Here is a 72,089-nt window from a genome sequence, read left to right as displayed (position 1 = left end):
GGTGAGTACCCTTTCCAGTCTCCTCCTCATTCTTGCATGTACACCTGACATGATGGGCAAAGGGAGCTGAAAGTCCTATTGGCCAGCCCTCAGCCAGCAGCATTGGGACAGTCATGAGCATCAATTGGCCATTCGGCACTCTACACTTTGTCCAAGCTGTTCCACCATGGGAGGCAGTGCACACTACATCAGGGCTTCACTCTGGCCAAGCTATTCCACCATGGGAGGCAGTGCACACTACATCAGGGCTTCACTCTGGCCAAGCTATTCCACCATGGGAGGCAGTGCACACTACATCAGGGCTACACTGCGCACTTACAGCCCGTCCTTTCTCTTGCAGGCTAAAGTAGCCTTTAATCGCCAGGCCCGTGCCAGGGGTGGCCGCGCCAAGCTGCAGAAGCTCACTCGGCTGGAGGAGCGCGTGTGTGTGCTCATGGGAGCCCGTGTGATCGTCCCCACAGCGTGCGGAGTAGCCGACCCTCCACTGCCCGGCAATGGTAAGGACCTCGCCTTTTGGCCCTCTCGCGTCGCACTGGCCCATCCGAGCTACCTCCTTTGCCACTGTCCCACCAATGCGCTGAATGCCACCAGTCCTAACTCCCTCGCTGACACCGTCTCCTCACTCTGAAGCTACTCTTGTGCATTCCTGCTTTCAGCTGGTGACGACCAGGACCCTGAAGCTGCCAGTGACAGCACCTCCGAGCAGGAGGAGGAGGAGGAGCAAGCCGGACCATCGGGGGAACAGTCACGTCCCGCAGGAGAGGAGGAAATGCTTGACACCTCCTCACTGGACGAGTGCCTGGAGGAACTGTCGCAGGGCAATGCAGCTTCTGGGACCAGTGGCGTCCAGCCACCCAGGAGCCGTGCGCGTGGTCCGCGGCCTTCCCCCCAAAGGGGGGAAGGATCAGAGGGGAGTGCTGCTGATCGGCACACTCGCCACCACCAACGTGGCAAGGGTCCCCTAGTTCGGCCCCCTCCTCCCCAGCGGGAGAGTCGCGACTCCAGTCCGGACACCTTCACCTCGGAGGAGGTGCGGAAGCTGGATAAGATGGCCGAGGATTCGGACCGGCGCCACACGGAGCTCATGAGCGTGGTGGGGCGCATGCCTGAGGCCATCGAGTCGCTGGCGACCAGTGTGCGCGAGTTCGGGGCAGCAACTGCCGCGAGTGGCCGCATGCTGACTGATGCCGTCAAGACCCTGGCGGATGTGATGCGGGCGCACACCAGGACAACAGGGGCACTCACTGCTGCCACACGCGCTGTCTCAGGCAGGCATCGCCAGGGCAGCCGCCGCGCTGGACCATCCCAGCAAGCCACCCCTCGGCTGATTGTTGTGGATCCTGCAGTGCGGGCCCGGCCGAGTGCCACCGCACCACAGCACCAGCCAGCGCATCCCAGACGCCAGCTGGCCCACATTGCGCCATCCGTCGCCGCCATTCCCCCACTGGGGCGTCAAGGGCAAGCGGCTGCAACTGATGGTGGCCAGGCTCAGGTGCGCCACTCAGCAGACGGCCCCTCGAGGCCCAAACGCCGTGTAGGCCGCCCCCCAGCGGCATCTGGCGGAAGGGCATCTGAGCCTCAGGCGCCTTCCCCCAGCCTCGCAGCAGCCACTGGGCAGAGCTTGCGAAGGAGCAGCAGGCCGGGCAGGGGAGGCAAAAGGCTGGGCAAGGTCTCGCCCTCGCGGGCCACTCAGTAGAGGGTGTGGCCAGCTTTCCTTTTATATGGCGGTGGCCATCTTTATTTTGCCCATGGTTGTGTTGTTGGAGGGCTTATTTTTTGCGTTAGGCCGACGTTGAGGCCCGGTTTGAAGAAATGTGGAGTGACTCCTCCCCAGTTTGTGGGAGTGAGTCGTTTGTTGGGCTTTTTGTGGGGCCCGTTTATTGTTTTTGGGGATTCATGTGGGAAGGGCTTTTCATTTTTGTGTAATAAATAATTATCTTTATTCATGCAGTCTCCATGGTTGTTCTTCTTAGTGTTTGTTGGCTTCGCCGGCTGAGGGCTTGTGGAGCGGCTGCATTCATCTTCCCTCATGGCCCCTGGCCATCCCCTGACAGGGGGCTTAGAAGTACCGTGTAATAAGGTGGCGTCGTGCGGCCCTTGGCCCTGGTCGCTCCCCCCTGGGAACGTACTCCTGCTCCTCCTCCTCCTCATGCTCCTCCTGCTCCTCCTCCTGAGGTGCTGGTCCAACGTCAGGTGGCAGTGCCTGAGTCCTGCGGATAGCCAGGTTGTGTAGCATGCAGCAAACCACCACAAATTGGGAGACCCGGTCTGGCGAATACTGGAGAGCTCCTCTGGAGCGATCAAGGCAGCGGAACCGCTGCTTGAGGACCCCAATAGTTTGCTCGATGATGTTGCGGGTGGTTTGATGGCTCTCGTTGTAGGCCTCTTCAGCAGCGGTCCTGGGCGCGCGGAGCGGGGTCATGAGCCAGGTGCACAAAGGATAGCCTTTGTCCCCGAGTAGCCATCCTCTTGGGGGAGGCTGTGCCTGGAACATGTCATGCACAGTACTCTGCCGCAGGATAAAGGCATCGTGGCTGCTGCCTGGGAAGCTGGCATTGACTGCCATGATGCGCTGCTTGTGGTCACACACCAGCTGCACATTCAGGGAATGGTAGCCCTTCCTGTTGCGATACTGCTCGCCATGCTCCAGAGGGGCCCGCAAAGCCACATGCGTACAGTCAATGGCGCCCTGCACCAAGGGGAATTCCCCAAGTCTGGAAAATCCCAATGCGCGCTGATGCTGGCTCTCCAGGGCCATGGGGAAGGAGATGAATTGGCTTCTCCTTCTGAACAGTGCTTCGGTCACCTGGCGGATGCAGCGATGCGCGCCGTACTGGGAGATGTTTGCTATGTCCCCAGCAGAGTATTGGAAGGAGCCGGTGCCACAGAAGTTCAATGCCACCGTCACCTTCACTTCCACTGACAGAGACGTCCTGCACCTGAGCTTTGGCCGCAGATCTCGGCGAAGCAGGTGGCAGATCTCTGCAATCACCTCCTTTCGGAATCGGAGCCTTTTAACACATCGCGCGGCACTCATGTTTAGGTAGGAGCGCTGCTGGCGGTATAGCCTGACTGGGTAAGGCCTACGTGGCCGACGCCTGTAGCCCCCTCTGCCTCTAGCCAGGGCTGCCCCTCTCACAATGCGTCTGCGAGCCCTACGGACATGGAGCTGCAGCTCCGCGTTGGCAGCCCATGCAACCCCCATCAAATCCTGGCAAACACTCAAATTTCCAAAAGGCCACTTGCAGCACTCTGGCCTGAGTCCAAAAATACCTGAGCTCTTGCTGCTTGAAACCAGTTAGCTATCCTCCTTGTTGTGTCTCCAGAAATGCGTTGCACAAGAGTGTTTTCTGAAAAAAGGCTGGCCTTTATACTGGAGAGCACGTCCCCTTTAATTTGCGCCCCCCGGGGCCCGCACTGGTTGTGTTGCGTTCCTTTTTCCAAACGCTCCGGCCGCCAGCCGCACAATGGGGCGGTCCGACTGAAGTTTGGAATCGGGGCGGCCAAAGGGCGTTGCACGAGGATGTGACGTCATTTTCTGCGTGCGCATCCGGCCGGGCGCTAAACTTTGCGGCGGCGCTAACGGGCAACTTAATTTGGGGCGGGGCGCAAACTGCGCTGCACACGGGCGCTACACGCATAGCGCCCGAAAATCACTTCTCTTAAGGCGCTAACTGCTGGCGCTAGCAACTGAAAATCTAGCCCTAAAACTTTACAAAACAAGAAAATGTAGGAGAAGCTCTAAACAGGTCTATTCACTATCACTCCACATGAGTACTAGCTGGAAACGCCCTCTACCTCTGACGTCATGACGTCATCATGTTTCCCGCCGTTGGAACATCACATGGCCCACGTGATGACATCATCGCGTCAGATCGCGATTTTGTCGATCTGGCTCTGTTTAACCAGAGCCTGTAATGTATGTGCCTTTAAGGGGAGAACTACTTTTTACAGCTCCTGTATACTGTAGTACCAGCAGTGACCACACCTGTATATAAACCCTGAGTAGTGATCTGTACAGTTAGTTCTAGAGTAACCCTCATTCAGTAAACACCTGTTGAATCGTTCCCTGCAGTCGTTGTCTGATTATTGAAGGACACAACATTAAGATACACGGATCTAACAGAGCCAACATTAAAAGGTAATAAACATGATTAAAGGCAATTGTACCAGTCACTGTGAGAGTCTCTTAGTGGCTTTGCCACAAGGTGATCTCATTGAAACATGCAAGATTCTGAGGGGGTTGACAGGGTAGATGCTGAGAGGTTGTTTCCCCTGGTTGGGGAGACTAGCACTAGGGGGCATAGTCTCAGGGTAAGGGGTCAGCCATTAAAGACTGAGATGAGGAGGAATTTCTTCACTCAGAGGATTGTGAATCCTTGGAATTCTCTGCCCCAGAGGGCTGTGGAGGCGGAGTCATTGAGTATATTCAAGGCTGAGATAGATAGATTTTTGGACTCTAGGGGCATCAAGGGATATGGGGATCGGGCGGCAAAGTGGAGTTGAGGTCGATGATCAGCCATGATCTTATTGAATGGCGGAGCAGGCTCGAAGGGCCGTATGGCCTACGCCTGCTCTTACTTCTTATGGTCTTATGTTCTTATGGTCACTGCATCTGGCTGCCAAAATGGGCGAAGGACCACATGGGTATAACTTTCCCCTTGGAGTTTCCTCACCCAACAATAACCATTAAGTCCTGAGGTGATTGCTCGACCCTTTGCTTTTTACTTTTCTGCTATCCATCTTCTCTGCCTCATTCTTATAATTATTGTCAGGCCGTGGCTCAGTGGGTAGCACTTTCTCTCGCCTGAGTCAGAAGGTTGTGGGTTCAAGTCCCACTCCAGACACTTGAGCACAAAAATCTAGGCTGACACTCCCAGTGCAGTACTGAGGGAGGGCTGCACTGTCACAGGTGCCGTCTTTCAGATGAGACGTTAAACTGAAGCCTCCGTCTGCCTTCTCAGGTGGACGTAAGGCACTATTTCGAAGAAGAGTGGGGGCAGTTCTCCCTGGCGTCTTGGCCAATATTTATCCCTCAACCAACGCACTAAAAACTGATTATCTGGTCATTCTCACATTGCTGTTTGTGGGAGCTTAGAAACATAAAAACTAGGAGCAGGAGTAAGCCATTCGGCCCTTCAAGCCTGCTCCGCCATTCAACGAGATCATGGCTGATCATCCAAACCCTAGCACCCGGTCCCTACACCGACAGCCATCCCACCCAAGCCCTATCCCCTGTAACCCCGCAACCCCACATATTTAATCCCCCCTAACACTAAGGGCCAATTTTTATGATGGCCAATCAATCTAACCCACACATCTTTGGACTGTGGGAGGAAACCAGAGCACCCAGAGGAAACCCACGCAAACACGGGGAGAATGTGCAAACTCCACACAGACAGTCACCCGAGGCCGGATTTGGACCCGGGTCCCTGGCGCTGTGAGGCAATAGTGCTAACCACTATGCCACCGTGCTGTGCGCAAGTTTGCTGCTGTCTTTCCTACATTACAACAGTGATTACACTTCAAAAAATACTTAATTGGCTGTGAAGCGCTTGTGGAAGTCCTGAGGTCATGAAAGGTGCTATATAAATGCAAGCCTTTCTTTCTTTAACCCAAGGTTGGTGTCGCCTGATCACTAATTGTTGCTTTATCTTATCTTCTCCAAGCTTACAATGTCTACTGTTCTTTCAGTTGAGTACAGCAGATCATAAAGGTCATTGAGATTGTCGTGAACTGGACTAAAATTCTCAGCACTAGACCTTCAATATTGTTCTAACACAATTACAATTTGAAAAGTAACAATAATGTGATTACGTATTTCACATATTACACAGAATCTACAGCACAGAAACAGGCCATTCAACCCAACTGGTCTATGCTGGGCGTTTATACTCCATGAGAGTCTCCTCCCTCTCTAATTACCTCTTCGAACCCTGTCCCCCATTCCACTATACCCTCAACTAAAAACAGAAAATGCTGGAAATGCTCAGCAGGTCAAGCAGCATCTGTGGAGAGAGAAACAGAGTTAACGTTTCAGGTCGCTGACCTTTCGTCAGAACTCCACTATTGCCTCATGTGTGCATCAACCCTTAAATGCATCAATGCTTCAACCAATCCATGTGACAGTGAGTTCCATATTCTCACCGCTCTCTGTGTGATGACTATGTTAAAGAGAAAGGTGTACATTTGACACGTAAAATGCTTCTTATTCAATTGGCAGCACAGTGGCACAGCACAACTAAGCTCAAAGCACTGTGCCACAGAGAGCGAGAGCATGGCATGATTGATCACATGGCAGTTCACTAGAGGAGTCACACCAAGTCCCGTTCGCCCATCACCCCCTGTGCTCGCTGACCTACATTGGCTCTCGATTCATCAAAGCCTCAAATTTAAAATTCTCATCCATTTAAAATTCAAGTCCCTCCATGACCTCGACCCTTATCTAATTCTGTAACTTCTCCAACTCACTGAGAACTCTGCTCTCCTCCAATTCTGGCCTCTTGCACATTCCTGATTTCCATCGCTCCACCATCAGTGGCCGTTCCTTCAGCTGCCAAGGCCCTAAGTTCTGGAATTCCCTCCCTAAACCTCTCCGCCTCTACCTCTCCTCCTTTAAGATGCTCCTTAAAACCTACCTCTTGCAACAAGCTTTTGGTCACCTGTCCAAATATCTCCTTATGTGGCTCAGCGTCTAATTTTTGTTTGATAATCACTCCTCTGAAGGGCCTTGGGATGTTTTACTATATAAATGCAAGATTTTGTTGTTGGTCAAGAGATGGGGTCAGAGTGCGGGTAGAGAGGGTCAGGGTATGGGGTCAGAGTGCAGGTAGAGAGGGTCGGGGGATGAGGTCAGAGTGCGGGTAGAGAGGGTCAGGGGATGGGGTCAGAGTGCAGGTAGAGAGGGTCGGGGGATAAGGTCAGAGTGCGGGTAGAGAGGGTCGGAGGGTGGGGCCAGAGTATGTGTAGAGAGGGTCAAGGGTCAGGGTGCAGGTAGAGAGGGTCGGAGGATGGGGTCAGGGTGCAGGTAGAGAGGGTCGGGGGATGGGGTCAGAGTGCAGGTAGAGAGGGTCGGGGGATGAGGTCAGAGTGCGGGTAGAGAAGGTCGGAGGGTGGGGCCAGAGTATGTGTGGAGAGGGTCAAGGGTCAGGGTGCAGGTAGAGAGGGTCGGGGGATGGGGGTCAGGGTGTGTGTAGAGAGGTCGAGGGTCAGGGCGCAGGTAGAGAGGGTCGGGGGATGTGGGGTCAGGGTGTGTGTAGAGAGGGTCGAGGGTCAGAGTGCAGGTAGAGAGGGTCGGGGGATGGGGGTCAGGGTGTGTGTAGAGAGGGTCGAGGGTCAGAGTGCAGGTAGAGAGGGTGGGGGATGGGGTCAGAGTGCAGGTAGAGAGGGTCGGGGGGTGGGGTCAGAGTGCAGGTAGAGAGGATCGGGGGATGTGGTCAGAGTGCAGGTCGAGAGGGTCGGGGTCAGGGTGCGGATAGAGAGGGTCGGGGGATGGAGTCAGGGTGCAGGTAGAGAGGGTTGGGGATGGGGTCAGAGTGCGGATAGAGAGGGTCGGGGATGGGGTCAGAGTGCGGATAGAGAGAGTCGGGATGGGGTCAGAGTGTGGATAGAGAGGGTCGGGGGATGGGGTCAGAGTGCGGATAGAGAGGGTTGGGGATGGGGTCAAAGTGCGGGTAGAGAGGGTCAGGGGATTGGGTCAGGGTGCGGGTGGAGATGATCTAACATCTTCTGCGTCACGGAAAGGTACTGAGGAAAGCCCACCTCCCCCTAAAAAGAGGCACAGTTCATCTAGGGCTTCCATACCGCCAACATGTGAGTGAGTGTGTATGTGAGTGTGTGAATGTGTGCATGTGTGTGTGAATGTGAGAGTGAGTGTGTCTGAGTGTGAGTATGAGTGTATCTGTGAGTGTGCGTGTGAGTGTATCTGTGAGTGTGAGTGTATCTGTGAGTGTGTGTGTGTGAGTGTGAGTGAGGGTGAGTGTACGTGTGAGTGTATCTGTGAGTATGAGTGTATCTGTGAGTGTGAGTGTGAGTGAGGGTGAGTGTGCATGTGAGTGTATCTGTGAGTGTGAGTGTGAGTGTATCTGTGAGTGTGTGAGTGAGTGTGCATGTGAGTGTATCTGTGAGTGTGAGTGTGAGTGTATCTGTGAGTGTGCGTGTGAGTGTATCTGTGAGTGTGAGTGTGCATGTGAGTGTGTGTGTGAGTGTGCGTGTGAGTGAGTGTATCTGTGAGTGTGAGTGTGCATGTGAGTGTGTTTGTGTGAGTGTGTGCGTGTGAGTGAGTGTATCTGTGAGTGTGACTGTAAGTGTGCATGTGAGTGAGTGTATCTGTGAGTGTATCTGTGAGTGTGTGTGAGTGTGCATGTGAGTGTGTGTGAGTGTGAGTGTGCGTGTGAGTGAGTGTATCTGTGAGTGTGAGTGTAAGTGTGCATGTGAGTGAGTGTATCTGTGAGTGTATCTGTGAGTGTGTGTGAGTGTGCATGTGAGTGTGTGTGAGTGTGAGTGTGCGTGTGAGTGAGTGTATCTGTGAGTGTGAGTGTGAGTGTGCATGTGAGTGAGTGTATATGTGAGTGTGCGTGTGAGTGTGTGTGAGTGTGTGTGAGTGTGAGTGAGTGTGTGAGTGAGTGTGTGTTGGGTGAGGATAGAGGGGTGAACTGTGATACCTTAACAGCCTGTGAATGCCCATGGAACCACATTGCGCTAGGCAGTGAGTAAAAAGAAAGAAATTGCATTCATATAGCGTCTTTTCACATCCCAAAGCAATTTACATCTCAAAGAAGTACTTTTGAAGTCAGTGAGTCATAACAGCACAAAAGGAGGCCATTAGGCCGATCGAGTCCATGCCGGCTAAGTGTAGCCACTGTTGTAATGTAGAAAATGCGGCAGCCAATTTGCGCACAGCAAGCTCCCACAAACAGCAATGTGATAATAGCCAGATAATCTGTTTTAATGATGTGGTTGAGAGGTAAATTTTGGCCCAGGATGCTGAGGAGAACTCCCGTGCACGTTTATCGAAATAGTGTCATGGGATCTTTTACGTCCACCTGAGAGGGCAGACGGGGCCTCAGTTTAACATCTCATCTGAAAGACGGCACTTCCGACAGTGCAGCACTCCCTCAGCACTGCATCGGGAGCGTCAGCCTAGATTACGTGGTCAAGCCCTTGGAGTGGGACGTGAACCCACAACCTTTGGACTCAGAGGCAAGAAGCGCTACCCACTGAGCCACAGCTGACACAATGCGATGAGACAAATAAGTGTCGGCTTCAGTGAGTAAGGACACACCAAAGACACTAAGAGCGGAGTTGAGTATCTGAGCTCAGTGGATACAACTCTGGAGCACGTCCTTTAGCACTCATTCATTCATTCCCTTCAAGAGTCTGCTTAAATATGATTTGTTTTTAGTGGAAGAAAATGTGTGTGAGAAAAACAACCAAAGAAAAGCACTCAACATTTCAAATACTTACCCTGAGGCCTGCTGTCTCTTTTGAACTCTCCAACTCTGCTTTATCGCTTGGGATCCCTCCCCTGCACCGAGCACTGTTGAACTGAGGCCAATTGCAAATGCGCAGAGTTAAAGAGAGCGTCAAATAATTGCGCACCAATTCTTTTCGGGCTTGTTTAACATAGGAACGGGATTGGGCCATTGGGCGACTGCCTCCATTGCCCACTCTCCCTTCTGAACGGCGCTGGTTCTTCGTGGGGCAGAACTGCACGGGTCTCCCGTCCCTCATTCTGGGCCCGTTCTGGTAGGTGAGGCGATTGTGAGCATCACAACTAACCTCAGTGCTGTCCTTGCCCGCGCTGTAACCGATGGGCATAGAATCAGAGAATGATACAGCACAGAAGGAGGCCTTTTGGCCCATCGTGCCTGCACCGGCTTCGTTGGGTAGAGCGATCCAAGCAATCTCCCCCCCCCCTCTCCTCCCCCCATGGGCCTGTAAATTTATCCAATTCTCTTTTTAATATTACTATTGAATTTGTGTCCACCACCATTTCAGGCAGTGCATTCCAGATCACAACAACTCACTTATTGCTTGGAAAATAAGAATCTAAATGGGGTAGAGGAGCAAAGGGATCTCGGAGCACAAATACACAAATCACTAAAAGTAGCGACACAGGTTAACAAGGCCATAAAAAAAGGCAAACCAAGCACTAGGGTTTATTTCTAGATGGATGGAATTGAAAAGTAGGGAAGTTATGCTAATTCTGGATTGAACATTGGTTAGACCACTCTTGGAGTACTGCGTGCAGTTCTGGTCGCCATATTATAAAAAGGATATAGAGGCACTGGAGAGGGTGCAGAGAAGATTTACAAGGATAATACCAGAAATGCGAGGGTATACATATCAGGAAAGGATGAACAGGCTGGGTCTCTTTTCTCTTGAAAAAGAGAAGGCTGAGGGGTGACCTAATAGAGGTCTTTAAAATTATGAAAGGTTTTGATAGAGTGGACACAGAGAGAATGTTTCCACTTGTGGGGAAGAGCATAACTAGAGACCATCAATATAAGATAGTCACCAAGAAATCCAATAGGGAATTCAGAAGAAACTTCTTTTCCCAAAGAGTGGTGAGAATGTGGAACTCGCTACCACAGGGAGTGGTTGAGGCAAATATAGATGCTAGATCAACATATGAGGGAGAAGGGAATAGAGGGTTATGCTGATAGAGTTAGATGAGGAAAGACGGGAGGAGGCTCGAGTGAAGCATAAACACCGGCATGGACTGGTTGGGCTGAATGGCCTGTTTCTGTGCCGTATATCCTATGTAACTCGCTGTATAAAAAAATATTTTCTCATGTCAACTCTGGTTCTTTTGCCAATCACCTTAACTCTGTGACCTCTGGTTACCGGCGCACCTGCCACTGGAAACAGTTTCTCCTTATTTACTCTATCAAAATCCGTCATGATTTCGAGCACCTCTATCAAATCTCCTCTTCTCTGCTCTAAGGAGAACAATCCCAGCTTCTCCAGTCTCTCCACATAACTGAAGTCCCGCATTCCTGGTACCATTCTCGTAAATCTCTCTGCACCCTCTCTAAGACTTGATATCCTTCCTAAAGTGTGGGCCCAGAATTGAACACAATACTGCAGCTTTTTTAAAATTTATTCATTCACAGGATGCAGATGTCGCTGGCTAGGCCAGCATTTATTGCCCATCCCTAATTGCCCTTGAGAAGGTGGTGGTGAGCCGCCTTCTTGAACCGCTGCAGTCTGTGTGGTGAAGGTACTCCCAAGTGCTGTTAGGGAGGGAGTTCCAGGATTTTGACCCAGCGACGATGAAGGAACGGCCGATATATTTCCAAGTCAGGATGGTGTGTGACTTGGAGGGGCACTTGGAGGTGGTGGTGTTCCCATGCGCCTGCTGCCCTTGTCTTTCTAGGTGGAAGAGGTCGCGGGTTTGGGAGGTGCTGCCGAAGAAGCCTTGGCGAGTTGCTGCAGTGCATCTTGTAGATGGCCTAACCAGTGTTTAGCCAGTGTCTTTTTTTTTCTCATCACTATCCCTGGGCCACTGAGCTAATTGCAGCAGCTCGAATCCCATCCTGGAGAAGATCAATTAACTGAGACTTGAGACTAGGACTTACCTCAGATGGTTCAGGTGGTATAGATGGCCCTCAGTGTTTGTACACAGCCATTAGTGTGTGTACACAGCCCTCAGTGTTTGTACACAGCCCTTAGTGTGTGTGCACAGCCCTCAGGGTTTGTACACAGCCCTCAGTGTTTGTACACAGCCCTTAGTGTGTGTACACAGCCCTCAGTGTTTGTACACAGCCCTTAGTGTGTGTACACAGCCCTCAGTGTTTGTACACAGCCCTCAGTGTTTATACACAGCCCTCAGTGTTTGTACACAGCCCTTAGTGTGTGTACACAGCCCTTAGTGTGTGTACACAGCCGTCAGTGTGTGTACACAGCCCTCAGTGTTTGTACACAGCCCTCAGTGCTTGTACACAGCCCTTAGTGTGTGTACACAGCCGTCAGTGTGTGTACACAGCCCTCAGTGTTTGTACACAGCCCTCAGTGTTTGTACACAGCTCTCAGTGTTTGTACACAGCCCTCAGTGAGTGTACACAGCCCTCAGTGTTTGTACATGGCCCTTAGTGTGTGTACACAACCCTCAGTGTTTGTACACAGCCCTCAGTGTGTGTACACAGCCATCAGTGTTTCTACACAGCCCTCAGTGTTTGTACACAGCCATCAGTGTTTGTACACAGCCCTCAGTGTTTGTACATGGCTCTCAGTGTTTGTACACAGCCCTCAGTTTGTGTACACAGCTCTCAGTGTGTGTACACAGCCCTCAGTATTTGTACACAGCCCTCAGTGTTTGTACATGGCTCTCAGTGTTTGTACACAGCCCTCAGTGTGTGTACACAGCCCTCAGTGTGTGTACACAGCCATCAGTGTTTATACACAGCCCTCAGTATTTGTACACGGCCCTCAGGGTGTGTACACGGCCTTCAGTGTATGTACACAGCCCTCAGTGTTTCTACGTGGTAGAAGAGTAAAGAAGAATGAGAGGTAATCTCATTGAAGCATGTTAAGTCTGTGTGTTATAATGAGAATTATTACACAGACCACAAGAGTAAACTTTAACAGGTCTTTACTAGTCGAAGGTCAGGGCGGAACTGCCCAATAAATCATTACACAGCACTTATATACCGGTGTGGTCACCACCGGTATTACAGTATACAGCAGCCAAGATAAAGTAGTGCAACCCTTAAAATAGTTCTCTTAAAGGTGGAACGGTCGCATACACTACAATCCTCCCTTTTTAGCTTAACAGTATATATATTCCCCATTAAACATAACATCATAACATATATACACAACTTCATGTACAACAGTTCACAGATTCAGTCTCTCTGGAGGCTTCCTGACTCGGTCCGGATAACGCCTCGGTGGTGTAGTAGTTTTCGGTGGTGTAGCAGGTTCTGTTGGCAAGGTCGATTCGGCTTGAATGCCAGTGTCGGGTTCATCTGATTCCAGTATCACCAGATCGGAGGTAGATCCTATGGGTATCTCTGCTTCGTCATTAGGCGTATAGAGTTGTGGAGTAGGTTGTCCCTTTTCGGATGACTCTATGATCTGGTCAACATGGCGCCTTATTATGCTTTCACCAATGTCCACGGTATACATCAGCGGTCCTAGTCGTGTGCAAATAGTTCCAGGCTGCCATTTCTCGGTACGGTAGTCCCGGGCCAAAACTTGTTGACCTATCTGGAAGGTTCTAGTTGGCCTTTCATTCATGCCTTGAAATTGCCGGTTCTCTACGTCCCTTCTGATGTTTGGCTTGATCAAATCCAGCCGGCATCTTAGTCTTCTATTGAAAAACATCATGGCGGGAGTTTGGTTTGTAACCGCATGTGTTGCATTCCTGTACGCCAACAAGAAGTTATCTACCTTATGTTGTAGATTTATGTCTTCCTTACCCATGGCCTTTATGGCCTTCTTGAAGGTCTGGACAAACCTTTCAGCTAATCCATTGGTGGCGGGATGGTATGGGGCGGACGTGTAGTGCTTAACCCCATTGTTTTTTAAGAACTTCCTGAATTCTTCGGACACAAATTGCGGTCCATTATCAGAACAGATCTGTTCCGGCAGGCCATTCCTGGCAAATATGGTCCTTAATACTGTGATGGTTTTTTCCGTGGTGGTGGAGGACATCTTTATTACCTCCGGCCATTTGGAGTGTGCATCCACCGCGATTAAGAACATTGAGTCCATAAATGGACCAGCAAAGTCGATATGTACCCTTTGCCATGGAGATGAGGGCCACTCCCATGGATGTAGAGGAGCTTGTGGTGGGGCGTTTTGGACCTTCTGGCATCCTAGACAGCTCTTGGTCATTTCTTCGATGTCTCCATCGATACCTGGCCACCACACAAACGCTCTGGCTAGGTTCTTCATTTTCACTCCACCCAGATGCCCCTCGTGAAGCTCCTTTAGCACTTTATCCTGGAGTTTGGGTGGAATCACCACTCTGGATCCACACATCAAAGTTCCTCGGCACACTGACAGCTGTTCTCTTCTTTGCGAGAATGCTGACAACAGTGGTTCGCCATGTGCGGGCCATCCCTTCACCGTTAAATCGTAGACTCGTGAGAGAGTCGGGTCATTTCTTGTTTCCTTTTCGATCGTAGCATTTGTTACCGGTAGACATTCCACTATGGTTGAGTGGAACATCTCCACTGGGTCCACTGTAGGTGCCTCTTCTACCGTTGGCAACGGTAGGCGCGATAACCCGTCAGTATTCCCATGCTGTTTTGATCCTTTGTATTCTATGTCATATTGGTGTGCCCCTAGGAAAAGGGACCACCTCTGTAGCCTTTGCGCTGTCATAATGGAAACGCCCTTTTTAGGGTTGAATATGGATACCAACGGCTGGTGGTCTGTCAGCAGTGTAAACTTCTGGCCCTGCAGGTAATGGTTAAACTTCTTTACTCCCCACACCAGGCTGAGAGCCTCCCTATCTATCTGAGCATAGTTGCGCTCAGCAGAGGTCAATGATCTGGATGCAAATGCGACTGGCCTTTCCGAGCCATTTGGCCACTTGTGTGAGAGTACCGCTCCAATACCATAAGGAGAAGCATCACAAGCTAAACGAATAGGTAGTGTTGGGTTGAAGTGAGCCAACACTTCCTCTGAGGTGATCAATGCCTTGCTTTTGCGAAAGGCCTTCTTACAGTCCTCGCTCCACTTCCATGGTACTTCTTTCTGCAAAAGAGCATTCAGCGGGTGCAGCACCGTGGATAGATTTGGCAGAAACTTATGGTAATAGTTAATCAACCCTAGGAACGACCTCAACTGGGATACATTTTCCGGAGCGGGAGCCTTCACAACAGCTTCGATCTTGTCAGGTGACTTGTGCAGCCCCTCCTGGTCAATGACATGACCACAGTACGAGATCCGTTTCTGAAAGAACTCACATTTCTGGCGATTAACTCGAAGGCCATATTCCTTCAACCTGGTGAGCACCAGTTTCAAATTTGCAAGGTGTTCCTCATCGTCATCTCCTGTAATCAGGATATCGTCCAAGTAACATTGAGTGCTTGGAATTCCCTGTAATACCTGCTCCATGGCCCTCTGCCAAATTGCTCGAGCCGAAGCCACTCCAAAAACCAGTCTATTATGTCGATACAAGCCTCTGTGTGTGTTGATTGTGAGATGCTGGCGCGACTCTTCCTCAACTTCCATCTGTAAGTACGCTTGCGCCAGGTCTATCTTGGTGAAGCGTTTCCCGCCAGACAATGAAGCAAAGATATCCTCAATCCGCGGAAGCGGATATTGCACCGTGTGAAGCACCGGATTAACTGTGATCGTGAAGTCTCCACAGATGCGGACCTTCCCCGGTTCCCTTGGCTTGTTACTCGATGAACGCTTCATGACAGGAACAATGGGCGTGGCCCACTCACTCCAGTCCACCTTAGACAGTACTCCTGAACATTCTAGCCCTTCCAGCTCAGCTTCCACAGCAGGTCGTATCGCATAAGGTACCGGTCTGGCTTTGAAAAATTTTGGGTTTGCATGTTCTGCAATCTTGATTTTTGCCTTAATTCCTCTCAGTGTTCCCAGTCCCTGTTGGAACACCTCTTTAGCCTCATCCAATATTCTGGACAATCGTTCAGGTTTGACATCTTTTTTTCCGGAATCTACCGTTATTGCGTTTAGGGAGTGCCAGTCCATCTTTATTTTCCTGATCCACTCCCGTCCCAGAAGTGGTGGACCTCCCTCAGGTAGTACATATAAGTCCATTCCTTGGTGTTCTTTGCCCTTGTGTACCACCTTGACTTTTATCTTTCCGATGGGGTATACTCTTTGCCCCGTGTATGTCTGCAATACTATCTTCGTATCCCGTAGGGGAATATGTTTGAATAACCTTTTGTAATCTTGCTTATTCATGACCGTCAACGCCGATCCGGTGTCCAATTCCATCTTCATTTGGACTCCTGCTATCTGCAGTGTGACCCAGGTAGTTTGTCGGTCAGCTTCCTTACTCACATTGTGAATTCTCAGACTACCCAGTTCCTTGCTGTTGGAGTCTGAATCCGAATTCTGTTCATCCGAACTCTTCTCAGCCACCTTATGTACCTTTCTGCACTTTTCCTGCAGTGACTTTTTGTTGCTGGTCTTCTTTCCTGACCGGCATACTTTAGCTATGTGACCAAGCTTGCCACATTTTCTACATCCCTGGTCTTTAAACCAGCATTGGTTCTGATCGCGTGTTGTCTTCCCACAACGATAACATTTCGTTGTGTCCGAAGCCATTTGATCTACGCTGAGTACCGCTGCCTTCAGCTGCATTTCCACAGTGCCTCTCGCTGCGGCTTCGTGCGATGCTGCAATAGTGACAGCCTTATCAAGTGTAAGATCATTCTCTTCAAGCAGCCGCTTTTGTGTTCCTTCTTTCGACAATCCACACACGAATTTGTCTCTCAGTGCCTCTGTCAGGCTTTCCCCAAACTGGCAGTATTTCGCTAGCTTACGCAGTTCAATTAAATACTCTGCGTTGCTTTCCTCTTTCAGTTGCGTTCTTGCATAAAATTTAAATCGTTCCGCTAACATCAGCGGTGTGGGGTTCAAATGATTTTTCAGGACAGCCACAATTTTAGCGAAAGTCTGATCCGCCGGTTTAGCTGGTGATAGGAGATGCTTCAATAGCCCGTATGTCTTCGTACCCATTGAGTTTAGTAAGGTTAGTGCTTTATCTTCATCTGATATTTTATTTGCCTTACAATATATCTCTATGCGTTCTACATACGTGGCCCAATCTTCAACATCGGGATCGAAATCGTTGATGTTACCACGCTTAGGCATCTTCGCAACCTTCTTGAGAAACACAAAGAAATTTTTCTTTTATTTTTTTTTCAAAATGGCGGTTTCCCGCGCTTGTCTTCTTCCCCCGCCTACGAAAATGGCGGCTTCCCGCGTTTTGCCTTTCTCCCCCGCTGGCTGTAATGGCGATTGCCGAATTGCTGCGTTCGCCCTCCCCAGCGGTTTTCAAATCGTGCCTCCCAGCCCCTCTTGCAGTCCGGTCCTTTCCCCCGGCTGCGGCTGAGTTCTCCGCGGTTTTTTTTTTTTAAATTTTCTCCCGCGCCTTACGCTGACCCGGTCGCTGCGCCTCGCGGCCTCGGTAGCTGCCCGGCCTTTTTCACCGGTCGCGATCGAGCTCTCTCTCGACGCTGTTGCGTCTCCCAGCCCGCTTGCAGCCCGGTCTTTCGCACCGGCTGCGTTTGCATTCACCGCGGCTCCCATGCCTTACGCTGCCCCAATCTCAGCGCCTCTGGCCCCGACTTCTGTCCGGCTCTTTTCCCCGGCGGTGGTCGAGTTCTCCGCCCTTATATCCTCCGTTTTTCCCTCCCCTACTTCACAGCCACCGTGGCCGACTTGCTGTTCGTCGCTGATCGGCTTACCCACTACCGTGATAGAAGGGATGATCACTGCCTGTTGCTGATGGAAGGCTTCATGTCAGAATTCTTCCTTTGCTCTGCAGACCCGAGTCTTCTCTCAGCAGAACGATGAGGGCGGATGCCTCCTCTCGACGCCCGTTAAACTGCCTTGGATGTATCTCTGCCGCAGGGTAAGATCGTACTCGTCGCCACTGTTAAGTCTGTGTGTTATAATGAGAATTATTACACAGACCACAAGAGTAAACTTTAACAGGTCTTTACTAGTCGAAGGCCAGGGCGGAACTGCCCAATAAATCATTACACAGCACTTATATACCGGTGTGGTCACCACCGGTATTACAGTATACAGCAGCCAAGATAAAGTAGTGCAACCCTTAAAATAGTTCTCTTAAAGGTGGAACGGTTGCATACACTACAAAGCACAGAAAATTCTTCGAGGGATTGACAGGGTAAATGCTGAGAGGCTGTTTCCCGTGGCTGCAGAGACTAGAACTAGGGTCCTAGGGGGAAAAATTCAGTTGGTTTGCGGCTACTGTTAGCGCCTTAAGAGGGCGCTAATGGGGCACAAAGCAACTAGTGCCCGGGCGTGGCGATGCCTGCGCCGCTCGTGAAACTGACCAGACATTTTGCGGCAGCGCTAAACACTACCACCCCGATCTCCTGCGCACGCAGATTTTGATGTCATTTGAGCGTGCAATGCCCTTGTGGCGCCCCTGACCGGATATTGAGTGGCGTCCCCCTCCTTTCCGCCTGGTGCAAGCAACGACAGGTAGACTGTAACGTTTCCCAGTCGCTGTGGGGCTGGGGGGGCACTATTTAAAGGCGGCCTCTTCCTGGCTTTTTCTGTGGTAGACATTTTTGCACCACTCGTTCTGACAGAGAGAGAAGGAGAGACTTCTGCATAGAGTCAACGCTGTATGAAGTAGTTTTGGCTACTGAGCATCACTTTGCAGGTACTTTTGTTTTCGTTTTTCTTCATTATTTTGATTGCCAAGAGACTGTGGGGGCTGCAATGATTCGGGGCGTCGTCCTGCGCCTGCAGATTCGGAGGCCACAGAGACGCAGAGAGAGTGGCAATCATGGCCAGATGGAGGAGGGCCAACAGGCCTCTGTACAGGAGACCTTACCCTCCCAGGGTATTTCACCAACTATTCTCCTACATTAATATGTCTGAGGAGCATTGTTTGCGAAGGAGGTGGTCACTGAGCTCTGCCACCTGCTGCAGCCAGATCTGCAGCCTTAACTGAGGAGCAGGACGTCTCTGTCGGTGGCAGTGAAGATAACAGTGGCTCTCAACTTTTATGCCACCGGCTCCTTTCACGCAACTACTGGGGTCATCGCCAATATCTCCCAGTTCGCAGTCCATTGCTGCATCCGTCAGGTCACAAATGCCCTCTATAAAAGGAGACGAGAGTACATCTCTTTCCCCATGACCCCGGACAAGCAGCATGAACACTATGGGCTTTGCGAGGATAGCGGGCTTCCCCATGGTGCAGGGCGCCATTGACTGCGTGCATGTGGCATTGCGTGCACCGCATGACAATGCAGAGGATTTCCGCAACCGAAAGGGATTCCACTCCTTAAACGTCCAGTTGGTCTGTGACCACAGACAGCTGATACTCGCTGTCAATGCCCGCTATCCTGGCAGCAGCCACGATGCATTCATTCAGCGCCAGACTGCTGTGGCAGAACATTTTTTCAGGCACTGCATCACCCAAGTGGTTGGCTCCTCGGGGACAAGGGTTATCCACTGTGCACCTGGCTGATGACACCGCTCCGTACCCCCAACACCCTTGCTGAGCTGCGGTACAACGAGAGCCATCTCGCCATCAGGAACATCGTTGAGCACACAATCGGTGTGCTCAAGCAACAGTTCCGCTGTCTGGACCACTCAGGAGGAGCCCTGCAGTACTCGCCTGAGCGAGTCTCCCTCTTCATAGTTGTGCGCTGCATGCTGCATAACCTGGCAATCCTCAGGACCCAGCCAATGCCACCGGGCCTTGGACCACCACCGGAGGAGGAGGAGGAAGGGGAGGAGGAAGAGGAGGAGGATGATTATCAGCAGCACCAAGGCGGAATGGAGGCCCACAATGTGGAAACTGGAAGGGCCGTCCGTCAATGGCTGATAGCAAGCCGCTTCTAGGCCCCTGCTGAGGAAATGGCTTTTGCCATTGAGAACAACATGAATGAAACCAACCCGCAACCCCTAAGCCGGCCAAGGAAGCAATGATTCCAAAGACCGAACATGTAAATTTTGAATACAAAGACTTATTTATTTTACAAACTCTGTGTGTGTCATTTCTTCATGACAAACTAATAGAAAGAAACACAAAAAACAACCATTAACATAACTGGTTCTCACAACCTGGAGATAATGTCCAAAACACTAAACAAAAGTTTGAACATGAACCTCGGCCTTTAATAAAAAATTGACCAACATTTTGTCACACTTCCTACTTTTTGCCCTTCGAGGGTGATCTCCTTCCCTTGCGTACTTCCCCCCTTCCCACCCTACTGCTCCTCCGTAATGGGGCCCCAGTGGCTGCAGCAAGGCTGGTGGAAGGTTGCTGAATGTCAGAACCTGAGACTGCAGATGCCCCTGAAGGACGACCTTGACCAGCTCTGGGCCTGGAGGGCCCGGCTGCAGACTGCACCAACTCAGCATGGGCGGCAGCAGTCTGGGCTATAGGTGGTGGCAAGTGCAATGGGGAAGTGACAGTGGTGGCAGCAGGAATGCTGTCATCTTGAGAGAGGACAGTAACTCCCTGCTCGACCGACACACTGGCACTCCCACGGGGCAGCACTTCAGTATCCGGAGCAATCTGCTGGAGCATAGATTGCTGGCCTGCTGCGGCGCGGTGAGAGCACCGGGGAAATGTGTCTGAACCAGCGATGATGGCAGCAGTCAGTGCTTGCGTGGCCTTAATCTGCATGAGAGCAGTCTGAGATGGGGTCATGGCAGCCAGTGACTGAATTGCAGCACTAAGCTTTAGCGTGGCATCTGCCTGTGCTACAGCGAAGTGCTCCACACTCCTTGCCAGTGCTTCAATGCATTTGGGCACCCTTCCCACTGCACCCATGAGCTCAGTGTGCATATCCACTGCCTGGGTATTCATTTCAGCGATGAACCGCTCCTCCTCTGCGTCCAGTGCAGCAGGACTCGATGGCATACTCTTCCTCTGGGGAGAAGTTGCCCCCGAGCTTCCCTACCCCCATCGCGTTGCTGCAGTCCGCTGGGTCCTGGAGCTTCACCCTCATCAGACCCTTTCCCCCTGCTCCCCTCCAGGGAAGGCGTGTTCCCAGTGTGGGCATGGGCTTCTTCGGGAGAGGGTGGCGCTGATGCTCTGGCTTCCTCTTCCTCCTCGCCTGCAGCTTCACTCCCACTGGCATCTTGAGGGCCCGTCTACTCAGCTGGTGAATCACCATCTGAAAGCAGGGAGGTACAAGAGTGGCTTTAGCGTGAGGACAGCGGGGCAGTAGGGGAGGAATGTGTGCAGCGATTTAGTGATTTGGATTGAAAGTGTCAAAGGCTGGTGTTGTGAGGGACAAGTGGAAGGAGAGAGGACAAAAAGGTGATGACCTTACCATTGCTGTCCAGAACGGAGTCGGCATCTCCAGTGGCAACGGGATCGATCATCTGGCTTGCCACAATCCTCTGGACGCGCTCCTCAAGATCGCTGGAGGGTTGCAGCTGAGGCCGCCCTCCACCCGTCCATTGCTGCTGTCTCCTATTATGAGATAGCTTGGCCTGCAAGAAAAAGGACGGCATCTGAGTAAATATACAGCCATGGTCTTGCCTGAAATGCCTCCCATAGTTGAATAGCCCTTACTGTATGCAGCCATGGTCTTGCCTGATGTGCCTCCCATAGGTGAATAGCCCTTACTGTATGCAAAGTGTGGAATGTGCGTGTGTGTTTGATGAGAGGGCCATAGGTGTTGGGTGAGTGTTGGGCATTGGGGTTTTAAGACGCTCTGGCCATAGAGTGAGGTTGAGATGGAGGGATGGAGAGGTATTGAAAAAAAGCCACTCACCCTGACGACCCGAGTGAGGTCATTGAACCTTTTGCGACATTGAGTATGGGTCCTGGGCACCATGCTCCTGGAGGAGACGTTCTGAGCCACCTCCCTCCACACTCTTCTGTACTCGCGCGGCAAAGGCCCCCTGCCACTCTCAGGGAAGAGTATAGATCTGCGCTCCACCGCACCAACCAGAGCAACCAAGGCCCGCTCGCTGAAGCGCTGAGCTCGTTATCTCACCCTCTCCATAGTCCTTGGCTGGAAAATTTAGGCACAGGTCTCTCCAGGCCGAGATTCAAGGCTCCAATGAGCAGGCTGTGGCTGGAGAGCAAGATCGACCCTCCCCTTTAAGAACTGGCCGGCGCCAGTGTGTCTTTGTTCCATCGCTAACTGACAGCACCAGCGCTGCGCCCGCGCTCTGAGTTAGCGCCTCGCTCCTCGGCCTTTGCACCTTAAGACAGGTGTGTAGCGCCTGATTTAGCGCTCCAATCACCTCCAGGGGTGATAAAAGCCAAGTTTGCAGTCGGAGGCGATAATTAGCGCCAGACGCTAATCTTTGCGCCCGGCCGATAATCGCGGCCCAAACGGGGCGATACTGAATTTTTCCCCCATAGTCTCAGGATAAGGGGCATTTAGGATAAGATGAGAAATTTCTTCACTCAGAGGTTTGTGAATCTTTGGAATTATCAACCCAGTGGGCTGTGGATGCTCAGTCGATGAGTATATTCAAGACTGAGATTGTTAGAATTTTGGCGCTAAGGGATATGGGGATAGGGCAGGAAAGTGGAGTTGAGGTGGAAGATCAGCCATGATCTGATTGAATGGCGGATCAGGCTCGAGGGACCGTATGGCCGACTCCTGCTCCTATTTCTTACGTTCTTATGTTAAGTTCTTCCTTGTGCCCTGGTGTCCCTCAGCCACAACATCACAAACAGATTATCTCGGCTGTGAAGCGCTTTGGGACGTCCTGAGGCCGTGAAAGGCACTATATAAATGCAAGTCTTTCTTCCTTTTTCTTTTTTAACAGATACTTGACGAGCTGAACTCTGTCACTCGGACTGGTCGATAGAACTGAGGCGGATTGTTTGGAAATTAAGGATATGTAAGGTCGTGTTTTAGACATTGAAGTTGTAGGCCTTCCAGTAGTCTATGTAGTAGCACTTCTCCATCTAGTATATGTAGTCACTGTAAAGCAGGAAAGCTCTGACTGAGGGAGAAAGGTTACGGAAGTTAAGATTGTACGGCTTAACCAGCCAGATCCCGGCAGATATAAGTCAGGTGTTAGCTAATGGAGGTGTTTAAGATGATTAAAGGGTTTGATAGGGTCAATCGAGAGAAACTATTTCCTCTGGTGGTGGGGGTGGGGGGGGCGGGGGCTGGTGAGGGGAGTCCAGAACAAGGGGGCATGAACCTTAAAATTAGAGCTCGGCCGTTCAGGAGTGAGGTCAGGAAGCACTTCTTCACACCAAGGGGAAATCTGAAACTCTCTCCCCCCAAAAAGCTGTTGAGGCTGGGGGGGTCAATTGAAAATTTCGAAACTGAGATCAATAGATTTTTGTTAGGCAAGTCTATCAAGGATAGTTGGAACCAAGGCGGGTAGATGGAGTTAAGGTCGAGATCAGCCATGATCCAATTGAATGGCGGAACAGGCTCGAGGGGCTGAATAGCCTCCTCCTGTTTCCTATGCTCCGAAGTGTGTCACTTAGATGTACAGGTTTCCTTGAGATCAAGGGAGGTGAGATTTAAGCCGGTTAGTCCAGATACAGCTACCCAGTGTGGAATCTGAATTTACCCAGGAGCAAGGGACCTGCGTGCTTTTTAACCCCCTTACATTAAAGGGGCTATATAAATGTACATTGTTGTTGTTTAGGCCCAGGGGTGTAGAATGGCCCTTTGCATGAGGCCCCATGGGACCAACCCCGAGGCTGGAACTGTGCCTTCAAAATTGGCGGATGGGAACTTGAACAATAGGACAGGCAGTTTAGAATATAAAAAATACTTGCTGATAAGCAAACTGCCAACCCAATGCGCCTCAGTGGAACAAGGTTAAGCGACAGTCAAGTGGTCTCTTCCTTGACACCAGCATTTATCTCAATGATATCACAGCTACTGCAACCTATTTTTCTTGGCCTACATAAACTAGAGGGGGAGAGAAAAGGGACTTGCGTCTCACTTCGTGCGATGCGGTAGTAATTGGTACGCGTTGCGCCCGCTTTCCGGCTGCAAAACCAGGGATAGCGGTAATAAAAACGGAAACTGCTGGAAATACTCAATAGGCCAGGCACCATCCGTGGAGAGAATGAGAAACAGAGTCAACGGGGTTGATTTTCAGTGTGCCGTGAGGTGGGCTTTTAGGCGTGCGGGGGGACAAAAATCCCGAATTCGGGGGTCCCGACACCATCCCGCCCAAAACCCGCCTCCACTTAAGTTTCAAAGGAGGCAGTTACCCGCCCCGCACTGGGACCCGCCGACCCGAGGCGGGAAGGGATTAGTGCCAATTAACTGCCTGTTAACAGGTAGTTAACAGGCAGTTTTTAGCCTAATCCCTATTTTGAAGGGTGTTGTGTGGGATTCCCGACAGCTCCAAACCACGGCAGGTTAGTCGGGTTGAAGGACTTGGAGGGGTCGAGATGTCGGTGTTCAGGTGAGTGATGGGTGCATGAGTGCAAAGGTAAGTGTGTTTGGTGTGTCTAAAGTGTGTAAAGAAGTTTAAATGACCTGTACTTACCTTTTCAGCCTTCCTTCCTCTAGGCTATCTGCCAATGCACTTTATTATGGTTATGTTTATGTTAATGGGCCAGAAATTCGTGGCCAGAAGCGTGAGTACGGTCGGGGTACTCACGCATCTGACCGTTGGAAATGCCGGCGTTCAGCAGGAACAGCGCATGCGGGGAACGCCGGCATTTCCAGACCCGAGGTCTATTCACAGCGCGTGCGACTGCACAGGCAGCGCTTGCGCAGTGAACTTTGTGGATTTCAATGATGGATTCAGTGAGGGTAAGTCCTTAGAAGTTACACTTGAAAAAAGCAAGTGTAAAGTTGTTCATTGGCTGCGGAGGAAGATATATTTTATCGTGGAGCTTCTGAAATGCAATATTTTTGTTTGGGAAAGGGAGGGAAGTTATTTTAAGAAATTTTAAGTAAGTTTTAAAGTTAAAAAAATTTTTTTTAAAGGGTTTTCAGAACGGTAGGTAGAAGGAGCAATTGTGGCTGTGTGAATGGAATGTGAGAATGAGTTATGTATGTATGTCCGCATATATTCCTTTACGTATATGTATGTATGTTTTATATTCCTTTACTAATGTGTATGAATGTATGTTTTTAATTATGATTTTCCAATAAGTTACTTTTTCTGAAAGTCATAATTAAATAATACATTCATACACATAAGTAAAGGAATATATACATAACACGCAAAGGAATATATACAGACATACATACTTTCAGAAGCTCCACGATAATAAATATCTTCCTCCGCAGCCTCTGGAGCAACTGTACCCATGCTTTTTTCATGTGTAAGTTGTAATGACTTGACCTCACTGAAAGCATTAATGAAAGCGGCGAATTATACTGCGCACGCGCTGCCTGTGCAGTCGCACGCGTTCTGCCTCTGAACCCCTTCGTTCAGAGGACAGGAAATGCCGGTTTTCCCCACATGCACTGTGCATGCTGAAAACCGGCATTTCATCCGGCCAGATGCGTAAGTACCCCGACCGTACTCGCGCATTTGGAAGGGAATTACTGGGCCAACATTTTACATGTCAATAAAATGAAAAATTTAACAATTGCACGACTTGCCCCCTCGCATCTGCGACTGAGGGTCCAAGGAGGTGCATTGCGCAAGAGGTCATCATCGTACGTATCCTCACACTGTTCCCTTTGGGGAACTGTATGAAGTGGTGGAAGGATTTATGGCCGTGATTAACGCTCATTCCGTGACCGTAACCATCTTTGAACCAGCCATTAGGGTGGCTAGTCCTATGGCGGGAGGGTTTTACGGGCTCCCACAACCCATCTGAGGGGGTGGGGGGCCACCAACACCCATGGACGCAAGTATCCCGCTGGATGTCCACCCAGAATTTAAAGTTGGAGCTCCGACTCCACTTGCCGGGACTGTCTGGAGTGGGGTTCAAAACCCTACTCCTTCTGGCCCAGCGGCGGGGATGCTTACTGCTACGCAAAAGGCCCACTCCGCACAAAAGGTGACACCCATACGTTTCCTGCGCCTTTTCCCTCCCCGTGACTGGAGCCCTATGCTGCCATTTCACGTTGCTAATCGGATTGGGCGTTTGTCATAGCGGTAGGATCCCCACCGCTGGGCCAGATCAGGGTAGGGTTTCGAACCCCGCTCCAGACAGTCCTGGCAAGTGGAGTCGGAGCTCCGGCTCTAAATTCTGGGTTGACATCCAGTGGGATATTTGCGTCCGTGGGTGTGGGTGGCCCCCCCTCCTTGTATAGCTTGTGGGAGCCCGTAAAACCCTCCCGCCATAGGACTAACCGCCCTAATGGCTGGTTCAAAGATGGTTACGGTCACGGAATGAGCGTTAATCATGGCCATAAATCCTTCCACCACTTCATACAGTTCCCCAAAGGGAACAGTGTGAAGACACGTATGACGACGACATTGCTAAATAAATAAATGGAATTTAAAAAATTCTTTTAGGGCTTTTAAAAGTCTTTAAATTGCTTTAATTCTCTTTAAAACTACTTCAGATTACTCAAAATAATGTAAACATTTTAAAAAGTTTATGAAAGTTACCAAAATCTTCAAAAAACTTCCAAAAACCTATTTAAACTGCTGCTTTGCATGTAAAAATGCTTAGCAGCTTGACAGAAACATTGGGGGCGTGTCCAGTGAAACTGAGACCTCAAGGGGCGTGTCTCACTTGCACTGCACGCTCCTGGCTTCGCGCTGGCTGCACTCCTGGGCGGCGTGACGTCATACGCTGCCCGGGATTCTTCTTTTTCAAACACCAAGTCCAGGCGTCCCTGGAGCTGATCGGCAGTAGCGCGGGGTAAGTGCATATACGGGGCTTGCACGCGCGGCAAGCCCCGTTCACCAATTTCTGGCCCAATGTATTACAAGCCAAATGTATGTTGAATGTTTAAATGTCTTAATCTAAATGTACACTCTCGGGAGCCGCAAGCCTACATTTCGTTGTACTGCACTTGTGCACTAACAATGACAATAAAGTTGATTATGATTATTATTATGATTCATCATTCAGCTGGCACAGAAAGCAGAATGGCCACGAGCTGTCAAAAGTGACAGCCTTCAGCTTTCAGTGCCGGCGAGAGTTCTAACTGAGTCTGTGTAGAAGGACTCAGGTTAGAAGTAAGACTGTCAGTGTTTGACAGCTTCAAACAGCTGTGAAATGCTGATATTTCATCAGTCAGCACGACTTGACAGATGAAATTTCAGTCTGTGACATCACCTGTTGCCGGGTGGCCCTTAATTGGCCTGCTGAGCCCGCTGGGCGGGCTCAACAAGGTCAATCAAGGGAAAATCGCGTGGATTGGCCGCATCTCGAGGGAGGCGGGGCTAAAACCCGAAACTTGTAGTCCCGCCTCCTTCCCGACTTCTGAATGAAAATCCAGCCCATTTAACATTTCAGGTCGGTGACTCTTCGTCAGAACTGGCAGTAGTTAGAGATGTGACAGGTTTTAAGCAAGTGCGGGGGTGGGGAAAGGGGAGGAGGGGAGGAAAGAACAAAAGGGAAGGTCCGAGGAAGGTGGGAGTGATTGAATGACGAAAGGGATGATGGGGCAAGGCAAAAGAGGGTGGTGATGGGACAAGTTAAGAACAAGGTGAAAGAGACAAACGGAAACCCCGTTGGAGATCCCACCCATAACAAATGGCCAGTTATGGTGGGGTGCTGCGTCAGGGCGGAATGTTGGCCAGGACACCTGGGAGAACTCTCTCACTCCTCTTTGAATAATGCCGTGGTGTAGGTATTCGGGTTCACCTAAGTAGGTATTGGACGAATGCCTACTAAATAATCGAGTTCGACTTCAGGAGAACAATAAATAAGTTCTTTATTGCAGGAAGCAGATGAAATACAGCAGGTAAGTGAGCTGGTTGCAGGAGAGCCATAGAGTAGGTCTTTCCCCAGCGGGGACGCCACGAGGACTGAGTTCGTAGTCTCGTGGATAGCATGATGACGTCATCACGCTCGGTCACGTTTACCCGCGCTTAGGTGGTCACGTGACCTGCGTCGTGATGCCGACGCGTTTGCCCGCGCTTGGGCGGTCACGTGACCCGCGTCGATACGTCGGCGCGTTTACCCGGCACTGAGGCTGGCCGTTGCGGCCGAAGTCGCGAGCGCGGTAGGCCGAGCTGTGCCGGCGGCCATCACGGGAGGCCGAGCCGGGCCGGCGGCCGCCGCGCGTGCGTCACGTGATGCATGACATGATGTCAGCGCATTAGGACACGTCCTTAAAGGGGCAACGGCCCAAACAGGTAAGTTAAAGAGGCAACGGCCCAAACAGGTAAGTTATATACATACATAGTTAGGTTAAAGGGAATTATGTATATATTAGTAAGGGACACCCGGTGGAACCGCCACAGTGGGACCTTTAACATAGACAGATGCAGCATTTCATTTAATGTCTTATCTGGGGGCAGATGGGGGGGGGGGAAATTAAATAATTTTTAAACCTATGAAAGAATCATTGATGTGATGATAAATGTGATAAGACATAGATAGATGTTATGGGCACTGGACGGCTTATCAACAGGGTAGTTGTGATCAGCCATTGCTGCCAGCACTGTCCGCCTGAGGTTTCTTTCACTCAGATCCCTGATCGCCTCTCCAGTGTGCTAATATCGGACATCAGCAGAACAACACGGCTGTGAGGAGGCGGGACAGCCGTCAAATTTAAGAACATAAAAAATAGGAGCCGGAGTAGGCCGCGGCTGATCTTCGACCTCAACTCCAGAGAGTGGTGAACCTGTGGAATTTTCCTGTGGAAAAGGGATCCCTGTGGAAAAGGGATCAAGGGTGTTGTATCCGTGTGTTAATAGAGACACTGAAGGCAGGAGTTAGTTTCACAGGTGTTTACTGAACAAAGTCTGGAGGTGAACTAACTGATACAACACAATATACAGGCTTATATAGCCCGAGTGGCCATTACCGGCATTACAGTACACAGGGGGCTCTTAAAGGCACATACACTACAATTCCTCCCCTTTTAGCCAACCAGTACATAATATTTTAAGTAATCATTAATTACATGTTACAAGAACAATAATCTACACATTGCTGCAGTTAATCAATTATAAGTCAGTCTCTCTGGAGGCTTCCTGACTCGGTCCGGATAACACCTCGGTGGTGTAGTAGTTTCTGGTGGTGTAGTAGGTTCTTTTGGCAAGGCTGATTCGGCTTGAATGCCAGTGTCGGGTTCATCTGGTTCCAGTATCACCGGATCGGAGGTAGATACTATGGGTATCTCTACTTCATCATTAGGCGTATAGAGTTGTGGTGTAGGTTGTCCCTTTTCGGATGACTCTATGATCTGGTCAGCATGGCACCTTATTATGCTTTCTCCAATGTCCACGGTATACATCAGCGGTCCGAGTCGTGTGCAAATAGTTCCAGGCTGCCATTTCTCGGTACGGTAGTCCCGGGCCAAAACTTGTTGACCTATCTGGAAGGTTCTAGTTGGCCTTTCATTCATGCCTTGAAATTGCCGGTTCTCCACGTCCCTTCTGATGTTTGGCTTGATCAAATCCAGCCGGCATCTTAGGCTTCTATTGAAAAACATCATGGCGGGAGTTTGGTTTGTAACCATATGTGTTGCATTCCTGTATGCAAACAAGAAGTTATCTACCTTATGCTGAAGTTTTATGTCTTCATTACCCATGGCCTTTATGGCCTTCTTGAAGGTCTGGACAAACCTTTCAGCCAATCCATTGGTGGCGGGATGGTATGGGGCGGACGTGTAGTGCTTAACCCCGTTGTTTTTTAAGAACTTCCTGAATTCTTCGGACACAAATTGCGGTCCATTATCAGAACAGATCTGTTCAGGCAGCCCATTCCTGGCAAATATGGTCCTTAATACTGTGATGGTTTTTTCCGTGGTGGTGGAGGACATCTTTATTACCTCCGGCCACTTGGAGTGTGCATCAACCGCGATTAAGAACATTGAGTCCATAAATGGACCAGCAAAGTCGATGTGTACCCTTTGCCATGGAGATGAGGGCCACTCCCATGGATGTAGAGGGGCTTGTGGTGGAGCGTTTTGGACCTTCTGGCATCCTAGACAGCTCTTGGTCATTTCTTCGATGTCTCCATCGATACCTGGCCACCATACAAACGCCCTGGCTAGGTTCTTCATTTTCACTCCACCCAGATGCCCCTCGTGAAGCTCCTTTAGCACTTTATCCTGGAGTTTGGGTGGAATCACCACTCTGGATCCACACATCAAGGTTCCTCGGCACACTGACAGCTGTTCTCTTCTTTGCGAGAATGCTGGCAACAGTTGTTCGCCATGTGCTGGCCATCCCTTCACTGTTAAATCGTAGACCCGTGAGAGAGTCGGGTCATTTCTCGTTTCCCTTTCAATGGCAGAATTTGTTACTGGTAGACATTCCACTATGGTAGAGTGGAACATCTCCACTGAGTCTACTGTAGGTGCCTCTTCTACCGTTGGCAACGGTAGGCGTGATAAACCGTCAGCATTCCCATGCTGTTTTGATCCTTTGTATTCTATGTCATATTGGTGTGCCCCTAGAAAAAGGGACCACCTCTGTAGCCTTTGCGCTGTCATAATGGGAACACCCTTTTTAGGGTTGAATATGGAGATGAGGGGTTGATGGTCAGTCAACAAGGTAAATTTTTGTCCGTGTAGGTAATGGTTGAATTTCTTCACTCCCCATACCAGGCTGAGTGCTTCCCTGTCGATTTGGGCATAGTTACGTTCAGCTGAGTTCAATGAGCGTGACGCAAAAGCTATCGGCCGTTCCGAGCCATCAGGGAATCTATGCGATAATAACGCTCCTACGCCGTAAGGGGATACATCGCACGCCAGTCTGATTGGCAGTGATGGGTTGTAATGAGCCAAAACTTCCTTGGACGTGATTAAGTCTTTGCATTTATGGAAGGCACGTTTACAGTCTTCGCCCCATTTCCAAGTTACTCCTGTTTGTAGCAGTTCATTAAGAGGGTGCAGAAGAGTTGATAAGTTCGGTAAAAATTTATGATAGTAATTTATCAATCCCAGGAACGACCTTAATTGTGAAACATTTTCAGGTGCTGGGGCTTTTATGACCGCTTCAATTTTTTCAGGTGACTTATGCAACCCTTCCTTATTAATTATGTGGCCACAATATGATATTTGTTTCTGGAAAAATCTGCACTTGGGGCGATTTGCTCGTAGGCCCCGTTCTCTCAGCCTAGTGAGCACCTGCTCCAAATTGGCAAGGTGCTCGTTGTCGTTTTCTCCTGTTACAAGGATGTCGTCTAGGTAGCATTGAGTCCCTGGAATCCCTTGGAGGACTTGTTCCATAGCTCTTTGCCAGATAGCTGGAGCTGATGCTACTCCGAAAACCAGTCGATTGTACTGGTACAGGCCTTTGTGTGTATTTATCGTGAGATACTTTTTAGAGGCCTTTTCAACCTCCACCTGTAGATATGCCTGTGCCAAGTCAGTTTTGGTGAAACGTTTCCCTCCGGATAGTGAGGCGAAAATATCTTCTATCCTCGGAAGAGGATACTGTACCGTGTGAAGGACCGGGTTTACAGTCACCTTGAAGTCTCCGCAGATGCGAATTTTTCTCTGTTCTTCAGATTTATCATTATCCAACGTTTTCTTCATGACCGGGATGATGGGTGTTGCCCACTCGCTCCAATCTATCTTGGATAATACGCCTGCCTTTTCCAAATTCTCCAGCTCTGCCTCGACTGCTGGACGAATTGCGTATGGCACCGGCCTTGCCTTAAAAAACTTGGGAATTGCCGCATCTTCCACTTTTATTGAGGCGGTGATGCCTTTCAAGGTTCCTAGTTTCTCTTGAAACACTTCCTTGGCGTTGGCCAAGATGTCTTTTAATCGTTCAGGTATGACGTCATCATCATTTTTTTTCTTACTGGTCACTGTCAGTTCCTGAATGGAGTGCCAGTCTAAACGTATCTTCCTTATCCATTCACGTCCCAACAGCGGTAGACCACCATCTTGTAGAACGTATAAATACAACTTCTGTATTTCCTTGCCGTTGTATACAACAGGCACGCTTATTTTTCCTTTGGGGTATACTTTCTGCCCCGTATATGTTTTCAAGATAATGGATGTGTCTTTTAAAGGTATATGCGGAAATAGCCGCTCGTAATCCCGTCGATTTATGATGGTCAGAGCTGATCCTGTATCTAGCTCCATTTTAACTGGGGACCCTGCTATCGTGAGGGTAACCCAAATGGTCTGGTAATCTTCTTTGGCAATTACATTATGTAATTTGAGACAGCTTAGTCTCTTGTTTCCGGAGTCGCTATCGCTCTTCTGGTCTTCGGAGCTACTGTCCGTCATCATTTGTACCTTTCTGTACTTTTCTTTATTGATTTTTTTTTTCCTGTCCGTGGATTTTTTTTGTCCAGATCGGCATACCCGTGCAATGTGTCCAATCTTTCTGCATTTCCTGCATGCTTTGTCCTTGAACCAGCAGTCCCTCTGGTCATGGGTGGATCTGCCGCAGCGATAACATCTCTCGAAACCCTGTGTCATTTCATGGGTGCCGAAGTCCTGTGTCTTTTGCTGTAACTCGGCAGCTCCTCTTGCGGCTGCTTTGTATGATACAGCCATACTGAAAGCCTTGTCCAGTGTCAAATCATTCTCAGAAAGCAGCCTTTTCTGTGTTCCTTCACTTAGGAGACCGCAGACGAATTTGTCTCGAAGAGAATCTGCCAGTCCTGCCCCGAATTGGCAGTGCTTTGATAGCTTTCTTAATTCGGTGAGGTAATCAGCGTTACTTTCATTCTTGTGCTGATTCCTCTTGAAGAATTTGAATTGTTCCGCTATCAGCAGCAGTGTTGGGTTTAAGTGCTCCTGTAGGGTATCAACAATTTCCTTAAAATTCTTGTCCTTTGGTTTGGCTGGAGTGATTAAGTTTCGTAACAGCCCGTATGTCTTTGCGCCCATTAGATTTAGAAGTACTGACGCCTTTTTATCATTTTCTATTCCATTTGCTGTGCAATATACCTCCACTCTTTCCACATATGTGGTCCAATCCTCTATATCGTTATCAAAAGCATCAATATTGCCAGCCTTAGGCATCCTGGAAAAAAAATGGCGCTTCCCGCGTTTTCCTTTCTTTCCTGCAGAAAAAAAATATGGCGCTCCCCGCACTCTCCCGCCGCTGCTGCTGCTGACAACGCTGTTTTCCGCGTTTTAAAAAAAAATAAAATTATTTACAGGTGGAGACTCGTTCCCGCCGGACTCTCTGGGACTTTTCCCCCCCTCTGCTAGGTCCGAACGCCGACCTGCTTTGCAGCACCGGCCGTCTCCCGAGTGCTCCCCCCCGTCTGTTTCTGCTTGCCTCCGCCTTCGCTGCTTGGCCTCGCTGCAGAGCCAGCCGATGGAGCCCCAGCCCGCCCCAGGAAGGATTATTGCAGTACCTGCCACCAGCTCGGCTAGCTGGTGAAACCACAGGTTTTTTTTTTGCTTTTCTTCGACTTTGGACGTCTGAGGAATCGATGTCCTTGAGGTGCTGCCGAATTGCAGGTAAGTCCGTTTCCAATTCATCACCACTGTTGTATCCGTGTGTTAATAGAGACACTGAAGGCAGGAGTTAGTTTCACAGGTGTTTACTGAACAAAGTCTGGAGGTGAACTAACTGATACAACACAATATACAGGCTTATATAGCCCGAGTGGCCATTACCGGCATTACAGTACACAGGGGGCTCTTAAAGGCACATACACTACAAAGGGATATGGGGAGAAGGCAGGGACAGGGTACTGAATTTGAATGATCAGCCATGATCTCATTGAATGGCGGAGCAGGCTCGAAGGGCCGAATGGCCTACTCCTGCTCCTATCTTCTATGTTTCTATGTTTCTATGAGAGAGACTATTAATGAGCTGACACATATAAATATGGGCTAGTTTACTGAACGACTTCGGGGCAGCTCGATCCACGCCACAACAATTCAGGCCCTACTGTGACAATGCAGAGAGTCAGGGGCGGCAGTCATCCCCCCAAAAAAACAAGTGAAATGTCCGAGTATAAATAATACACGGACTGCAGGAGAACAATAAAACAGGTATTTAATTGAACAGAGGGTAACGTAAGACTGAAATACAGGAGCCTGCTATGGCTTTATATACAGGGGTGGTCACTGCCGGTACTGCAGTATAGAATCAGTTCTTCTCTTAAAGGCACATACACAACAATTCCTCCCCTTTTAGATAAACAGTACATAACATGCATTTAACAACTAAATAATAACTAATTACAATTACAATTTTCTCTGTACTACATACATCAACTGAAATAATCATTTATAAGTTCAGTCTTTGAGGAGGCTTCCTGATCCTGACTGGATAGCACCTTTCTCGAGTATCCTGTTCTTGCGGCGGAGTTGATTCTGGCTCATTGTCATTGGTTGGTTCGTCAGCTTCCAATACCACTGCTTCTGAGGTAGACGCAATCTGTACTTCGGGTTGATTACCAGGTGCACCTGCTCGTGGTATGGGTTTGGCTTGTTCCTGTGACTCTAGAATCTGGTCAGCATGGCGTCTCACAATGCTCTCTCCAACGTCCACTGTGTACATTTGTGGTCCCTGCTGTGTGCATATCGATCCTGGCTGCCATTTTTCTGTTCGGTAGTTGCGGGCCAAGACTGGTTGCCCTATCTTGAAGCTCCTGGTTGGCTTCTCATTTATGTGCTGGAATTGCTTGTCCTCAACATCTCGTCTTATGTTTGGTTTGAGCAAATCCAGGCGACATCTTAGCCTTCGGTTGAAGAACATTTTGGCTGGAGCTTGGTTGGTGACTGCATGTGTCGCATTCCGGTAAGCAAACAAGAAATTATCCACCTTGTGTTGAAGTGGTATGCCGTCATTATGCATTGCCTTTATGGCCTTTTTAAAGGTCTGAACAAACCTCTCAGCCAATCCATTTGTGGCTGGATGATATGGGGCAGATGTGTAATGCTTCACCCCATTATTCCTCAGAAACCTCCGGAAATCCTCTGACACAAACTGTGGCCCATTGTCGGAGCAAATCTGTTCTGGCAAGCCATTCCTGGCAAAGATGGTCCGTAGGACTGCAATAGTTTTCTCCATGGTGGTGGAGGACATTTTGATGACCTCTGGCCATTTCGAATGGGCGTCCACAGCGATTAGGAACATTGAGTCCATAAATGGACCCGCAAAATCAATGTGTACCCGTTGCCATGGAGATGAGGGCCACTCCCATGGATGTAGCGGGGCCTGTGGTGGAGCGTTTTGGACCTTCTGGCATCCTGTGCATCTCTTGGTCATGTCCTCGATTTCTTTATCGATTCCCGGCCACCACACAAACACCCTGGCTAGGCTCTTCATTTTTACCCCTCCCAGATGACCCTCATGAAGCTCATTGAGCACTCTATCTCTCAACTTGGGTGGAATTACCACTCGGGGTCCACACATCAAGGTCCCCCGGCACACTGACAGCTGTTCTCTCCTTGGCGAGAATGCTGGCAACAGTGAGTCGCCATGTGCTGGCCATCCCTTCACCGTCAAATCATAGACCCGAGAGAGTGTCGGGTCATTTCAGGCTTCCTTCTCTATACTTGAGTTTGTAACAGATAGACATTCGACTATGGTTGCATGGAATATCTCAACAGGGTCCACTGCAGGTGCTTCCTCTACCATAGGCAATGGTAGGCATGACAGCCCATCAGCGTTTCCATGCTGTTTCGTACCCTTGTACTCTATGTGCCCCTAGAAAAAGTGACCATCTTTGCAGCCGTTGCGCCGTCATCACCGGAACGCCCTTCTTTGGGTTAAAAATGGAGACCAGGGGCTGATGATCAGTCAGTAGGGTGAATTTCTGCCCGTGCAGATACTGATTGAACTTCTTCACCCCCCACAACAGGCTGAGGGCCTCCCTGTCAATCTAGGCGTAGTTACGCTCGGCTGAGGTTAACGAGCGCGACGCAAAGGCTATTGGCCTCTCTGAACCGTCAGGGAATTTGTGTGACAGCACCACTCCGATGCCGTAGGGAGATGCATCACATGCTAACCGAATCGGTAGTGTTGGATTGTAGTGGGCCAATACTTCTTTTGAAGTGATTAGGCATTTACATTTCTGAAAGGCACGCTTACACTCATCACTCCATTTCCATGTTACTCCAGTTTGCAGTAGGGCGTTCAGTGGGTGCAGAATTGTGGATAAATTCGGCAAGAACTTATGGTAGTAGTTCACCAACCCGAGGAACGACCTCAGTTGCGACACATTTTCCGGTGCTGGAGCCTTGACTACAGCCTCAATCTTGTCCGGCGACTTATGCAACCCTTCCTCATCAATCATGTGGCCACAATACGAGATTTGTCTCCTGAAGAACTCGCATTTGGGGCGGTTGGCTCGTAGCCCATATTCCTGTAATCTCGTGAGCACCTGCTCCAGGTTGGCAAGGTGTTCACTGTCATTTTCGCCCATAACCAGGATGTCGTCCAAATAACACTGGGTTCCCGGGATCCCTTGCAGGACTTGTTCCATCGCCCTCTGCCAAATAGCCGGGGCTGATGCTACCCCGAATACCAGTCGATTGTACTGGTAAAGGCCTTTGTGAGTGTTTATTGTGAGGTATTTCCTAGACGCTTCTTCCACCTCCATTTGTAGATACGCTTGGGCCAGATCAATCTTTGTAAAGCGTTTCCCTCCAGATAGTGAGGCGAAAATATCTTCTATCCGTGGAAGTGGATACTGTACTGTGTGCAGGACTGGGTTCACAGTTACCTTGAAGTCCCCACAGATGCGAACCTTCTTTGATTCCCCAGGCATGCTGCTCAATGATTTCTTCATTACAGGAATGATGGGTGTGGCCCACTCACTCCAGTCCACCTTGGACAGCACACCCGAACGCTCCAGACTCTCCAGCTCTGCTTCAACGGCTGGGCGGATCGCGTAAGGTACCGGCCTGGCCTTAAAAAATTTTGGGTTTGCGTTATCTTCGATTTTTATCATTGCCGTTACTCCTTTTAGAGTCCCAAGTCCTTGTTAGAACACCTCTTTTGCGTCAGTTAGAATTTTTGACAGTCGTCCAGGTGTGATGTCATCATCCTTTTTATCAGTCACAGTTAGCGCCTGAATGGAATGCCAATCCAATTGTATTTTTCGGATTCATTCACGTCCCAATAATGGTGGTCCTCCATCTGGTAGTATATATAGATACAGTTTCTGTGTTTCCTTGCCGTTGTATTCAACTGGCACCCTTATTTTTCCTCTGGGGTAGACTTTTTGCCCCGCGTATGTCTTCAATACAATGGACGTGTCCTTCAAGGGTATGTGTGAGAATAGCCGCTCATAGTCTCGGCGATTCATGACAGTTAGGGCTGATCCTGTGTCCAATTCCATCTTTACTGGGGACCCTGCTATCATGAGGGTGACCCAAATGGTTCGGTGATCCTCCTTTGCGATCACGTTGTTTAACTTTAGACAACTTAGTCTCCTGCTCCCGGAGTCCTTATCACTCTTCTGATCTTCCGAACTACTGTCTGTCAATTTCTTTACTTTCTTGTACTGTTCCTTAGTAGTTCTTGTAGTGTTGGTTTTCTTTCCCTACCTGCAGACTCTTGCTATGTGTCCCATTTTCCCACATTGCCTGCATGGTGAAACTAGAACTAGGGGGCATAGTCTTCGAATAAGGGGCTGCTCTTTCAAAACTGAGAGGAGGAGGAACTACTTTACTCAGAGGGCGGTAGGTCCATGGAATATGCTGCCCCAAAAAGCTGTAGAAGCTACATCATTACATAAATTTAAAACAGAAATAGACAGTTTCCTAGAAGTAAATGGAATTAAGGGTTACGGGGAGCGGGCAGGAATTTGGACATGAGTCTAGGTTCGGATCGGTCATGGCCCTGTGGGTAGCGGAGCGGGCCCAGGGGCCGTGTAGCCTGATCCTGCTCCTATTTCGTGTGTCTAATTCTGTTAGATTCAGGAGATGGTTCTGTGATAGTAGATTGGCGGTTAGGATCAGATCAGCCATGATCTTATTGAATGGCGGAGCAGGCTCGAGGGACCGATTGGCCTACTCCTGCTCCTATTTGTTATGTTATGTTATGTTCTTATACTTTGTCCTTAACCCAGCAGTCGTTCTGATCATGGGTTGTTCTGCCGCAGCGATAGCACTTTTCTGCTCCATACGCCATTTCGTTAGCGCTGTATTCCTATGGTTTCTGTTGTATTTCTGCAGCTCCCCGTGCTGCTGCTTCGTAGGATACTGCCACGCTGAAAGCCTGTTCTAGCATCAGGTCCTTTTCCGAAAGTAGTCGTTTCTGGGTTCCTTCACTCTGGAGCCCGCAGACAAACTTATCCCGCAAGGTGTCTGCCAGTCCTGCTCCGAACTGGCAGTGCTTCGATAACTTGCATAGTTCCGTAAGATAGTCAGCATTGCTCTCATCTTTGTGCTGGTTTCTTTTATGGAAATTGAATCTTTCTGCTATCAGCAGCGGTGTAGGGTTTAGGTGTTCCTGTAAGATATTAACAATCTCTTCAAAACTTTTCTCCATTGGTTTAGCTGGGGTAATTAAATTCCGCAATAGGCCGTACGTTCTCGCGCCCATCAAATTTAATAATACCGATGCCTTCTTTCCATCGGCCACCTCATCTTCCTCGCAGTACACTTCAATTCTTTCCACATACGTGGTCCAGTCTTCTACCTCGTTGTCAAAAGCAGTGATACTGCCACTCTTCGGCATCTTGAGTGATTTAAAATGGCGCCTCCCGCGCTTTTTCTTCTTCCCCAATGGAATAAAATGGCGCCTCCCGCACTTTTCCTTCTTCCCCAATGTAATAAAATGGCGCCTCCCGTGCTTTCCCTTCTTCCCCAATGGAATAAAATGGCGCCTCCCGCGCTTTTCCTTCTTCCCCTTGCTGCCACGCTGCTCCTAGCGTTCTACAGGGTAATGGCGGTGACCCGCGGCTTCGGCGCATATCACTTTTCCTTCCCCGCATTCTATCCTCTCCACGCTGCCCTGTTCTTGAGCACCGACCGCGCCCTGTGCGCTCCACCCTCTCTCTCTTTCTTCCTCCCGACAACGCTGCACGGCCCCTTTGCAGAGCCACTCGATCGAGCCCGAGCCCACCGCAGTCCGGAAGGGTCAGCGCACTACCTGCTACCAGCACGACTTGCTGGAACACCTCGACTGGGGAGCCAGGCCCAGCTCTCCACAGCCTCCCCTGCAACTCTCCGATGGATCCCTGGGCGGTTGCCTGCGGTCGACGCCCGCCATTCTGACTTCGACCTCCAAGAAGCTTCTCTTCAGGGAAAAGATCCCCATGAGGTGATGCAGTACTGCAGGTGAGTTCGAACCTGCCCGTCGCCAGTGTAATGTCCGAGTATAAATAATACACGGACTGCAGGAGAACAATAAAACAGGTATTTACTTGAACAGAGGGTAACTTAAGACTGAAATACAGAAGCCTGCTATGGCTTTATATACAGGGGTGGTCACTGCCGGTACTGCAGTATAGAATCAGTTCTTCTCTTAAAGGCACATACACAACACCAATGACCATTTCCAGCTTTCCCCGAGGTGTCTCGATTTTAAAAACAACCTTACAGTTCGGGAAAACGGTTGGGGGGTGGGGACCTCCCCGATTGTGGCCTTGGATGGGCGGCAAAGATTAGGGCTGGAATATTCCTTACCAAGTCGGGTTGGGTGCGTGCGGGCCGCGTGGCGGGTCGGTACCACGATGTATTGATCAGCCCACTCCTCAGAGCGACTTTCAGTTAATGGCCCCATTAATGCAGACGTGCGCATTTCCCGGCCCTATTAACTGGGGTGGGTCTTGACGTAAGAAAACTATTAGGCACTTGGTCTAAGCGTTAAACAAAGCTTTAATCAACTGTTTTACAACATGGAGGTCTAGTTGTGTCCTTCACTAGTTCCTGTAAAAGAACATCCTGAGCAAGCTGGGCCCATGCCCGAGTATTTATACTCTCCCTGGACAGCGCCACTAGCAGGCCGCCCAGTATTATTTCATAAGTCATTTCCACATGAATGACTGATTCATGTCAGGTCTGATGACATCATCGATGACTCATTTCCAGACGGAATATTTAAAGCAGCCTTGGCCACTGGATGTTCATCAGGTGCCTAATGGTATCGTTACCCATTCTTAATACAGTATAACATTTCTAAAATCATCTTTGAGGAGCAGCAGACTTTGGCAGGGCCAATAGAGGCTCCAAAACCCAGAGGACATCGGCCAAAAGTGTCTACGCAGTTGCAGCAAGGAAGTGAGCAGCCTGCCTCTACCTCTGCTGAAGCCATGGGGGTAGCACTTGTAGAAGCACGCATCAATGAAAAATGACACAGAAGAGATGCATAAGGGTGTTTAAAGAAGTGTTAATACTTTGGAAGTGGCTTAGTGAGTTGGAGTGAATGGTGAGACATTACATTACCTCCAGCAATGGGGGTCAGTGTGAAAGGTATGTCTTGGTCATTGTAGGGATGCTTTCTTCTTCTCCTTCTTAGGCAGTCCCTCGGAACCGAGGATGACTTGCTTCCGCACTAAAAATGAATTCTCAGGTGACTGATGAGTCCAATGCAGGACCTACAGTCTCTGTCACAGGTGGGGCAGACAATGGTTGAAGGGGCGGGTGCGTGGGGTGCTTGGGTTGACGTGCACTCCTTCCGCTGTTTGCGCTTGGCTTCCGCTTGTTCCTGACGAAGAGACTCGAGGTGTTCGCCGCCTTCCCGGATGCTTCTCCTCCACTTTGTGCGGTCTTGGGCCAGGGAGTCCCAGGTGTCGGTGGGGATGTTGCACTTTTTCAAGAAGGCTTTGAGGGTGTCCTTCAAGTGTTTCCTCTGCCTACCTGGGGTTCTCTCGCTGTGTCGGAGCTCTGAGTAGAGCGCTTGTTTTGGGAGTCTCGTATCGGGCATGCGGACGATGTGGCCCGTCCATTGGAGCTGATCGAGCATGGTCAAAGCTTCAATGCTGGGGATGTTGGCCTGAGCGAGAACACTGACATTGGTGCGCCTATCCTGCCAATGGATTTGCAGGATCTTGTGGAGGCAGCGTTGGTGGTATCTCGGCAGTTCTTTGAGGTGCCTGATGTACATGGTCCATGTCTCTGAAGCATACAGGAGGGCGGGTATCACTACTGCTCTGTAGACCATGAGCTTGGTGCTGGGTTTCAGGTCCTGGTCTTCAAACACTCTCTCCCTCAGGCGACCGAAGGCTGCACTAGCACACTGAAGGTGGTGTTGGACTTAGTCATTGATGTCTGCCCTTGTTGACAGTAGGCTCCCGAGGTATGGAAAGTGGTCCACGTTGTCCAAGGCCTCGTCATGGATTTTGATAATTGGGGAGCAGTACTGTGTGGTGGGGGCAGGTTGGTAGAGGACCTTTGTCTTACGGATGTTTAGTGTAAGGCCCATGCTCTCGTATGCTTCGGTGAAGGTGTTGACGATGGTTTGGAGTTCGGCCTCAGAGTGTGCGCCGACACAAGCGTCGTCTGCATACTGTAATTCGATGACAGAGGATGGGACGACCTTGGATCTGGACTGGAGGCGACGGAGGTTGAACAGTTTCCCGTTTGTTCTGTAGATTAGCTCCATTCCAGCAGGGAGCTTACTGAGGGTGAGATGGAGCATTGCAGCAAGGAAGATCGAGAAGCGCTTTGGTGCGATGACACAGCCTTGCTTGACCCCGGTCCGTACATGAATTGAGTCTGTGGTGGATCCGTTGGTCAGGATCATGGTTTGCATGTCATCGTGAAGCAGGCAGAGGATGGTGACAAACTTTTGAGGGCAGCCAAATTTGAGGAGGACACTCCATAATCCCTCATGGTTGATGGTGTTGAAGGCCTTTGTGAGGTCAAAGAAGGCCATGTACAATGGTGGGTGCTGTTCCCTGCATTTCTCTTGTAGTTGATGCGCGGCGAAGTTCATGTCCATTGTGCCCCTTTGTGGGCGGAATCCGCATTGCGACACTGGGAGGAGCTCTTCAGCCACTGGGAGAAGGCGATTGAGGAGGATTCTTGTAATGACTTTCCCTGCGGCAGACAGCAGGGAAGCTCCTCTGTATTTACCGCAATCGAACTTGTCACCTTTCTTGAAGATGGTCATGATTACGGCATCTCTGAGATCCCCTGGCATGCTCCCCTCCTTCCAAATAAGAGAAATGAGTTCATATATTCGCGCCAATAGTGCTTCTCCGCTATGTTTTAGCGCCTCGGCGGGGGATTCCATCTGCTCCTGAGGCCTTGTTGCTCTTCAGTTGTCAGATGGTCTTTTCAACCTCATGCCGGGCTGGGGTTGTGCTGAGGTGGTGGTGGGTAGCATGCTGTGGGATGGAGTTGAGGACACTCATGTCAAAGACTGAGTCTCGGTTAAGGAGTTCTTCGAAGTGCTCCTTCCAGCTTTATGGTGATGTGGGAGGGGCGGGGGAACTTGGCACACCGTGTGGCAGCTATATGGGTGCAATACAGGAAGTTAAGTAAATCTGGCCATGATGAGGCCATCCCTGGCCTCCCGGGCAGTAATGTGCTCGGGTGCTGGTGGCAGCTGGACCTCAGGTTCCTCCTGCTCCACATCCTTGTCTTCCAGCTGATGCTCCTCCTCTGAAGAGGCTGTGCGCTCAGTGCCTTGCTCCTGATGCAGCACTAATCCTCGTTGCTGCGCTATATTGTGCAGGTGGTGCGTACTGAAGGGCTCCTCCACATCTGTCAAGGCATCTGAAGCCTACCTTCAGCATGCCTATTGTTTGCTCTATGACACATCTGGTGGACATGTGGCTTTCATTATAGTGCTCCTGAGCCTTATTGCTTGACCTCCTCAAGGGTGTCATGAGCCACATTTTCAGCGGATAGTCCTTGTCTCCAAGCAGCCAGCCAGAAAGTCTGTTTGGTGGTGCAAAGAGCTGAGGGAGGGTGGACTGGTGGAGGATGAAAGAGTCATGACAGCTGCCAGAGAATTTGGCGCACACATGCATGATGATCTTCCTATGGTTGCAGATGAGCTGAACATTAAGGGAGTGTGGTTCACAAAGACTCCTGGTTGATGTGGGGGTGCCCTGATGGCCACATGTGTGCAGTCAATGATGCTCTGCACCCATGGGAAGCCAGCCAGAGTGGCAAAGCCGAGCGCCCGCTCAGTAACACTGGCTTCATCAGTGGCAATGTTGATATAATTGGCTGACTTGTCAAACGGAGCATCGATGGCCTGTGTGATGCCTCTGTGGGCGGCCGACTGTGAGATGCCGCAAATGTCTGCTGCAGATCCCTGGAAGGAGCCTGAGGCAAAGAAGTTGAGGGCGCTGGTGAATTTGACAGCCCCTGGTAAGGGGTGTCTATCAGGTCCTCTGGGCTGCAAATGTCTGCGATGACATGGCACGATAGCCTGAGCCTCCTTTAGGACTGCTGCTCAGTCATGTTGAGGAAGCTCATCGTCTGCCTGTATACCCTGTGTTGGGGGTATCACCTCCGGCGCGATGCAGCCCTGCGCTGATGCCCTCTGTCCTGTGCAGCATCAGGTCATTGAGGAGAAGGTTGTTGGTGTTTTTCCTGCTGCTGCTGGTGTTGGGGCTCATCCTGGTCCGATTGTGAGGAGCAAGGTGAGACAGTATAAACGGCACCCATGCTGATGTAATAGATGGCAGGTCAAGTAGAGATCAGAGGAGCAATCTGCCAATGCTGTGATAGTTACTAGCAATGTGGTGAGAGTAGCTTCCGAGGTTGCAGAAAAGACTAGCAAATTCTAGACACCTAAATCTGAGCTCAAAATGAAAGAGCAAGAGCCTTTCCCTTGGGCACGTAAGCATGTCAGCTGTCATGTGGGCATATTTATTGGGATTTCCATGCTGTGCATTAATGACCTCGATCAATGGCCACTGAGCTTCCGCCTCAGGTTGACAGACGCGGTTCCCGAGCTGCGTGATTCCCGTGGTCATCCATTTAAATTCAAAAGGGCTGGTTAAAATCTCTGTTAAGGGTCTCACAGCAGGGATTTGATGAGATTAATTAGGTCGCCAGCCTCTGCTGTCCGGGTCTGTGTCACGCTGGCAAACGCGCCCGAGTTAAAGGCGGGGAGGAGGCGGGATGACGGCGCGTTCCCGACGCGCTCCCATTTTCCGCAACTTCTACTGCCTCCAAACCCGCCTCCAAACCTGCAGGCACGGCAGCAGGAATATTCCAGCCCTAGCTTGTTCAGAGAGCCGGCACAGGCGCGATGGGGTGAATTGGCCTCCTTCTGTGCTGTATGAATCTATGATTCTCGAGGGTCGGAAATTCCCCTCCCTCCCGTGAGCAAACTCTCCTTTAGTCAAACAAAGATTAAAAAAAAAACTCCTGTCCCTTCATCAAAACTTGCAGCAGTTGCACAAGGCAGTTCAAAACCGATCGCTTTTTGAGAAATTTCAGGTGAAGAATACAATTACCAGCCTCAGTTATCTTTAAGATGAAGCTTGAATTGGATCCAGGATCTTCAAGAGGTTGCAAGTACCGACATTACCAGAGAAATGATTGAGGCCCCGGGGACCGAACATTCAGGAGAAACAGATCAAAGACAACACAAAATATAAGTCTTTGGTCACAGACTGGCAGGAAAATTAAGGAACAGCTGAGAGGGAGAAAAATGATTCCCCCTACTCGGTAGAAGTTTATCGATTTACATTTATTGAAGAGTTTATCGATTTACATTTCACTGCAACCAAAGATTTGCTTTTTTTTCTCTCCCCCCCCTCTTCCAAGTCCTGGCAGGTCATTTGTTGGATTCGAAACTAACCAGCTTCATCCTGGGTCGCCAACTCTGGCTGGGCTTCATCCTGGAGGCTTTATCACACGACCTCCTGCCACCAATTGCCCTGCCCCGCCATTGGTCATCCGACCCATCCATCCCCGCAGAGCCCCGCCAACCCACACCCGATTGGACAACAAGTAAGCTCTTAATTACCTGATTGGATGATGCTTGACTGTCAGTCAAGCAGCCTTTATAATCCCGCCTCCAATGTTTTTATAACTAATAATCGAAATAAATGGGGGGCAACAAAACACACAGGATTTTTTGTTCAATGGCCCTGTGATTTTTCTCCACAGAGTTGCTTGTAACCGTATCCTGGAGATTAATTTTTCATTCCTGGAGACTCCAGGACCATCCTGGAGGGTTGGTGACCCTACTTGGAAGGAAACCAAAATTGGGAAAATGGTTGTTTGATTCTTTCTTCTTCTCTGTAATTAATGGCTCGCTAACAAATTTGTATTCTTCGGAATCGCATGTTTCAAAATATCAGGGCTCCCGATTTTTTAATCAGTCTGTTGTTCTTCTGGGGTTTTTTTTTACCACCAGAAGAGGAACATTTTCACTCGCTCTGAAAAAGTCCAATTTGCTCCCGCGCCCCGGGAATTCGGCGGACACCAGGCATAGACGCATAATCGAGTTTCCGCCAATCTTTCACCGAAGTCATGCCGGTTGATCGGGACAAGGCTGGAGGAAACTCCTGGCACTGTAGAATGGATCGGAAAGTGACTAACAAGAAGTGACTACCAGCATGAAGTAGGAAAGATTATGGCCCAGAAATTCGGGTCGGGGGCTTCCCGCGGGTGTAAGCCCCCGACCTGCACTTACCTTGCGCGCCGGCCGTTGTGCTGTGGGCCCACGTGGAATTCCGATCCGGGGCCTGCTCCAGCTGCCGGCGCGCAGTGCTTGCGTATCCCCGGGGCGCAGTTAGTTCGATGCGTCCCCTGGGATCACGTGGGCCATGGGGAGCCAATCGGAGCAGGGAATGCTCCATTCATAAGATTGACAGGAAGAGCTGTCAAAACTCATAAATACTACGGGCCTAAAAACAGCACTAAATCTTCAAATAAATTTTTTTTAAATCACATTTTTAAATAAACGATAAATTACATGAAATAACTATTTTAAATAATAATTTAAATTTTTGAAAATAATTTTATTTTCTAACGGGGCTAAAAATAAACTTACCTTGCTTTAAAGTATTTAAAAATAATAAACCTGTGGAAAAAATGTTTTAATTTTAATTAATTCACCACTTACCTTGTAAAAAGCAGGCCTTACGCCTACTTTTTACATGTTTAACTTCTGCAGACTTACCCTCCCGAGAAAACCTGCAAAAAAATCTAAGTTCGATGCACACGCACAGCCTCTCCCGCGCACGCGTTCCACCTCTTAACCCTTCCTTTCAGGGGATCGGAAGTGCCGGTTTCCCGCACATGCGCAATGCATGCAGGAAACCGGCACTTCCATTGGGCCTATGGGTGAGTACCCCGTGCATACTCACCCGTGGAGACCCGAATTTCTGGGCCTGTATTTAACAGGTGATTTTGGACCTGTGGTTCCCAAAGTTCTCCACCACTGGAGGTTTTTCCTCGCCTCATGTCTGGGTCTGTTGTAGACAAAGTGATAGATATTAATTGCTGTGATTGGTCAACGACTCCATTGTTGTTGTATCATGGAACTAACAACAACAACAACAACAACAACTTGTATTTATATAGTGCCTTTAAAGTAGTAAAACGTCCCAAGGTGCTGCACAGGAGTATTTTAAGACAAAAAATTTGACACCGAGCTACATAAGGAGAGGTGACCAAAAGCTTGGTCAAAGAGGTAGGTTTTAAGGAGCGTCTTAAAGGAGGAAAGAGAGGCGAAGAATTCCAGAGCTTAGGGCCTCGGCAACAGAAGGCACGGCCACCAATCGTTGAGCGATTATAATCAGGGATGCTCAAGAGGGCAGAATTAGAGGGGCGCAGATATCGCCGGGCGGGGGGGTTGTGGGGCTGAAGGAGGTTACAGAGATAGGAAGGGGTGAGGCCATGGAGGGATTTGAAAAAAAGGATGAGAATTTTGAAATCGAGGCGCTGCTTAACCGGGAGCCAATGTAGGTCGGCGAGCACTGGGGAGATGGGCGAACGGGACTTGGTGTGAGTTAGGACACGGGCAGCCGAGTTTTAGATGAAACCTCAAGTTTACATAGGGTGGAATGTGGGAGGCCAGCCAGGAGTGGTAGAAGGCAATCTAGATGGACCTTTGATTTTGTTTGTCTAGCAATTCCTATGTTCCTAACCCCTTTTTGTTGTGTGCTTCTAAAAGTGAGCAACGCTAATGCTAGGGAATGGGCCACTCTCCATTCTGGGAGCATCAAGCATTCCCGGGCCACCGGGGATTGTGCGCAGAGTAAAGCTCCCGATATTCAGCCCCCAATTGTGAGATAGACCATCCCCATTCTCCACTGTGCACTTGCTCCAACCTTTTCACCCATGTCCCTAGCAATGACCCCCAGAAGATCGCCCCCCCTCCTGCACCAGTGCGGTATATTTTTCACTTCCCATATCAGCCATGCTGTAACCCCTCCAGTAGTGCTGTGGCCCATTAGCAACAGGATTGAAACTGCCCCTAACCCACAAAAAAAGCCCCAACACTCGGCAGAAGGAAGACAGTTTCATTGCATCTGTCCGGGTTGGATCTGAACCCAGAACCCAAAGGTTAACAACCAGTTAACCCATCGCGCCACCTAGTCTTCCTGATCTTTCAAACATTTAGTTGACCTCAAATTAAATCAGAAAATGGTAGAAATGCACAACGGGTCAGTCAATCACTCCTGCCTTCTACCCGATCACAGACCCTTTTAACATGCCAACCTTTTCACTGTGTGAGTGGTCCTGTGATAAGCTAGTTAGATACAACATGTGGCAAGCTCTGATCTTCACTTTAACCTTGAATCCCTTCATCCTTGTTTGCCACACTTCTCTAACCCTATCTATTACATTCACCTAACGTCAAGCCACTCTTTTTCAGTTATTTAAATACTCCTTTGCGATCATGAGGAAGCCCGGAGTGAAGAAAGACCATTTGGCTCCTCTAGCCTGCACTATCCAGAGTCCACATTTGGCAGAGGATGCAGATTTAAGGTAATTGGCAAAAGAACCAGAGGGGGAGATGAGGAGAATTTTTTTCACACAGCGAGCTGTTATGATGTGGAATGCATGGCCTGAAAGGGCGGCGGAAACAGATTTAGTGGTAACTTTCAAAGGGAATTGGATAAATACTTGAAAAGGAAAAAAGTGCAAAGCTTTAGGTAAAGAGCAGGGGGAGTGGAACCAATTGGATAGCTCTCCCAAAGAGCCGGCACAGGCACTGATGCCTGGGATGGCAGGAATGACGTATGAGGAGAGATTGGGTCGATTGGGCTTGTACTCGCTGGAGTTTAGAAGAATGAGAGGGGATCTCATTGAAACTTATAAAATTCTGACAGGACTGGACAGACTAGATGCAGGAAGGATGTTCCCGATGGTCGGTGAGTCCAGAACCAGGGGGGTCACAGTCTAAGGATAAGGGGTAAGCCATTTAGGACAGAAATGAGGAGGAATTTCTTCACCCAGAGAGTGGTGAACCTGTGGAATTCTCTACCACAGAAGGCAGTAGAGGCCAATTCATTAAATATATTCAAGAAGGAGTTGGATATATTTCTTAAGGCTAAAGGGATCAAGGGGTATGGGGAGAAAGCAAGGACCGGGTACTGAATTTGGATGATCAGCCATGATCGCATTGAATGGCGGAGCAGGCTCGAAGGGCCGAATGGCCTACTCCTGCTCCTATCTTCTATGTTTCTATGTTACGATGGGCCAAATGGCCTCTTTCTGTGCCGTATGATTCTATGATTCTATTCAACGATGGATTGACCCTGATCCCTCCCTCCACCTGTTGATCTCCTACACTTCCCCTACCTCCCCAATGCCATGTGCTAGTCAACATAGGACTTGTAAGCTAAGAAAGTTAACTGGGTGGCTGGAGAGATAGTCTAAGAGTGAAACGTTTCAGTTCCCTGGGACAATGGGACCAGTTCCATATCCCTTGCTACCCTTATCCAACAGCAAATGATCAGTCTCGGTCTTGAAAGCTTTAATTGAACAAGTACCCACGACCTTTTTGGGGGGAGAGAGTTCCAGATTTCCACTACCCTCTGTGTGAAGAAGTGCTTCCTGGCTCTAATTTTAAGGTTATGCCCTTATGAATTTATAATTTATGAAGGATTTTATGAGCATGTTTCAGACTATTTAAAGAAAGGATTGGGCCAATTACAGATGTAAAAGAAAATCCTATGGAGGATGAAGGAATGGCAAAAGATATTGAATGAGTACTTTTCCTTGTAAATGTGTGACAGTGAGAATGAAAGGGTAAAAGATGGAGAGTGGAGACATTCGATGAGAGAACTACAGCTAAGGAAATAGAACTGAGAAAAGTGGTGGAGCTCAAAATGGAAAAAGTACTAGGCCCTGAGGGGATATATATATATTTTTTTATTCATTCACGGGATGTGGGCGTCGCTGGCAAGGCCAGGCCATCATTTATTGCCCATTCCGAATTGCCCTTGAGAAGGTGGTGGTGAGCTGCCTTATACAACTGAATGGCCATTTCAGAGGGGCAGTTAAGGTCTGGAGTCACATATAGGCCAGACCGGGTAAAGACGGCAGATTTCCTTCCCTAAAGGATATTAGTGAACGAGATGGTTTTTTAACGACAATCTGATAGTTTCATGGTCACCATTACTGATACTAGCTTTTTATTCCAGATTTATTTAATTAACTGAATTAGTCCAGGCCTCTGGATTGCTGGTCCAGTAACATTACCACTATGCTACCGTACCCTCTGCTAGTGCCACTTTTCAGCACAACACTCAAACTCATATCCACTGACTGAGCCGTCGCAGAACCATTGAAAATAGAAGAAAGATTTAAATGGTTAGCGCGATCACATGTGTGGGCATTGGCTTCGGGACTGGATCGGGGCTCAGCTGTGATTTCCCCCCATGCCCGAATAGCACTCACTGGCCAGGCACACACATGAAGATCACCCACATGAATTTACCAGCAAGCTGCTGCTGCCTATTCAGCTATATCCCAGGGAATACTATCATCAGGATGGTTAAAGAAGAAAATTGCAAAAATAAATCATGTGACCCCCCTCCCCAAATATAGCATTAAAAAAAATTAATCCCAGGAGAGCTAATTAAAACACTAGCCTTTAATAAATTATACGGGGGGGGGTGGTGGTGGGGTGGGGGGAGGGAGGGAAGCAGACTTTGGTTTTCAAAATCTACACAATCTTTAAGTAATTCTCTATTGAGGACTTATTCGATCCTCACTGCTCAATCCGAGCACCAAGGAAATGACCTTTATACAAGTTTCCAGCTGCCTGTGGCCTGGCCCTGTTTCCATGGCAACGTATCGTACAGGACAAGATGCCGATGAGTTTCCCCATTGAGCCTCTAATTGAATCTGACCCCAGTAACACGCCGAAACCAGCGTGAGCGGCTGGGCCGGGGAGTGCATTGTCCCCTCATCATTTGAGATCAAACGGGAACATTTGAAATGGTAGGAAAAAAAAAACCCAAACAGGACCGATGAAGGTGAGAGATCATTATGATTTGGACAGGTTGGGTGATTGGGCGGATGCATGGCAGATGCAATATAACGTGGATAAATGCGAGGTTATCCACTTTGGCGTCAAAAACAGGAAGGCAGATTATTATCTGAATGTCAATAGATTGAGAGAAGGGGAAGTGCAACGAGACCTGGGTGTCCTTGTGCACCAGTCGCTGAAGGTAAGCATGCAGGTGCAGCAGGCGGTTAAGAAGGCAAATGGTATGTTGGCCTTCATAGCGAGACGGTTTGAGTACAGGAACAAGGATGTCTTGCTGCAGTTGTACAGGGCCTTGGTGAGGCCACACCTTGAGTATTGTGTGCAGTTTTGGTCACCTTATCTGAGGAAGGATGTTCTTGCCATGGAAGGAGTGCAGCGAAGATTCACCAGGCTGATACCTGGGATGGCAGGAATGACGTATGAGGAGAGATTGGGTCGATTGGGCTTGTACTCGCTGGAGTTTAGAAGAATGAGAGGGGATCTCATTGAAACTTATAAAATTCTAACAGGACTAGACAGACTAGATGCAGGGAGGATGTTCCCGATGGTCGGGGAGTCCAGAACCAGGGGTCACAGTCTAAGGGTCTAAGGATAAGGGGTAAGCCATTTAGGACAGAGATGAGGAGGAATTTCTTCACCCAGAGAGTGGTGAACCTGTGGAATCTCTACCACAGAAGGCAGTAGAAGCCAATTCATTAAATATATTCAAGAAGGAGTTGGATATATTTCTTAAGGCTAAAGGGATCAAGGGGTATGGGGAGAAAGCAGGGACCTGTTACGTCCGTGTAATAATAAGAAAAGGACTGCAGAGAACGGTACAACAGGTGTTTACTCAACGTGGTTCAAACTGCAACTGAAACAATAGATTACTACTCAGCGTTATATACAGGTGTGGTCACTGCTGGTACTACAGTGTACATGAGTTGTAGAAAGTAGTTCCCCCCTTAAAGGTACATACATTACAATTCCTCCCCTTTTAGATTAACAGTACCATAACACTCATTTAACAATTAAATATCAAACTAATTACAATTAACACTTTTAACATGCAACATTAGCTGAAAATAGTCTATTTATAAATTCAGTCTTTGGGGAGGCTTCCTGATCCTTTCTGGATAGCGCCTTTCCCGAGTGTCTTGCTCTTGGTGCGGAGGCGATTCTGGCCCCCTGTCGTCGGTTGGTTCATCAGCTTACGATGCTACTGTTTCTGGGGTAGATGCTACCTGTACGTTGGGTTCATCACCAGGTACATATGGGTGAGGCATGGGGTTGACTTGTTCCTGTGACTCTAGGATCTGGTCAGCATGGCGTCTCATGATGCTCTCCCCAACGTCCACTGTGTACATTAATGGGCCATGCCGTGTGCATATCGTTCCTGGCTGCCATTTTTCTGTTCGGTAGTCGCGGGCCAAGACTGGTTGCCCTACATTGAAGCTCCTTGTTGGCTTCTCATGGATGTGCTGGAATTGCTTACTCTCAACATCTCTTCGCACGTTTGGTCTGAGCAAATCCAGGCGAGATCTTAACCTTCGGTTAAAGAACATCATGGCTGGGGCCTGGTTGGTGACTGCATGTGTCGCATTCCGGTAGGCGAACAGGAAATTGTCCTCCTTGTGCTGCAGCGGAATGTTGTCATTGTACATAGCCTTTATTGCCTTCTTAAAGGTTTGTACGAACCTCTCAGCCAATCCATTTGTGGCTGGATGATACGGGGCGGATGTGTAATGCCTTACCCCATTCTTTTTCAAGAACCTCCGGAACTCTTCGGACACAAACTGTGGTCCGTTGTCGGAGCAAATCTGTTCTGGCAAGCCATTCCTGGCAAAAATGGTCCGTAGGACTACAATAGTTTTCTCCGTGGTGGTGGAGGACATTTTGATGACCTCAGGCCATTTCGAGTGCGCATCCACGGCTATTAAAAACATTGAGTCCATGAATGGACCAGCAAAATCAATATGCACCCGTTGCCATGGAGATGAGGGCCACTCCCATGGGTGTAGAAGGGCCTGTGGTGGTGCATTTTGGACTTTCTGGCATCCTGAGCAGCTCTTGGTCAGGTCCTCGATTTGTTTATCGATTCCCAGCCACCACATATAAGCCCTGGCTAGGCTTTTCATTTTTACCCCTCCCAGATGACCCTCATGAAGCTCATTGAGCACTCTCTCCCTTAACTTGGGTGGAATTACCACTCGGGATCCACACATCAAGGTCCCCCGGCACACTGACAGCTGTTCTCTCCTTGTCGAGAATGCTGGCAACAGTGAGTCGCCATATGCTGGCCATCCCTTCACCGTCAAATCATATACCCGAGTCAGTGTCGGGTCATTTCGGGTTTCCTTTTCGATACAAGCGTTAGTTACCGGTAGGTATTCAACGATAGTTGAAAGGAATATTTCGACAGGATCCACTGCTGGTGCTTCCTCCGCAGTAGGCAGTGGCAGGTGTGATAGCCCATCAGCATTTCCATGCTGTTTCGTGCCCTTATATTCAATCTCATAGTGGTGCGCCCCTAGAAAAAGTGACCATCTTTGTAGTCGTTGCGCAGTCATCACCGGAGCGCCCTTCTTCGGATTAAAAATGGAGACAAGAGGCTGGTGATCAGTCAGCAAGTTGAATTTCTGCCCGTGCAGATAGTGATTATAACGATCAAAAACATGTCATTCTATAGTGGACACTAGGTGGAGCCGTAGAGCTGTGTAGAGCTGTATATAGCTGTATGTATAAGACTACACTACCCAGCTGTATATATATTAAGACTACATTACCCATGAGGCTAGGCTACCCACAAGGCAGCAGTCAAGATGGAAGCCTCTACAAGATGCTGTACAAGTCCACATGTGTTCAATAAAGTAACTAGCAAAAGCTAGCTGTGTTCATAATAAGAATGTCTATTTATTAATGAACATAACAGTGATTGAACTTTTTCACTCCCCACACTAGGCTGAGTGCCTCCCTGTCAATCTGGGCGTAGTTACGCTCGGCTGAGGTTAGTGATCGTGACGCAAAGGCTATTGCCCTCTCTGAGCCGTCCGAGAATTTGTGCGACAGCACCGCTCCAATGCCGTAGGGTGACGCATCACAAGCCAACCGAATTGGTAAAGCTGGGTTGTAATGGGCCAATACCTCTTTCGATGTGATTAGTGTTTTGCTCTTCTGGAAAGCTTGTCTACATTCGTCATTCCACTTCCATGGCACCCCAGTTTGCAGTAGGGTGTTCAGTAGGTGTAGTATTGTAGACAAATTTGGCAAGAACTTATGGTGATAGTTTACCAGCCCGAGGAACGACCTCAGTTGTGACACATTTTCCGGTGCTGGAGCCTTGACTACTGCCTCAATCTTCTCTGGGGACTTATGTAACCCCTCTTTATCGATAACTTGGCCACAATACGAGATCTGTTTTCTAAAAAACTCGCATTTGGGGCGGTTAGCTCGGAGCCCATATTCCTGCAATCTAGTGAGCACCTGCTCCAGGTTGGCAAGGTGATCATTGTCATTTTCGCCCGTGACCAGGATGTCGTCCAAATAACACTGGGTCCCTGGGATCCCTTGCAGGACTTGTTCCATTGCCCTCTGCCAAATAGCCGGAGCTGATGCTACCCCGAATACCAGCCGGTTGTATTGGTAGAGACCTTTATGGGTGTTGATTGTGAGGTATTTTTTTGATGCTTCTTCTACCTCCATTTGCAGATACGCCTGGGCCAGATCAATCTTAGTGAAGCGTTTCCCTCCAGATAGCGAGGTAAAAATATCTTCAATCCGCGGAAGTGGGTATTGTACGGTGTGAAGGACCGGGTTCACTGTTACCTTAAAGTCCCCACAGATGCAAACCTTCCTTGGTTCCCCAGGCGTGCTGCTCAATGACTTTTTCATCACAGGGACGATGGGTGTAGCCCACTCGCTCCAGTCTACCTTGGACAGTACATCTGAACGTTCCAGACTCTCCAGCTCTGCTTCGACGGCTGGGCGGATCGCATAAGGTAGCGGTCTGGCCTTAAAAAATTTTGGGCTTGCATTTTCTTCAATTTTAATCGTCGCTGTCATGCCTTTTAGTGTTCTGAGTACTTGCTGGAACACTTCATTCGCGTCAGTTAGGATCTTTGACAGTCGCCCAGATGTGACGTCGTCATCCTTTTTGTCAGCCACAGTCAGTGCCTGTATGGAATGCCAATCCAGTTGTATTTTCCAGATCCATTCACGTCCCAGTAATGGTGGTCCTCCATCTTGCAATACATACAGGTCTAGTTTTGGTGTTTCCTTACCGTTATATATAACGGTCACCCTTATTTTTCCTTTGGGGTAGACTTTTTGCCCCGTGTACGTCTTCAAAATAATTTTTGTGTCTCTCAAGGGTATGTGTGAGAATAGCCGCTCGTAGTCCCTTCGGTGTATGACTGTTAGAGCTGATCCTGTGTCCAATTCCATCTTTACCTGGACTCCTGCTATCTTGAGAGTGACCCAAATGGTTCGGTGATCCTCCGTTGTGATCACATTATGTAGTTTCAGACACTCAGTTCCCTGCTTTCGGAGTCGTTATCACTCTTTTGTTCGTCTGAACTATTCTCCGTTATCTTATGTACCTTCTTGTACTTCCCTTTGGTCGGTTTCTTATTGCTGGTTTTCTTTCCCGACCTGCAGACTCGTGCTATGTGTCCTACTTTTCCACACTGTCTGCACACTTTGTCCTTGAACCAGCAATCATTATGGTCATGTGTTGTTCTGCCGCAGCAATAGCACTTCACTGTTCCGTATGACATTTCATTTGTGCCATATTCTTGCAGTCTCCGTTGTATCTCTGCAGCGCCCCGTGCTGCTGCTTCATGTGATACTGCAATGCTGAAAGCCTTGCCCAGCGTAAGATCCTTTTCTGATAGAAGCCGTTTCTGGGTCCCTTCACTTTGAAGCCCACACACAAACTTGTCCCTTAAAGTACCTGCTAGTCCCGGTCCAAACTGGCAGTGTTTCGATAGCTTATGTAGTTCCGTTAAATACTCAGCATTACTTTCATCTTTATGCTGGTTCCTTTTGTGAAACTTAAATCTTTCTGCTATCAGCAGCGGTGTGGGGTTTAAGTGGTCCTGTAGGATTGACACTATGTTTTCAAAATCCTTTTCTACTGGCTTCTCTGGGGTTACTAGGATTCGTAGTAAGCCATACGTTTTTGCACCCATTGAATTCAACAATACCAGCGCTTTCTTGTCATCTGGCACTTCATTCGCCTTGCAGTATACTTCTATGCGTTCGACATATGTCATCCAATCTTCGACTTCATTGTCGAACGCTGTGATACTGCCACTCTTCGGCAGTTTTGGGTGTGGTTAGATTGGCTTAAAATGACGTCTCCCGCGCTTTCCTTTCTTCCCTGCTGCGGCTTAAAATGGCGTCTCCCGCGCTGCTGCCAACGCCGCTCTCGGCGGTCCTCGTGGCAAATGGCGACGCCCTGTGGGTTTCGCGAGCTGCTCCTGCGCTGCTGCCAACGCTGCTCTCTGCGGTCCTCGTGGCAATGGCAGTGCCTCGCGTTTTCCTGCGCGCCTCTCTCCCCCGTTCGGCCCTTGAACACCGGCTGCGCTCTGCTCTCTCTCGCCTCTCTCCCCCGTTGACGCTGCTCGGCCCTGAACACCGGCTGCGCCCTGTGCGCTCTGCCCTTTCTCTCTCCCCCGTCGACGCTGCTCGGCCTTTTTCTGCGCCGCTCGGTCGGCTCTAGCCCGTCGCTGTCCGGGAAGGGTCTGCGCAGTACCTGTTGCCAGCCTGTTTCGCTGGACCACCGTGACTGGAAAGCCAAGCCTGGCTCTCGACAACCTCCCCTGCGATGCTCAAATCTCCGCTGGATGACTGGGCGGTTGCCCGTGGTCGACGCCCGTGCTTCTGGACTCGAGTTTCTTCCACTGTTCTCCAGGAGCGAATCCCTGGGAGGTGATGCAGAGTTGCAGGTAAGTTCGAACTTGCTCGTCACCACTGTTACGTCCATGTAATAATAAGAAAAGGACTGCAGAGAACGGTACAACAGGTGTTTACTCAACGTGGTTCAAACTGCAACTGAAACAACAGATTACTACTCAGCGTTATATACAGGTGTGGTCACTGCCGGTACTACAGTATACATGAGCTGTAGAAAGTAGTTCCCCCCTTAAAGGTACATACATTACAGGACCGGGTACTGAACTTGGATGATCAGCCATGATCTCATTGAATGGCGGAGCAGGCTCAAGGGGCCGAATGGCCTACTCCTGCTCCTATCTTCTATGTTTCTATGTTTCCAGCATTTTTTTTTTAAACGTGTTCATTTTGTTCCTTTGATCAGTCTTGTTTAGTCATTCGGTGTATTTTTTTAAACATGTGCAAATTGTGCATTATTTTTTAATATTTATTCTTGGAATGTGGAGCACACTATCAAGGCCGCATTTATTGTCCATCCTGAGTCGCCCCTGAGAAGGTGATGGTGGGGCTTTGGGAAGGAAGGAAGGAAGTAAAAATAACAACAGAAAACGCTGGAAAAACTCAGCAGGCCAGGCAGCATCCGTGGAGAGAGAAACAGAGTTAACGCTTCAGGTTGAAGACATTTCATCAGAACTGGAAAAAAGCAGGAAAAGGAACAGATTTTAAAGCAAGTTTAGGGGCTGGGAAATGGGGGAGGGGATGAAAGAACAAAAGGGAAGGTCTGTGATAGGGTGGAAGGCAGGAGAGACATTGAGAGATATTCAAGGCAAGAGGAGGTGGTAATGGGACAGGTTAAGGAACAAAGGATGGCTCTAGATGAGGTGTGAATTGCGCTGGCAGAATGAAGGACAGCTGCCATGTGGGAGGGAAGAAAAAAAGGCCAAAAAAAAGTGTGGATAAAAAAATATATATATGATAGGGGCCGAGGTTATGATCTGAAATTGTTGAACTCTATGCTGAGTCCAGAGGGCTGTAGAGTGCCTAATCGAAAGATGAGGTGCTGTTCCTCAAGCTCACGCTGAGCTTCCGTGGAACAATGCAAGAGGCCGAGGACGGTGAGGTCCGAGTGGGAATGGATCGGTGAATTAAAGTGACAGGCCACTGGGAGCTCGGGGTCCCCCTTACGGACTGAATGGAGGTGTTCCGCAAAGCGGTCACCCAATCTGCGTTTGGTCTCCCCAATGTAGAGGAGACCACATCGTGAGCAGCGAATACAGTATACTAAATTGCAGGAAGTACAAGTAAATCGCTGTTTCACCTGGAAGGGGTGTTTGGGGCCCTGGACAGTGGGAAGGGGGGTGGTATAGGGGCATGTGTTGCATCTCCTGCACTTGCACGGGAAGGTGCCGGGCGAAGAGGAAGGGGTGCTGGGGGTGGTAGAGGAGTGGACCAGGGTGTCTCGGAGGGAGCGGTCCCTACGGAATGCTGAAAGGGAAGGTGAGGGGAAGATGCATTTGGTGGTGGGATCACGCTGGAGGTGGTGGAAATGGCGGAGGATGATCCGTTGAATGTGGAGGCTGGTGGGGTGAAAGGTGAGGACAAGGGGAACCCTATCGTGGTTCCGGGAGGGAGGGGCAGGGGTGAGGGCAGAAGTGTGGGAGATAGAACGGACACGGTCAAGGGCCGTGTCAACCACAGTAGAAGGAAGAAAGGAAGTTGCATTTCTTTCGCACCTTTCGTGACCTCCGAACGTCCCAAAGCACTTCACAGCCAATGAAGTACTTTTTGAAGTGTAGTCACTGTTGTAATGTAGGAAACGCAGCAGCCAAGTTATGCACAGCAAGCTCCCACAAACAGCAATGAGCTAATGACCGGATCATCTGTTTTTTAATGACCTTGGTTGAGGGATAAATAATATGTCCAATTCAGGATGGCGTGAGATTTTTGGGTGGAACTTGGAGAGGATGGTGTTCCCATGACATTGCTGCTCTGCTCCTTCTCGATGGAAGAGTTTGTAGGAAATACTCAGCAGGTCAGGCAGCATCTGTGGAGAGAGAAACAAGAGTTGACGCTTCAGAACCGTTCTGATGAAAGGTCATCAATCTGAAACATTAACTCTGTTTCTCTCTCCACAGAGGCCTTACCTGCTGAGTGTTTGCAGCACTTCCTGATCTGTAGAATAGTGACCTCCAGGCACGTTTGCTACTAAATCATTGGTGTGACTGTATCTCGATCCATTTAAAAGGCTGCAAAGTGTTGCCGCTGATTGGACTGTTCTTTCAAAGAGCCAACACAGGCAGAGCAATGGCCTCCTCCTGTGCTGTATCAATCTATGATTCTATAAGTCTGATGAAGGGTCATCAACCTGAAACGTTAACTCTGTTTCTCTCTCTCCACAGATGCTGCCTGGCCGGCTGAGTATTTCCAGCATTTTCTGCTTGTTTTTCAGATTTCCAGCATCCGCAGTAATTTGCTTTAGTTGTAGGGTTCATAGTGCTGGGTGGTGCTGTGATCAGTAAGCTTTGGTGAGTTGTTGCAATGCGGCCTGTAGGTCATTCATACTTTTAGGCACCATTGACTAAAAAATTAACTGGACCAGCCACATATATAATGTGGCAACAAGAGCAGGTCAGAGGCTAGGTATTCTGCGGCCAGTGCCTCACCTGTAGTGTATGTACCTTTAAGGGGAGAACTACTTTTTACAGCTCCTGTATACTGTAATACCGGTAGTGACCACACCGGTATATAAACCCTGAGTAGGGATCTGTACTTTAGTTTTTGAGTAACCTGCATCCAGTAAACACCTGTTAATTGTTCCTCTGCAGTCTCTGTAGATTTATTGAAGAATACCATACATTAACATTCACGGATTCAACAGTGGCGACGAGCTGATTCGAACCTACCTGCAATTCTGTAAAAGAAGGCCGATTCCACCAGTGCGGGCGTCGACCATCCGGAGAGGACTTGAACATCGCAGAGGAGACTGTGGAGAGCTGGGCTTGGTTCCCCAGTCGAGACGATCCAGTACAGCAGGCTGGCAGCAGGTACGGCACAGACCCTTCCCGGACGGCAGCGGCTGGAGCTGATCGACGGCACACAAAAAGGCCGACAAACTATCGAAACACTGCCAGTTTGGAACGGGACTAGCAGATACTTTAAGGGACAAGTTTGTGTGTGGGCTTCAAAGTGAAGGAACCCAGAAACGGCTTCTTTCAGAAAAGGATCTTACGCTGGACAAGGCTTTCAGCATGGCAGTATCACACGAAGCAGCCGCACGGGGCGCTGCAGAGATACAACGGAGATCGCAAGAATATGGCACAAATGAAATGTCATATGGAACAGTGAAGTGTTATCGCTGCAGCAAAACAACACACGACCACAAGGACTGTTGGTTCAAGGACCAAGTGTGCAGACAGTGTGGAAAAGTAGGACACAGAGCAAGTGTCTGCAGGTCGGGAAAGATAACCAGCAGCAAGAAATCTCCACAGGAGAAGTACAAAAAGGTACATAAGGTGACGGAGAGTAGTTCAGACGAACAGAAAAGTGATACATACTCCAGAAGCAAGGAGCTGGGTTGTCTGAAACTACATCATGTAATCAAAATGGAGGATCACCAAACTATCTGGGTCACGCTCAAGATAGATGGAGCCCAAATGAAAATGGAATTGGACACAGGATCAGCCCTAACAGTCATAAACCAAAGGGACTTCAAGCGGCTATTCTCACATATACCCTTGAGAGATACAGAGATTGTCTTGAAGACGTACATGGGGCAAAGTGTCTACCCCAAAGGGAAAATAAGGGTGAACGTGATATACAATGGCAAGGAAACACCAAAAATGGACATATATGTATTGCCAGATGGAGGGCCGCCACTACTAGGGCGTGAATGGATCCGGAAGATACAGCTAGATTGGCATTCCATACAAGCACTCACTGTAGATGCCAAAAAGGATGACGACGTCACACCGGGATGACTGTCAAAAATGCTAACTGACGCACAAGAAGTGTTCCAGGAGGGACTCGGAACACTAAAAGGCATAACAGCAATGATCAAAATAGAGGAAAATGCAAGCCCAAATTTTTTTAAGGCCAGACCGGTACCTTATGCGATCCGCCCAGCCGTCGAAGCAGAGCTGGAAGGTTTGGAACATTCAGGAGTGCTATCCAAAGTGGAGTGGAGCGAGTGGGCCACACCCATCGTTCCTGTAATGAAGAGGTCGTTGAGTAATACGCCTGGGGAACCAAAGAAGGTTCGCATCTGTGGGGACTTTAAGGTGACAGTGAACCCAGCCCTTCACACTGTACAATATCCGTTTCCGCGGTTTGAAGATATTTTCGCCTCGCTATCTGGAGGGAAACGTTTCACTAAGATTGATCTGGCCCAGGCGTACCTGCAAATGGAGGTAGAAGAAGCCTCGAAACAGTACCTCACGATCAACACTCATAAAGGTCTCTAGCAATACAACCGGCTGGTGTTCGGGGTAGCATCAGCTCCAGCTATTTGGCAAAGGGCAATGGATCAAGTCCTGCAAGGGATTCCAGGGACCCAGTGTTATTTGGACGACATCCTGGTCACGGGCGAAAATGACAGTGATGACCTCGTCAACCTGGAGCAGGTGCTCACTAGATTGAAGGATTATGGGCTCTGAGCTAATCGCCACAAATGTGAGTTTTTCCAGAAGCAGATCTCGTATTGTGGCCACGTTATTGATGAAGAGGGGTTACATAAGTCCCCTGAAAAGATTGAGGCAGTAGTCAAGGTTCCAACACCGGAAAATGTGTCACAACTGAGGTCGTTCCTCGGGTTGGTGAACTACTACCATAAGTTCTTGCCGAATTTGTCTACAGTTCTACACCCACTGAACACCCTACTGCAAACGGGGGTACCATGGAAGTGGAATGACGAATGTAAACGAGCTTTCCAGAAGTGTAAAGAATTGATCACATCAAAAGAGGTGTTGGCTCATTTCAACCCGGCACTACCAATTCGGCTGGCGTGTGATGCATCACCCTATGGCATTGGAGCGGTGCTGTCGCACAAATTCCTGGACGGCTCGGAGAGGCCAGTAGCCTTTGCGTCTCGGTCACTAACCTCAGCCGAGTGTAACTACGCCCAGATTGACAGGGAGGCCCTCAGCCTAGCGTGGGGAGTGAAAAAGTTCAACCACTATCTGCACGGGCAGGAGTTCACCTTGCTGACTGACCGCCAACCACTTGTCTCCATCTTTAACGCAAAGAAGGGCGTTCCAGTGATGACTGCGCATTGGCTACAAAGATGGTCCCTTTTTCTAGGGGCGCACCAATATGATATCGAGTATAAGGGTACGAAACAGCATGGAAACGCTGATGGGCTATCACGCCTGCCACTACCTACTGCAGAGGAAGCACCAGCAGTGGATCCTGTCGAAATATTTCATTCGACTATAATTGAATGCTTGCCAGTAACTAACACTGGTATAGAGAAGGAGACCCGAAATGACCCGACACTGTCTCGGGTATATGATTTGACGGTGAAGGGATGGCCAGCACATGGCGACTCACTGTTGCCAGCATTCTCATCCAGAAGAGAACAGCTGTCAGTATGCCAGGGGACAGTGATGTGTGGATCCAGAGTGGTAATTCCACCCAAGTTAAGGGAGAGAGTGCTCAATGAGCTTCGCGAAGGCCATCTGAGAGGGGTGAAAATGAAAAGCCTTGCTAGGGCTTATGTGTGGTGGCCGGGGATCGATCAGCAAATCGAGGACCTGACAAAGAGCTGCTCAGGATGCCAGAAGGTCCAAAATGCACCACCACATGCCCCTCTACACCCATGGGAGTGGCCCTCATCTCCATGGCAACGGGTGCATATTGATTTTGCTGGTCCATTCATGGACTCAATGTTTTTAATAGCTGTGGATGCTGTTGAGTCTGTGGTTTCAATTGCAGTTATACTGAATAACAGGACACAGACTACAGAAGTAAGTAAACAGGTCTTTAGTGATTGAGGGTCAGGGCTGAACTGGGATACACTTTGCTCTGCAGGGTTTATATACCGGTGTGGTCACCACCAGTACTACAATGTACAGGAGCCATCAAAAAGTAGTCCATCACCTTAAGGTATCCTCTTAAGGTGGTACAGGTTACATACACTACAATTCCTCCCCTTTTAGCTTAACAGTGTACACCCCAAATTAAACATTACCTGGATAACATATATACAATTTACACACAACTGTTCAAAGATTCAGTCTCTGAGGAGGCCTCCTGATCCGGCCCGGATAATGCCTTTCAGGGTCTCTGGTTCTCGTTGCTGGGGTGACTCATCCACTTGATCTCCTATGGATTGAACATCATCAGGTACGTTCGAGTCTGAGGTAGCTGCTACAGGCTCAATAAGTTCTTCAACTGGTGTCTCTGCCGTAGACATGGGGTCGACCCTTGTTCTCGATTCCACAAGTTGGTCAGCATGACGTCGTATTACATTCTCTCCAACGTCTACCGTGTACATCAAGGGTCCTTGTCATGCATGAATTGTTCCAGGTTGCCATTTATCATCCCTATAGTCCCTGGCCAACACTGGTTGTCCTATTTCGAAACTACGAGTGGCCTTGTTATTTACATGCTGGAATTGCTTGTTTTCGACTTCCCTTCGCACATTGGGTTTTAACAAATCCAACCGGGACCGCAACCTTCTGTTATAGAACATTATGGCAGGGCTTTGATTTGTCACTGAATGCGTGGCGTTTCGATACGCCATCAGGAAATTGTCCACCTTGTGTTGTAGTGGAATATGGTCTTCACTCATGGCCTTTATCGCCTTTTTGAACGTTTGAACAAATCTCTCGGCCAACCCATTTGTAGCCGGATGATATGGGGCAGATGTATAGTGTTTCACCCCATTCTTTTTCATGAATTTCTGGAATTCTTCTGACACGAACTGTGGTCCGTTGTCTGAACATATTTGCTCCAGCAACCCATTCCTTGCAAATATGGTTCATAGAACTGCGATCGTCTTCTCAGAGGTAGTGGTCGACATCTTAATCACTTCTGGCCATTTAGAATGTGCATCTACTGCTATCAAAAACATGGAATCCATGAATGGACCTGCAAAGTCGATATGCACACGTTGCCATGGGGCTGAAGGTCATTCCCACGGATGCAGCGGTGCAATTGAGGTGCATTTTGAACTTTTTGGCACCCTGAGCAGCTTTTAGTCAGATCCTCTATTTGTTTGTCGATACCTGGCCACCACACATAAGCCCTAGAAAGGCTTTTCATCTTGACTCCCCCCAGATGACCTTTGTGCAATTCTTTCAGAACGCTCTCTCTTAATTTTGGAGGAATAATCACCCTTGTTCCATACATCAATGTTCCTTGACATACGGACAGCTGTTCTCGTCTGGCTGAGAATGCTGGTAACAGTGGTTCACCATGTGCTGGCCCAGTGTCCAATTCCATCTTCGCTTGGACTCCTGCTATCCGAAGCGTGACCCAGATAGTTTGGTGGTCTGCTGTGTTACCCACATTATGTATTTTCAGACAACCCAGTTGCTTACTGCTGGAGTCTGAATCCGTCTTCTGTTCATCCGAACTGTTCTCTGTCACCTTGTGTACTTTTTTGTACTTCTCCTGCGGTGACTTTTTGCTGCTGGTCTTCTTTCCTGACCGGCATACTCTCGCTATGTGACCAAGTTTGCCACATTGCCTGCATTCTTTATCTTTGAACCAGCACTGGTTCTGGTCATGCGTTGTCCTTCCACAACGATAGCACTTTACTGTGCCCAATGCCATTTCATTGGTGCTGAATTCCAATGGCCTTTGCTGTATCTCTGCAGTGCCTCGTGCTGCTGCCTCCAGGGATGCTGCAATGCTGAAAGCTTTGTCCAGCGTAAGATCCTTTTCCTCCAGCAGTCGCTTCTGGGTTCCTTCCCTTAGGAGCCCACACACAAACTTATCTCTCAGTGCGTCTGCTAGTCCTGTTCCGAACTGGCAGTACTTTGATAACTTGCGCAGTTCTTATAGGAATTCAGCATTGCTTTCTTCTTTAAGTTGAATTCTTTTGTAGAATTTAAATCGTTCCGCTATCAGCAGCGGCGTGGGGTTTAAATGCTCCTGCAGGATAGTAACAATATCCGTGAAACTCTTCCCTACCGGTTTGTCTCGTGTTACAAGGTTCCTTAATAACCCGTACGTCTTCGCACCCATTGAGTTTAATAGGGTTAGTGCGTTCTTATCCTCCGGTACCTCATTCGTTGTACAGTAAACTTCGATGCGTTCCACATAAGTGGCCCAATCTTCCACATAGTTATCAAAAGCAGTGATGTTACCCGTTTTTGGCATCCTTGTTAAGTTTCTCCTTCCCCTTTGGATATTATTATTATTTATTTATTTATTTTTCTTCAAAATGGCAGCTTTTCCCGCGCTTGGCGGCTGTTCCCGCGCTTGTCTTCTTCCCCCGCCGACTCAAAATGGCGATTCCCGCGCTGTTGCTGTCCACGCCTCCCAGCGGTCCTTTATTTTCCCCTGCGTTGCTGCTCTTGTTCCCCCGTCGCTCCCGCGGTCCCTGTGGCCATAAACGCTTTTCTGGCTGCTGCGCGTCTCTGCCCGATTGCAGTCCGGCCCCTGACACCAGCTGCGGTCGTGTTCTCCGCCCTTTTCATCATTTTCCCTCCCCTTCTCCCCTGACAACTCGGCCGACTTCTCCCCAGTGCCGCTCGATCGGGCTTACCCGCCGTTGTCGTAGAAGGGATGCTCACTGATGCTTGACTTCGTGGTCAGCAAACCAACCTGGGTTTCCGATGGCCTCCCGTGCGATGCAGGATGTTGAGGGCGGATGCCCTTTTTCGACGCCCGTTCCTGAGGACGAAGCTTCCTTTGATGCAAAACTGCCGCAAGGTACGATCAGACTCGTCGCCACTGTTGAGTCTGTGGTTTCAATTGCAGTTATACTGAGTAACAGGACACAGACTACAGAAGTAAGTAAACAGGTCTTTAGTGATTGAGGGTCAGGGCGGAACTGGGATACACTTTGCTCTGCAGGGTTTATATACCGGTGTGGTCACCACCGGTACTACAATGTACAGGAGCCATCAAAAAGTAGTCCATCACCTTAAGGTATCCTCTTAAGGTGGTACAGGTTACATACACTACAGATGCGCACTCGAAATGGCCTGAGGTGATCAAAATGTCCTCCACCACCACGGAGAAAACGATTGCAGTCCTACGGACCACCTTTGCCAGGAAGGGCTTGCTGTAAAGTCTGTGGGTTGTTTAGTTAATTAATGCACAGACTTCAAGAGTAACTTAAAACAGGACTTTACTATTCGAAGGTCAGGGCGAATCTGCCCAATAACTCCTGACACAGCACTTATATACCGGTGTGGTCACCGTCGGTATTACAGTATACAGAAGCCAACAAAGTAGTGCAACACCTAAAGTAGTTCTCTTAAAGGTGGACGGTTACATACAATAGTTCTCTTAAAGGTAGACGGGTACATACACTACAATCCTCCCTTTTTAGCTTACAACATACTGATTACCCATTAAACATACATTATAACATATATACAACTTGATGCAAGACAGTTCACAGATTCAGTCTCTCTGGAGGTTTCTGGACTCTGTCCGGATGACGCCTCGGTGGTGTCGTAACTCCCGGCGGGGTAGCAGGTGCTTCTGGCAAGGTCGATTCGGCTTGAAGGACAGTGTCAGGTTCATCTGATTCCAGTATTACCAGATCGGAGGTAGGTGTTCTGGGTATCTCTGTCTCAACATTAACCGTGTAAGGTGGTGGAGTAGATTGGCCATTTGTGGCTGACCCTATGATCTGGTCAACATGGTGCCTTATTATACTGTCCCCAATGTCCACCGTATACATCAACGGCCCTAGCCTTTTTCCAATAGTTCCAGGCTGCCATTTCTCGGTACGGTAGTCCCGGGCCAAAACTTGTTGACCTATCTGAAAAGATCTAGTTGGCCTTTCATTCATGCCCTGGAATTGCTGGTTCTCTACGTCCCTTCTGACGTTTGGCTTAAGCAAATCCAGCCGGCATCTTAGTCGTCTATTAAAAAACATCATGGCGGGAGTTTGATTTGTGACCGCATGTGTTGCATTCCTGTACGCCAACAAGAAGCTATCCACCTTATGTTGTAAGTTAATGGCTTCATTACCCATGGCCTTTATGGCCTTCTTGAAGGTCTGGACAAACCTTTCAGCCAATCCATTGGAGGCGGGATGGTATGGGGCTGACGTGTAGTGCTTAACCCCATTGCTCTTTAAGAATTTCTTGAATTCTTCGGACACAAATTGCGGTCCATTATCAGAACAGATCTGTTCCGGCAGCCCATTCCTAGCAAACATGGTCCTTAACACTGTGATGGTTTTTTCCGTGGTGGTGGTGGACATCTTTATTACCTCCGGCCACTTGGAGTGTGCATCCACCGCTATTAGAAACATTGAGTCCATAAATGGACCAGCAAAGTCGATGTGTACCCTTTGCCAAGGAGATGAGGGCCACTCCCATGGATGCAGAGGAGCCTGTGGTGGCGCGTTTTGGACCTTCTGGCATCCTAGACAGCTCTTAGTGATTTCTTCAATGTTCCCATCAATGCCTGGCCACCACACAAACGCTCTTGCTAGGTTCTTCATTTTCACTCCACCCAGATGTCCCTCGTGCAGCTCCTTTAACACCTTCTGTTGAAGTTTGGGTGGAATCACCACTCTAGATCCACACATCAGGGTTCCTCGACACACTGACAGCTGTTCTTTTCTCTGCGAAAATGCTGGCAGTGTTGGTTCGCCCTGTGCTGGCCATCCCTCCACCGTTAAATCATAGACTCGTGAGAGAGTCGGGTCATTTCTTGTTTCGTTTTCGATCATCGAATTTGTTACTGGTAGACATTCCACTATGGATGAGTGGAACATCTCTACCGGGTCCACTGTAGTCGCTTCTTCTACTATCGGCAATGGCAAGCGCGATAACCCATCAGCATTTCCATGCTGTTTGGACCTTTTGTATTCGATGTCATATTGGTGTGCCCCAAGTAACATGGACCACCTCTGTAACCTTTGCGCTGTCATGGTGGAAACGGCCTTGTTAGGGTTGAATATGGACACCAACGGCTGGTGGTCTGTCAGTAATGTGAACTTCTTGCCCTGCAGGTAATGATTGAATTTCTTTACGCCCCACACAAGGCTGAGGGCCTCCCTATCTATTTGAGCATAATTTCGCTCCGCGGAGGTCAATGATCGGGATGCGAACGCCACTGGCCTTTCCGAGCCATTTGGTAACTTGTGTGAAAGTACTGCTCCAATTCCATAGGGGGAAGCATCACAAGCTAGACGAAGAGGTAACGTTGGGTTGAAATGAGCCAACACTTCTTCAGAGGTAATCAATGCCTTGCTTCTGCGAAAGGCCTTTTTACATTCCTCACTCCACTTCCATGGTACTTCTTTCCGCAACAGAGCATTCAGCGGATGCAGCACCGTGGATAGATTCGGCAGAAACTTGTGATAATAATTAATCAACCCCAAGAATGATCTTAACTGTGATACGTTTTCCGGAGCGGGGGCCTTCACGACAGCTTCTATCTTGTCAGGTGACTTGTGCAGCCCCTCTCGGTCAATGACATGACCGCAGTACGAGATCCGTTTTTGGAAGAACTCACATTTCTTGCGATTAACTCGAAGGCCATATTCCTTCAACCTAGTGAGCACCAGTTTCAAATTTGTGAGGTGTTCTTCCTCGTCTTCTCCCGTAATCAGGATATCGTCTAAGTAACACTGCGTGCTTGGAATTCCTTGTAATACCTGCTCCATGGCCCTCTGCCAAATTGCTGGAGCCGAAGCTACCCCAAAAACCAGTCTATTATAACGATACAAGCCTCTGTGTGTGTTGATGGTGAGGTACTGACGCGACTCTTCCTCGACTTCCATTTGTAAGTATGCCTGTGCCAGGTCTATCTTGGTGAAGTGTTTCCCTCCAGCCAACGAAGCAAAGATATCTTCAATCCGCGGAAGCGGGTATTGTACCGTGTGAAGCATCGGATTCACTGTGATCTTGAAGTCTCCGCAGATGCGGACCTTCCCCGGTCCCCCTGGCTTGTCACTTGGTGAAGACTTCATGACGGGAGCAATGGGCGTGGCCCACTCACTCCAGTCCACTTTTGACAGTACCCCTGATCGTTCAAGTTCTTCCAGTTCTGCCTCCACAGCAGGTCGTATCGCGTAAGGTACCGATCTGGCTTTGAAAAATTTTGGGCTTGCATGTTCTGCAATCTTAACCTTTGCTTTAATTCCTCGCAGTGTTCCCAGTCCTTGCTGGAATGCCTCTTTAGCTTCGTCTAATATTTTGGACAACCGTTCAGGTTTGACATCTTCCTTTCCGGAATCTACCGTCATGGTGTTTAGTGAATGCCAGTCTATCTTTATTTTCCTGATCTACTCCCATCCCAGAAGTGGTGGACCTCCCTCAGGCAACACATACAGGTCCATCCTTTGGTGCTCTTTGTCCTTGTATCTCACCTTGACTTCTATCTTTCCGATGGGGTATACTTTGTGCCCCGTGTATGTCTTCAATACTAGTTCCGTATCCCGTAGGGGAATATGCTTGAATAACTTTTTATAATCATGCTTATTCATGACCGTCAACGCCGATCCGGTGTCCACTTCCATTTTCACTTGGACTTTTGCAATCTGTAGTGTGATCCAGATAGCTTGTCGGTCAGCTTCATTACTCACATTGTGAATTCTCAGACTATCCAGTTCCTTGCAGTTGGAGTGTGAGTCCGAATTCTGTTCTTCCGGACTCCTCCTAGTCACCTCATGTACCTTTCTGTACCTCTTTTGTGGTGACTCATTATTGTTGGTCTTCTTTCCTGACCGGCATACCTTAGCTATGTGACCGAGCTTGCCACATTTCCTACATTCCTGGTTTTTAAACCAGCATTGGTTCTGGTCGTGTGTTGTCTTCCCACAACGATAGCATTTCGTTGTACCCGAAGTAATTTGCTGCACCCTGAGTGCCGCTGCCTTTAGCTGCATTTCCGCCGTTCCTTTCGCTGCGGCTTCGTTCGATGCAGCAATAAGGACAGCCTTCTCAAGTGTAAGATTGTTCTCTTCGAGTAGTCGCTTTTGCGTTCCTTCCTTTGACAACCCGCACACGAACTTGTCTCGCAATGCCTCTGTCAGATTCCCTCCAAACTGGCAGTGTTTCGCTAGTCTACGCAGTTCGACCAAGTATTCTACGTTGCTTTCGTCTTTCCTTTGCGTTCTCGCATAGAATTTGGATCGTTCCACTAACATCAGTGGTGCGGGGTTAAAATGATCCTTCAGGACAGCAACAATATCATCGAAAGTCTGATCCGCCGGTTTAGCTGGTGCTAGTAGATGCTTCAAGAGCCCGTATGTCTTCGCGCCCATCGAGTTTAGCAAGGTTATAGCTTTGTCATCTTCTTCTATTTTATTGGCCTCACCATAGATCTCAATGCGTTCCACATACGTGGCCCAGTCTTCTACCTCGGAGTTAAAATCGTCGATGTTACCACGCTTAGGCATCTTCCTCTCTTCCTGATAATACCACGGATTATTTCTTTAAATTTTCTTTTTTTTTCAAAATGGCGGTTCCCGCGAAAATGGCAGTTTCCCGCGCTTATCTTCTCTCCCCGCCCACTTCAATGGCGGTTCCCCGCTTCTGTCTTCTTCTCCGCCTAATGGCGGTTTCCCGCGTTTCTTCCCCTGGCGGGAGGGGTACACTTTCCCCACGGGCGACAGCCGCTGGCTTTCAGGTTCACAGCCTGCGCGTCGGCGTCAGTGCTTTCCCTTTACTCGGCAGGACAACCGGCGCTGGGTACACCCCATTGACGGCGAACAGTTTCAGCCGCTGGGCTGGCTCTCGCTCAGTTCCCCTTGCTCGGGCTCTGTCTCTCTCCCGCTCGCTCGGCTCTACCGGCGCTGGGTACACCCCGTTGATGGAGAACAGTTTCAGCCGCTGGACTGGCTCTCGCTCAGTCTCCCTTGCTCGGGCTCTGTCTCTCTCCCGCTCGCTCGGCTCTACCGGCGCTGGGTACACCCCGTTGATGGAGAACAGTTTCAGCCACTGGACTGGCTCTCGCTCAGTCTCCCTTGGTCGGCTCTGCCTCTCCCGCTCGCTCGGCTCCCAATCGCGCCTCCCAGCCCTCTCGCAGTCCGGTGCTTCCCTCCCCGGCTGCGGCTGAGTTTATCTCTTCCCGCGCCTACGTTCCCGGTCGCAGCGCTTCGTGGCTTCGGTCGCAGCCCGGCCTTTTTCGCCGGTCGCGGTCCAGCTGTCTCACGACGCCGTTGCGTCCCCAGCCTGTCTGTACCGCGGCTTCCTTGCTCCACGCTGCCCCAGTCTCAGCGCCTCTGGACCCGACTTCTGTCCGGCTCCTTTCCCCCTCGACTGTGGTCGAGTGCACCGCCCTTATCCTCCGGTTATTCTTTTTACTTTCCCTTACTCACAGTCATCATGGCCGCCTTGCTTCTCGTGCTGATCGGCTCACTCCTCACCGTGGCAGAAGGGACAGTCAGTGCCTGTTGCTGATGGAAGTCTTTGTCTCTAAATTCTTCCTCCTTTCTAGTTCTGCAGCCTCGAGTTTTCTCCCAGCAGAACGACGAGGGCGGTTGCCTCTTCTCGACGCTCGTTAACTGCTTCGGACGTATTGTTGCCGCAGGGTACGATCGGACTCGTCGCCACTGTAAAGTCTGTGGGTTGTTTAGTTAATTAATGCACAGACTTCAAGAGTAACTTAAAACAGGACTTTACTATTCGAAGGTCAGGGCAAATCTGCCCAATAACTCCTGACACAGCACTTATATACCGGTGTGGTCACCGTCGGTATTACAGTATACAGAAGCCAACAAAGTAGTGCAACACCTAAAGTAGTTCTCTTAAAGGTGGACGGTTACATACAATAGTTCTCTTAAAGGTAGACGGGTACATACACTACACTTGCCAGAGCAGATTTGCTCTGATAACAGACCACAGTTTGTGTCCGAAGAGTTTCGAAGATTTATGAAAAGGAATGGGGTAAGGCATTACACCTCCGCTCCGTATCATCCAGCCACCAATGGATTGGCTGAGAGGTTTGTACAAACCTTTAAAAAAGCAGTAAGGGCCACGTGCGATGACGACATTCCACTGCAGCATAAGGTGGACAATTTCCTGTTAGCCTACAGAAATGCGACACATACAATCACCAACCAGACCCCGGCCATGATGTTCTTTAACCGAAGGTTGAGATCTCGTCTGGATTTGCTCAAACCAAATGTACGAAGAGATGTTGAGAATAAGCAATTCCAGCACATCAATGAGAAGCCGACAAGGAGCTTCACTGTAGGGCAACCAGTCTTGGCTCGTGACTACCGAACAGAGAAATGGCAACCAGGAACGATATGCACACGGCAGGGGCCACTAATGTACACCGTGGATGTTGGGGAGAACATCATGAGACGCCATGTCGACCAGATCCTAGAGTCACAGGAAAGAGTCCACCCCAGGTCTCGCTTACCTGGTGATGAACCCGACATACCGGTAGCATCTACCCCAGAAACAGTAGCATCGGAAGCTGATGAACCAACCGACGACAGGGGGCCAAAATCGCCTCCACACCAAGAGCAAGACACTCAGGAAAGGCGCTATCCAGAAAGGATCAGGAAGCCGCCCCAAAGATGGAATTTATAAATGGACTATTTGCCGTTAATGTTACATGTTAAAATGTTAATTGTTAAATGAATGTTATGGTACTGTTAATCTAAAAGGGGAGGAATTGTAGTGTATGTACCTTTAAGGGGAGAACTACTTTTTACAGCTCCTGTATACTGTAGTACCGGTTGTGACCACACCGGTACATAAACCCTGAGTAGGGATCTGTACTTTAGTTTTTGAGTAACCTGCATCCAGTAAACACCTGTTAATTGTTCCTCTGCAGTCTCTGTCGATTTATTGAAGAATACCATACATTAACATTCACGGATTCAACATCACCCAAAGCTTAATGTCTCATTTTCTGGCACACAGAATAAGAGGGCTTCACTGCATTAAGGTTTTAAAAAATAACTAGCACATCTCTGGTGACATTGCCTGTGGGAGGGGAGGAATGAACTCCAAGGGCCATCAACAACTTGCATTGATATAGCTCCTTTAACGTAGTAAAGCATTCCAAGGTGCTTCACAGGAGTGTTATCAAACACCGAGCCACACAAGGAGACGTTAAAA

Source organism: Somniosus microcephalus, chromosome 12 (assembly GCF_052327205.1).
Source record: "Somniosus microcephalus isolate GS21.2 chromosome 12, FLI_Smic_1.0, whole genome shotgun sequence".
In the NCBI taxonomy this organism is placed as follows: Eukaryota; Metazoa; Chordata; class Chondrichthyes; order Squaliformes; family Somniosidae; genus Somniosus; species Somniosus microcephalus.
The sequence above is the reverse complement of the archived record's forward strand: the minus strand, read 5'-3'. Positions refer to the sequence as shown.